Below are 72,089 nucleotides of genomic sequence, written 5' to 3'. Positions count from 1 at the left end.
AAGCTAAAATCCCCCACTACAATAACCTTGTCAGTGGCCAACTTGGCCGGTGAATCACAAAGTTAATTTTGGACACTGCACACACACATTTTATTTAGCACTTTTGCTGTTGCTGTTTAGAGTTAAACAGTCTGATGGCAAGCAGCGGATGCTGCAGAACCTTTTCCCAGTGGGCAGCAGGGAGAAACAGTCCATGGTGGGGGGTGTGAGGAGTCTCTGATGATGTTATTGGCTCGGGACATGCAGCACTAGGATGAAATATCCTTGATGGAGGGGACAGGATAAATCTGGGGAAATCTCGGAGCTAGGCGAACCGGTAGAATGAGGAGGAAGTGCTGAATGGAGACATGAAGCCAGACAACTGGAGCCCCAGGATTCAATATGTGAGTTTCTCCAGTTGATATGGGGGTTGTGTGCAGCTAACCAGGGTAACCTAAACAACAGGTGAATGCTTGGTGGGAAAAAAGAAAAAAGAAATAGATTTGTGGTGGTTACCGGAAATAATTAGCTGGAAAGGATGGGTCTGGTGAGTTATAGAAGCTAATGGACTACCGTCCAGAGCAATAACAGAAACAGGTGAAGGCAGGGTTCGAACCGGGATCTAAAATTGATTAACGAGAGCTGGATCAATAAGATTCTGCTCAGAACCTGAGTCAACTAAGGCTAAAACTGAGGGCTGTGTTTGCTGTAGACTAATAACCGCTTTTAACTGGAGTCTAGGGATGGGGTCTTTAATGCATTCGCCTGCCAGTATCCCCTGAATTACTGACAGGCTAATTCTTTTGGGTGCAGAGGACAGAATTGGTGGAAATGTCCGGGGGCACCACAGTAAAGGCAAAGCTGATCCCTCCTATGTTTTTCTCTCTCTTCGGCCGATAAGAGAGCCCTGTCAATTTGCATTGGCTCTTCAATAGGCTGGCGGTCGGTGAGAACCGAATGCGATTGGTGAGAGACTACTGGGACAGAAGACCCGGAGCGTGGGGTAGATGGAGCAGGACGTTGGGCTGGCTGAAAATCCTGACCACCCCTCTCGCGGTTTCTTTCCCAGAGCCGGTCATCAACTCGGGTAGTGAGGCTGATTAAGTCCTCGAGGTTGTTAGGCTCATCGCGACTGGCTAGCTCTTCTTTGAATTTTTCTGACAGGGCACTCAGGAACATCGCTATTAGAGCAAGAGAGTTCCACCCCGTCTGGGCCGCTATAGTGCGGAAATCGACCACGAAGTCGGCTACGGATCTGTTTCCTTGTTTCAGGGAAATCAATCTCTTAGCCGCCTCCTCCTCGCTCAGGGTGGAAGAGAACGTTCTCTTAAAAAGAGACAGAAATTCAGTGTAGCTGATTGTGTTTATGTTGGCCTCATCTATAAAGGATTCGGCCCACCAGAGAGCTCTATCATAGAGGAGACCAACAATAAAGAAAATTTTATGACCGTCTGTAACAAAAAACTGGGGAGAATGATTGAAAACTAAAGCGCATTGGAGAAGAAACCCTCTGGACTTACTCAGAGCTCCTGTGAACGGCTCGGGGACCGGAACAGAAACTCTGACGTCGGGTGCAGAAGACGCTGTGGGGATTTTGGAAGGGCTGACAGCAGAAGAAGAAGCAGAGGTAGGTGCAATGGGATTTACTAAAGTCTTAACTTATTCAGACCGTGAGTTTATTAACTTATGAAGTTCAAGATGTAGAGTCTGTTGCTGAACCATGGTCTGAATAAATGATTTGTGTTGTCCTAGTAGTAACCCCTGGTGGGTTACGGCACTTCGTAGTTGTGCTTCAGAGTCATTCTGGTCAGTTTGTTCTGTCATGTTTTAATAAATTGACTCTGGAATGAGCACAAATACGGAGGCAGAAAACGGTTTAAGGATTTTATGGAAAAATAATAAATGTGATAATAAAGGTGATGTCTGCTGCTCATCTGTCACCTCAGACCCAGCTGAGGTGACAGATCAGTGGCGGGCAGAAGAATGTTTGAATAGTGATTATTGTCTTGCGGGTAGCAGGGAAACTCACTAGGCTGACGGTGAGGTTTGAGTTTGGGAGGGTGATGTCCAGAGCAGTTGGTGGTAGGTGCAGAGCTGGTAGGTTTTCGCCAGAGGTGGTGGTCTGAGGGTGGACAGTCAGGCGAGCTCAGGTTGGAGGACTTACGTAGTGTGTAGGTCTGAGACTTGACGTTTATATCCAGAACGTGAACTCGGAAAGTCTCGGTGATGTCTTCAGGGAGCATGAACAGCGGAGATGTGGTCTTGAGCTTAGATCCAGGTTTTCTAGGAGAAAGGAATAGAGACAGGTTTAGGCTTGGGTTTGCATGAGGAATCAAGGCTAGGAACAAGGCTTTGGTCGATACCAACGTATGAGCGTTAACGAACTGACGCCCTCCTTCTTCTTCTTCTTCTTTAGGTTTTAACAGCAGCTTGCATCCATTGTTGTTGCATTACTGCCATCTATTGTGTTGCATTACTGCCATCTACTGGATCCTAATATATCTCCTTCAAATCCTCATCTTGATGCCAGAATAAGAAAAATAATAATAATCTTCTTCCCCTCAATACTATTTAACTTTTCAAACACATTCTCAAATTTCAATTCCCCATTAACACCTAATTCTATTTTTAATAATGTTCTTTGATTTACATATTTTCTGCAACTAATAAAAACGTGTTCCATTGTTTCTACATTTCCACACCAACTACAAAAACCAGTAAGATGTTTCCCCATCTTAAGAAGAGTGCCATTTAAGAAACTGTGACCGGTTCTTATACCGTCCGTCCGTCCGTTTTCTTCCGCTTATCCGTGGTTGGGTCACGGGGGCAGCAGCTTCAGTAGGGAGGCCCAGACGTCCCTCTCCCCAGTCACTTGGGCCAGCTCCTCCGGGGGAATCCCAAAGCGTTCCCAGGCCAGCCAGGAGACATAGTCCCTCCAGCGTGTCCTGGGTCTTCCCCTGGGCCTCCTCCCGGTGGGACGTGCCCGGAACACCTCACCAGGGAGGCGTCCAGGAGGCATCCTAACCAGATGCCCGAGCCACCTCAACTGGCTCCTCTGGACGTGGAGGAGCAGCGGCTCTACTCTGAGTCCTCCCCAGATGACTGAGCTCCTCACCCTATCTCTAAGGGAGAGCCCAGACACACTACGGAGAAAACTCATTTCAGCCGCTTGTATCCGGGATCTTGTTCTTTTGGTCATGACCCAAAGCTCGTGACCATAGATGAGGGTAGGAACGTAGATCAACCGGTAAATCGAGAGCTTGGCCTTTTGGCTCAGCTCTCTCTTCACCACCTCGGGCAGACGGATCGGTACAGCGCCCGCTGTACCGATCCGTCTGCCCGAGGAGCAGGAGCCGGTTCTTATTCTATTTATGATTATCTCCTCCTTCCTGTTTATTCCTCTAATCCTTGTTACATCAACTGTTTTTTATCCTGTATCCTATATAAGTGCCTTTCATTTATTTCATTATCCCATTTAATTTTCCATATGTTCTTGCTTTCTCTTCAAACTATACTTTTGCCTTCAGATTTTGTTAACTTTACTGGCATATCAATGTCTTCTTTTTTAATAGCCTCCTTAGCCAACCTATGAGCTCTTTCATTTCCCAAAATGCCTACATGAGCAGGAGTCCAAAATAATATTACATTTTTATTTTGTTCACATATTCTATAATAAACAGCCATAATCTCATATAATATATTTTGATGATTATTTGTACATCCCTTTTCTGTACTTAATAATGCAGATAATGAATCACCCGACGCCCTGCTCCTGGCTCCAGTTTTTTAAGAAAGGTGGCAATCAACTCAGACGAGGAGCACTTGCCCGTCCAACCCTGCAGAGGAAGAGAGAAGAAAAACCCGGCCTGCACCTCGGCCTGGACTACGACAATAGCAGCCTCCATTGAAACAGCCTTAATTAATGGGTTAGAGTTGGGGTTAGGAAACCTACTAAACAAAATATTATCTACACTTCCTGAAATAATATTATGGAAATATTATGCATACTTTTACCAAAAATGTCATCTCAGTCCTTGGTGTAGTGTGATGTAACTGGCTGTGTCCTTAGCAACCGCCTAGCAACATGAATGCTTCACTCCTTTCTGAGATGCATTGAAATTGTGGCCGAAACTAATAAACAAAAGGTTCCTTCCCTGAACAAAGTTTATAATATTTTATGCATACTTTTCACTAGAGATGTCATCAAAATGCATAAAACTGCAGATGTTTATTTTAAATGTTGTTTTCATATTTCCAGACTGTTGGTAACGTAGGTAGCAAACGTCACTTCCTCACATCTTTCTGTGAAAATCCTCAGCAAAACTAATAAAGGAAAGGTTATCTACTGTCCCTTTACAAATATTTTGAAAATAATATCCATACTTCTTGCTAGAAGTGTAATTAAAATGTATTTAAACAGTTGCTTTGCTTAAACATTTACCTTCCATGGGCAACGGAAGCCATGTTGTTGTTTTTTTCGCTGGGGAAAACTTGATAGTCACATGATCTTGTTGCAAGCCAATGTAAACAAATGGGCCAAATAAAATGCAGGACTGAAACGTATTGAGGTGCCAAATTGTGACAATGCTACTTTTTCCCCCTGTGGACCAACATGGATATTAAACCTTTGTCAATCAGACTGGGTTTGTTCATTACACATGTAGGTGTCCAAAATTGATGAAAGTCGAATGAAGGAAACTTTTGTAGAAAGTAAAAATACAGATGAATGTCTCTGAATGAGAAATCAACAAGACAAAAAAAAACTTGGAATAAAGTGGAGTCAAATGATCATATACTGTAAAAGTGAAGCATATCTACTGAATAGTACTGAAAGTAGTGGAAGGTGGCTATATAGTACAATCATCGTATTTTGTCACATGGCATGGTTCAGTTTCAGATGCTGTGATCAGCTGCTGCAATGAATCTTCATGATCATGAATCATTATTTAAGGGAGCATGTTCCTTTTTTTCAGGTTACATGGACAAATATAGGATGCCCTGGCTGAAAAGTTCTAGGGCTGATTGTGAGGGGTTTGATTGATTCTCCTTCTTTTCTCACAATAGGAATAAATTCATGAAGTGACAGGTACAAGTCAGAGAATCACTGCATTGTCCAGAGGACAGTAACCAAAGCAATGAATGGAAGAGGTCTTGTGATTTATTGTTAGTAGAGAGCTAGTGTGATTGTAGTGACTTGTGGATCCTTCTCTTGTTCCTAGAAAACAAGTGTGTTTTTATGTCCGTGGCTTTTGATGTTCACTCATGATTTGTTCTTTTATGATGTCGCCCCCTAAGCAAAGAATAGAATGAACAGGTCAGGACAATGGCAGAATGATTGCACAAATGCTGTCCAGTCCTCTTTCTTTTTGTCTTTTTTCAACTTCTCTTGTTTTTACAAACAGACCATTTACTAGTAGATTTCTCATGATATGAAATTATATCCCTCTCATGAAGTTGCACTAAATAATTTAATTATCATGTTAAAGACAAACAGATACAGATATACTATACTATACTTCATTAAAAGAAAATGTGTAGTATAATATTTTCTTATTCTTTTCAAAGTTCTGCATGTCATGACTGTTTTAGGCAGCACATATAAAGATTTTGGATTTATTACAATTTTACACAGGGCTAGTGCCCTTTCTTCTTCGATGTAAGCTTTATCAGCACTGGAAAAAACATTAACAGTACTACTCTTCATAGTATCTGGTTGAAATAATTATTTACAGCACCAAGCTGTTTTGCATTGAAAAATAATTTATTTGAAGAGATGTAGCACCAGAGCCAAAACTGATCTAAAAGAACCAAATCATAAAAATCTCATAATAATCAATGACTCAACTTGAACAAAAAAATAAAGCAATTAAATGTGGTTTATTAAAGATAAGGCTTCTCCCTCCAAAGACTTTGTTAGTTAACGAATTGATTTCTGATAATCAGATTGATTTATTTTGTCTCACAGAAACCTGGCTGCAAGAGGACTACATTAGTATGAATTAGTCATCTCCCTCTTATTTAAATTTCCACATTCCCAGAACTACAGGAGGACGAGGAGGAGGAGTGGCAACTGTCTTTCAGTCTGATTTGTTTGTTCATCTTTACGAGGAAGAGAAACAAGGTGTAAGGAGCATGGCAGTAAGTGAACGACAATCATCATTATATAAAATAGTCATGAGTCCAATGACTAATGGAGTGACATCAAAAGGCAGGTTACCGGGAGATGGGGGTGGAAGGTGTCATCACCCCCACCCAGGCTTCCAAAAAATAGAATAACCTCTAAAGAAAATGCAAGGTGAAGATTGGTTCACCTTATGTCAATTGATTTTGCATAGCTGCACTGGGTGAAAAAAACAATTTCAGTGGTGAATGAGATGCACTAAAACCAGAAACACCTTAAAATTAATAAACACCACACCTTTACACCTGACTGGAATATAAGGTATCACATGTCTAGGGCAAGGGTTAACGCAAAAATAATCAATTTGACTGACAATTATTTCTAGTGAGCCCATATATTCCCGGGGCCGTGGACATCATGTCACATTACGCACCACACCTCCTTATTGTGCAAAGTCAACTTTAACCAAATCTGGCAGTTTTAAAATATCCATTGACAATTCCTGTATCTCTCCCATCCTTTCAGCTTCAGAGCCTTGGCACCTTCCTGGACAGCCCTCTGCATCCTCTCTTTCACTTTCCACATCCATAACATCACCTGGTTAACTTGCTTTCATCTTTGCAGCATCAAGCAAGTTCTTCCTTCACACTTTTGCCAAATTGGTTCACAGTCCACTCACCGTTCGACTTTACAATTTCAACGCTCTTCCCTCCCTGTCCCCCAGAAAACCCTCCATGTACTGCAACTAGTACAAAAAAAAGCAGCTTGTATCATTATATAATCTACTTCACACCTGTACATTCCACTGGCTCGCTGTCACATTCAGTATAAATCAATCCTATGAACATACAAGGCCAACCACAGCCTTGTCCTTTCATAAATTTGTATAGCTTTATATATATCCAAGTCAATGCAAGTTCAAAGTATTTGCTATGCTATTTATCTTTTTACTAATATATTTAGAACTGTCAGGATTTGTTTACTGATGGACTCAGAATCACACACACAGGACTAAAGTTGAGAGTCTTTATTGTAGGGATGATGAGTGGTGGAAGATGTGACCGGAGACACAGAACTGCAGAGGATCGGGAGTGCAGGTGATGGCAGGAGCTGCCGGCCTGGAGTGAGAGTTCAGAGAGCCCGTGACTGGCAGCAGGAATCCACAGTTCAGCACCAAGTCAGCTAGGGCACGGTAACAGGAGTTCACAGTTCAGCACCAAGTCAGCTAGGGCACGGTAACAGGAGTCCACAGTTCAGCACCAAGTCAGCTAGGGCACGGTAACAGGAGTTCACAGTTCAGCACCAAGTCAGCTAGGGCACGGTAACAGGAGTTCACAGTTCAGCACCAAGTCAGCTAGGGCACGGTAACAGGAGTTCACAGTTCAGCACCAAGTCAGCTAGGGCACGGTAACAGGAGTTCACAGTTCGGTGGACCAGCACTACAGTGAGGCGGAGGGAGGCTTAAGCAGGTGAAATGTGTCTGATTGATTAATTACCAACAGGTGTGACTGACTGCAAGGAGAGTGAAGTGAAGGCTGAGTGGAAGGGAAGGAGGAAACTAAAAACTAACAATGAACAAAGTCAAAACATAACTAAAACCCAAACAAGGTGGAAAAACTGAGAATAATAGTAAACCAAAGCTGAATCAAAAACTAAACCATGACAAGTACCATGTTTATCTATAGGATGATCTTAAAGTGGTTAAATAAAATGTTATATTACAATAAAAGGGAACCACACCACAAAAAATACTGAAGACAACAGGGAAGTGATTTAAAACGAACTAAAACTGGGATTTGGTGGTGTGATATGAATATTATTCTGAAGTCACTATGGCCTCACACCACTTGGACATGTGAGCACGGGCCTGCTGATTTAAAGGCCAAATGCTGCGTAGCTACTGTGCAGGATGTTGATTGTCTGGGATAGACTGTCTTTGTTTTGTCTCATGCCAAGGCCACTCTCGAGTATTAGGAAGAGCCGAACGTGAGGAGGGGCAGAGACTGCAGTGCTGCAGAAAATGTGCTGGATTTATTATGTACATCTTCTTCTTTGTGATTTTTACTGGCGGGTGACATCTAACGTTAAGATGCATTATCGCCATCTACTGTGCTGGAGTGTGGACCAGAATGTCTTCCTTTAATCTAAATTCTTATGTATAATCCTGTTTCTGTCACATCGGCTGCTGTGACCCTCACACCTGCAGGTCGTCCTCTGATCAGCAGTGGGTCCTATAAAAGGGCGGAGCCTCCACCTGTTCGGCGTCAGATTGTTGTCTAACCCCTAGTGGTAAACACTTTCAGGCCATCTGTCCGCTCACATCAAGCTTTGACTAAGCCAAGTTTGTTCCCTCTCCTAACCTGCCTGTTTCTCTCCCTTGTCCAGTCTCGTCCGATTTCCTGAACCCTCGCCCGCTGCCTTGGACTCCCCGGTGACGACCTCCTGCCTGCCTGACGACTGATTCCTGGATAGCCCCAAACCCTGACTGACGCCACAGATCTGACCCTTGCCTGCCTGACCAAGAATTGCCAATAAATTCCACCTAACCGTGCCAACTGCTCTGTTTATGAGTCCATCCGTGCCTGAAGTGCGTGACAGTTTCCTTAAAAATGTAGTAACTGCTCTATTTATTTTATGTTTAATTAATAACTTATTAAGTTTTAATGTTTCTATATCATATTTCCTAATTTCTTGTTTTAGCTTCTCTCTACTTGCTGTATATTTTTCACAATGAATTATTACATGCTCTACTGTTTCCATGTCCATACCACACTCACAACTACCTGTTGGATGTTTACCTATCAGATGTAAAGTTTTATTTAATCCAGTATGTCCGAGCCACAATCTTGTCATTACTACTTGTTCTTTTAGATTTTCTCCTATTACTTCTATATTCCCTACTTTCTTTTGCATTTGAAATAGATGACCACCTTTAGTTCCTTCCTCCCACATTTGTTGCCATTCAGATTTAATTTTGCTCTTTATAATTGATTTTATTTCAGATTTACAATATGCTATTTCCATGAGTCTGCTTTGTTTAAAGACACCTTAGCTAGATGATCTGCCATATCGTTACCTTCTATATCTTTATGAGCAGGTATCCACATAAACCTAATCTTTGTTTCAGTTTGTTTCATTCTAAATAACACTTCATAAATTTCATAAACTAACTCCATACGACTGTCAGATGAGACATTTAAAATAGACATTAAAGATGATAATGAATCTGAACATATAAGAACTTTTTCAATTTTATTTTGCTCTACCCACTGTAAGGCCATGAGTATTGCTAACATTTCCACTGTATATACAGCTAAATTGTCAGATGTTCTTTGTTTTATATATATATATATATATATATATATATATATATATATATATATATATAGTTCAGTAATAGCATAAGCAAATCCTGTTTTATTTGAAATTAAATCTTTTGAACCATCTGCATATATAATTTTAAAGGATTTATACATATTCTCAATTCTGTCCTTTACAAAATTTACCCAGTTATTATCTTTATTAATCTGCATTTCTTTATAAACCTCTAAATCAACATTCGCAGAAGGAGACAACCAAAAAGGTGTAATTGGGTAAGGCACCGCACCACAGTATCTCTTTCCCTGTATACCTTATTTCCCTACTGCATTTATCTGCTGCCCATGTAAAACAGTCTGTTTTAGCTTTTCCACTCTCCCAGCAAGATGTCAGGATTCTTACTGCTGGATTATTCTCCTTATGTCCCTGCAAACTCACCCAGTAATTCATCATAATTTGCTTTTGTCTTACTTCTAAAGGAATCTCCCCCATTTCCACATGCACTGCCAAAGATGGAGATGTTTTCAAAGCTCCGCAGCATAATCTCAAAGCTTGATTTTAAATTACTTCTAATTTGCTAATCACTGTTTTTGCAGCCTGCCTATATACTATACATCCGTAATCCAACACTGATCTGATCAATGCAACATAAATCTTTTTTAAATTGATCTTATTTGTGCCCCATTCTAATCCTGTTACACACCTCATTACGTTTATTACTTTTTTATATTTCCCTTCAATATACTTTACATGATCACTCCATAAAAGCTTGGAATCAAATACGATTCCTAAAAACGAAATTTACTTACTTTTTCTATTTTTTTCTCCATATATTTTTAAATCAATTTCCTAAATTTTCTTCCTACTGAATACAACAGCCTTTGTTTTATCAACTGAGAATTTAACTCCCCAGTTGTAAGCCCAATTTTCAACAGATTTAACAGCATTTTGTATTTTCTCATACACTAGTCTTACATTTCTCCCTTTTCTCCACAAAGCTCCATCATCAGCAAATAATGACTGCTTGACATCCTGATCCACTTCTGTAAAAACATCATTAATTACAATTGAGAATAATAAAGGACTGATAATACTTTCCTGTGCAGTTCCATTATCAATTTTATAGTTATCAGAACTTGTTACTCTCATCTGTACCTGTATAACTCCATTAAACAAAAAAATTTAATCCAATTATAAGCCCTTCCTGTTATGCCCATTTTATCTAATTTTATAAGCAACCCATCTTTCCATACCATGTCATATGCTTTCTCAATATCGAAATAATATTGCTACTTCCCTTTTAATCTGAGCTTTTCTAATATATGGTTCCAAACACACAACTGGATCTATTTTTCTTCCTTTTCTGAACTTTGACATGAAGACAACAATCCTTTACATTCTACATAATATGTAATCCTTGCTGTTATCATTCTTTCCATAATCTTTCCTAAACATGAAGTAAGTGCAATTGGTCTATAACTTGAAGGGTTTGTCGGATATTATGTACATAAACACGCCTGGCAGGTTAAGCTTTTTGCATCACGACCAACAATCTTCCAATTCTCGTCCCTTTCTCTCAGCCAAGCCTCCATTTATTCTCAACCCCACTGTAATAATGATTAACGTTAAATGTTAAGTTGAATATTGTTGTTTTAGAAACGCAGTAATGGAAAACATTTAAACAGCACATCAACTGTTTTTCCTTTTTGTTTGTTTTGTTTGGTTGGAATTTGTTTGTTTTCTGGGCGTGGCCTCACCTGCAGTGGAGGGACCTCATCCTGGCATGTCACTCTCAGGTGTGCAGACAAAACAGTCCCCAGGGATTTGCACGCAATTTATTTGCTCCCAGTATGGCTCAAACTAAGAGGCAGATGAAAGAGGGGTGATACTGTAATATTCTGAGTATAGTTCTGGTTTTTGTTTTTCTCTTGTCTTTGATTATCTTGCTGTTTTGATTTTTGTCTTGTCTGGGTCCTCGTTTTGTTGGTGTAATGTTTTGGTTTGCCCTGTGGTTGTTATCATTTTTAGTCATAGCCTGTTCTTCTGTTTTTAGTTTGTTCTGCTTAGGTTTATCTTTATCCTTAGACTTGTCCTGTTTGCTCCCTTAATTATTTCCACCTGGGTTTTGGTTAATTAGTCCCTCCCTGTTACTGTGTCTGCCCGCCTATTTAAACCCCTCTTTGTTTTCTGTCTGTTGCCGGGACTTCATTATCACCACGACCATTTCAATGATAAGAGCCATCCTGCATTCTGTCTGACCTGTTCTTTGTTTTTTTTTAATCTGCCCAGTTTTTTTGTATGGGAAGCATCAGTAGCCTGGAACCTGTCTGTTTGCCTGTTAAACTCATTCCTTTAATAAACTCCACAAAAGGGATAACGACTGCGTCTGGTGGAAGTCTGAGTTCATCGCTACACAAATCATTACAGATACTGGCCAGAGCAGATTTTTCTTTCTTTTTTTTAAGTAATTATTGGAATGGGTTTAAGATTTTTTGCTTGTTTGTTTTGTTTGTATAAGTTTGTAAATCAATTGTTTTGTTTGCTCTTTGTCTAGTGTAAATAGTGTTTCACTTTATCATTTTCATTTGATGAAAATAATATTTTTTTCCCCCAATTTAGGTTCATTTGTATTTAAGCTGTTTATCATTTGTCATTCATTGTTGGGTGTTGGTTGTTCTGTTGGTTACACTGCTGGCTACAAAATGGTCCCACTTCCGTGGCCGTTCGGTTAGTTTGACAAGTACATGACAAGTGGTGTCAAAACTTACGGCTAAGAGTCCAGAAGACAATGACACGTGGTGGAACCTGTTAAGGGTGAGCCAGCTCTCTCAACTGACAAGCAGGGAGCAGCTGCAGCTGCCGGCAGCAATCCTGATAAACTGGAAGAATTTTAGAAATTCAGGCATTTATGACGATTCTGGCAAAGTATGAAATCACACGTGACACATATAGGAGACGGTTTCATGCACTGGATATCAACCCTGGTGAAACCCCACGTGAACTGTATGTGAGATTAAAAGACCTCTTTAACAAATGGGTAAAACCAGAGACTTCAACAATCAAGGACATCTCAGAACAACTCATTTTGGAACAATTCCTGAGGATGATAAAACCAGAAATGGAAGTATGGATCCGTGAGAGGGACCCCAAGTCTGCTGAGGATGCTGCCCGTCTGGTGGAGGTGTTCTTGCCAGCCATGAGTGGGAGCCAGAGAACCACCTTCCACCGTGACAGCCACTTCACAGGACGCAGTAAGACCTATGGGGGTGATGGGGTTGGACAGATTGAATGTAAGTCCCATAGCAATTTCAAACAGCCTTTTATTTTAGCTTAGTAGCACTAGAACACATAATAAGCCATCCTTTCCCAAACCCAGGCCAGACACTCGCTGTTATTTGTGTAATGAACTAGGTCACATTCAGTATACATGTCCTTCTACCTGACAGTCTACACCCTCTCTCTTATGCACAGTTCCTTGGTTCTCTCAGCGTCTTACAACTCAGAAAGACAGTCCCTGTCTTAATCAACGGTCAGCGGGAAGAGGCCTTGTTAGAGTCCGGCTGTTTTAAAACTGTTTAAAATAGGAAGTGTGACAGCATTAGCATGTACTGTACCTTAGCATGATGCACGTTGGAGTGGGTCTCCACTCGCCCCCTCAATGGCTCATGCAAGGGGGTGAGGAGAGTTACTGGTTCCCCCTCAATAAGTCTTCATACATGGTGGACAATCTCTCACACAATGGATGTTGGCATATCAAATGCACGACACATTACTGGGTATGACAATCCATATGCTAGCCAGTATATTGTCATGACTACCTCCGATTCTTGCCCCGACCCGTGCTTATGTTCCCTCCTGATTAGGTTCATGAGTGCCTTGATGGCGGTCCTGGACAGCCTGTAGCCTGGGCATAAATCTTGGGTTTGGTCCAGGTACCATTCCAACAGAGGCACTCTGTAGTTGGGGGTCGCATAGATGGGTGTGTCCTGGAGGAGAGTAAAAAGTGAGTCAATATATGTCTGAGCTGATTTCATGTGACTGCAGAGCACATTTGGTAGTGGGTGAAATACTACAATGGATGTTTGCACGTGAAATTTACATTTGGGTTGACATGTTCATGAGGAGACATAAGAACCGACATTCCTTTATTGTCCCACAATGGGGATATTCAGGCGTGAACACAGGCAGAATTCCACACAGCTTATAGTAGTGACAAAACAACCTAATTCTATCTAAAAAGGGTTCTAGAGCAGGATAGGATGAGCTTTATCACATGTCATAAATAACGGTAAAGAGTAACTGCCAGTTAATGTCACACAATTGTTGTTAATATGGAATACTCGGGTAAAAAAGGATGACATATTAAGGTTAGTATTGGAAATAAGGTGGGAAACATACTCATTATGTGGATGATTTCAGTCTGTGACACATCTTGGCAGCACTAGGCCATTAATCTCATCACCTGTGCCCTCATCCCCATGATCTGATGGTTGCTCCTCACAACAGCAACACAACCAGCAACATTAGTTGAATCCATTGCTCTATCTGCTGTTCTATTGCTCAGCCCGCCTTAAATAGCACACTAATTGGCTCACGTATGATAGCGCACGTCTTAAGGGCATTTATCAGTGTTTGTTTATAGTTTATTTGCCTTGCAATAAACACAGGTGGGTCATTCCTACTTCAGGGATCTGTGATTCCAAACACTGTATTATGTTGCTGCTGTATTTTATTTGTTAATAGTTGGCACCATCATTTGTGAAGCGATACTGGGTCAATCGTAAACCAGAACTCTCTACACTGACATTCTTTCTTCATGTATACTGTTTGTGACAAATGCAAATGTATGCACCTTCATATATTTTCTTAGTAGAGTGGAACGCTTCAGCCATTCACTACATGGCTGCAAATCACGACTTGCGTGGAGACAAATGGAGACAAATCCATCATCCGCATACGGATGATGGATTTGACTTACATCATCCGTATGCGTTTTTGTTGTATGTGAGTTAAAGGCTGTCCGAATTAGGCACAGGAGTCCAAAGCTCCTTTCCTATCCACGGTAGTTATTTTTGTTGACCCTGTGAAAGATCAAGAAACAGGAGCTAGACATACGAGCTGGAAGCTATTATTTAGGGTATTCTGATTGAGCCCCAGTTCTTGAACATTGCCCATTGACTGATAGATAAGTAAAGCTCTAATGCCTACACAACTTCCTTTCTTTGAGCCTTTCAAAATAAAACCAAATATCTAACAAAGATGTTCATTGTAATAAATGTGTTTCTAAATCAATACATTGGTATTGATAGTATTGGTAAGCTGGTCTCTCAATACTATTGATACATTTTTTTCGACGGTAGGCAACAAAAGGGGGACCCGTCCGGTCCTGATTTTACTCATTTTGTGGGATACAACCTAAATTCCTAGATGGAAAACGGTGTGTCTTTCGAATTTGTTATTCCTGGACGTTTGAAACGTTTACATTGGATTCAGGATTCTTGGATTTCTACTTATTGGTTTTTGTGGATTTTTGATGTATCAGCAAATACAGCGGATGTCGGTAGCCATTTGGCCTTGATCAGGCTGCCGGCTGCATGACGCGCTCACTAAGGCAGTGAACGAACAGTTCTGGAAGGTGGAGGAGCAGAGCCAAAAAGCTGGCTGTGCTGGTACGCAGACTGGGTTTGGTGGTTGAACTCAAGGGGAGATGGGATAAAATCTGGAAGCGAAGCGCGGAAAAGCCCAACAATTCGGAAAATTGGATTTACCATTTGGAGCCAGCAAAAGACTTAAAGCTGACAGGAAAGGCAGTGCAGCTTGTCTCATAACAAATAACATATTTGGACTTTGCCCTCCCTATCTCTACTCCTGGATTGTTATGACGGAGACTGCTCAGAAAAGCTCCCCGGCTACCCATCTTCCCCGCTGACACCTGTGGATGCTTTTCTGAACTGTTGGCCGGCTGATAACATCAAGGACAATGGCCTCTGGAGAGTGTTCACGGAGATAAAACACTTTCACCCAAACAGAAACACATAACTGATGCTCATAAAACTGAAGAACTTACGCACACGCGACGGGTCTCAAATGTTTACCTTCTGCTAAATGTGTCTTGTGTTACTTGTGCTTTTCGTGCTTTAAAACTTTTGAGGTTTACTATGCTTAGTCTTTACAAATACAGCTTTTATAGTATTTATGATAAGTTTCAGCAAAGTTCAACAAAGGTTTCCATACATTGAACCACTTGCATTTAATGATTAGGGTAGAAAAATTCAAAAATGAAAAAAATTGAAGGCAAAAACATCTGGTTGTGAAAACACTTATGAGTAGATGATGAGTTTTTACAGTAAAGACTGTATTTATTTTGACAGCAACAATAACTGCAATACATGTGTGTGCTGTGCCATCATGAAGAGGTGAACTGTGGAGTGATGGACAGTGGACTTCAGAGGGATCGACCCATGGATTGCCTAGACCATATCATAGCAGATAGAAGTGGATTTCTCTAAGAGCCGTGAAAAGAAATCAAGACCAAAGAGGCCATGAAAAGAACAATTCTGAGACTTTGGTTAAAAAATCTCATATGAAATGATGACACTAGGAGAATCCATAGTCCAGTACTTTTATAAATTTTTATGTCCATTATCTACTATTTGTTTAACCATGATTCAAATGTTTGTTTTACTACATTGTTACACCATTTCACCTTTAGTGTACGTGGATCTACCAAACACAAGTTGGTCCAACACTACACTTGCACAAGTAGATTATATTCACAATATTTACACATATTTACAACTTTCCATATACAATTATGCAGTATTATGCTAATCACAACTAATTGAATTAAGTTTGATTTACGCATTCCATCAATCTCACTTAATTGATTTTATGTTTTATTATGTTTTGATTATTTTACAATATTACTTTTATTTTATCTTATTGTTGCCCTTTTGAATTTCAACAATTTAAAATGTCTGGTGTAATCAGTGTGCGATTTACAAAAAAAAACAGAGGTGGGGGGGTCATTTCAAGTGTTTTATAAATCAATATAAGGACAAGGTTATGTGGCCTGCATGCTGTCTGGCTGGAGACAGCATGCAACCTGTCCTGGGAGGGAGGGTGGATAAATCGGCTGCTGCTGCTGCTTGTCTTGTGACGCTGCCTGCAAATCTTCATCATCCACCAAAGTTCGTCCTGTAACATTACCATGGCTGTTCGTCTACTCTTTACCTTTTCTGTTGATTTTTCGGGCCGAAATATGACAAAATACTTTGGGAGTGGGTATTAGTTTACTTTAACCGCTTCGAGCAGAAAACGTATTAATACTCTTTAAAAACAGACAACAAAAAAATTCAAATAACAAATGTGAAGGACACAAGACATGTGTAATATTAGGGCTATCAAACGATTTAAAATGTTTAAATTGAATCGATTAATTACATAATGTCGATGTCATGTTTTGTTATTGAACCCGAACACAACCACAACAGAGTTCAGTTTTAACAGTTTATTGAAGCTTGTGGATAGTGGAGGAAGGAACCAAGAGTCAGTACTGAGCTGAAGCAGGAGGATGGTGAAGGCAGGAACTGGCAAGCAGGTTGGAACCAGAGCATGGAGGCAGCAGAACCAGAAGCACAGCAGAATGGAGACTTGGAACCAGGTTGGACCAGCAGCACGACAGAATAGAGACTTGGAACCTGAACTACAGCAGGCTGGTGGAGAATGGAGGAACTTCAGACTGGATGAGGTGAGCAGCAGAAACAGAGGTAAGCAGGAAAACAGAACGAACCGACATGGGAGGACTAAATGCAGGGAGCTAAAATAGGGAGGCCAACAGGTGTGCTGAGTGCTGGCTGATTAGTGACTGACAGGTGTAAACGATTACTGAACTGGAGACTGGAGCTGTATAGAAGGTGGCAAAGTGAGCACCGCAGACTCTGGCGTATTCCAGCTTAACACCGTCCAAATCGGACCTGGATATCCGTGTCAGCCATAGGTGACGGCGTTGTTCAGACAGCTGTTTTGTTTTTTCACACTGATTCGCTATCACGGCTGGTAGGCGATAGAAAGAGCGTTGATCTCCACCTCCACGGGCCGTGCAACCAACCATTAAACACGTTTTCCCCATTGTTCACTTCCAATACTGCCTAAGGCGTCATACAATGCAGGTCAACGGTGCGAAACGACTGCCACCCAATATGGCGGACGCGCTGAGTAGTCACTTGAGCGTGACGTCAGCTGAAACCCCCCCTATTAAAGATCGTAATAAAGCTTTTAAAATACTACAGAAAAATCTAACAATCGAAAACCTTATTGATTATAAAAGGAAAAGAGCAAAAGCTCGGAAAACTATAAAGGATGCAAAAAAGAAAATGTGGAGAGAATATTGTTCATCAATAGGTGCAGAAATAAATATAAAGAATGTGTGGTCAATGTTTCGAAAAATGACGGGGAAAAAGAACAATGTTAATATTCCATCCTTAATCAGAGGACAAGAGGTATTGGTTATAAATAAAGATAAGGCAGAGTTATTAGGAGAGACATTTGCGGCAGTTCATAGTGGTGATCACTTGACAGATATTCATAGAGGGCAGATGATCTAAAAACTTGGAAATCATAAAGACTTACTAGAAAAATGTCAAAAATGTATGACAACATTAGATATGAATATAACCGTGAAAGAAATAAAAACAGTATTGAAAGGGACAGGATATTCAGCTCCAGGGGAGGACCAATTATGCTACGCTATGTTTCGACATATTCCGGAAATAACACTGAAATTAATATTAGAATTATTTAATAAAATATGGAAAGAAGGATCAATACCAAATAGTTGGAAAAGGGCAATAATTTTACCATTTAATAAGCCAGGTAAAGACTACCTGTCCAAATAATTACAGACCAATAGCTCTTACTTCTCATTTAAGTAAATGGATGGAGAAAATAATGGTTAATAGATTAGGATACTTTCTTGAGAAGAATAATTAAATTAATGAATATCAATGTGGATTCAGAACAGGAAGATCAACAATGGATGCTCTAATTAGAGTCAGCAATGACATAGAGAAAGCTTTAAAAATGAAGGAAATAATGATTATAGTATTTTTTGACATAGAAAAAGCATATGACTCACTATGGAAAGAAGGATTACTTATAAAAATGAAACAGATGGGAATAGGTGGGAGAATGTATAATTGGATAGCAAATTTTCTACTAGATAGAAAGATAAGAGTAAAAGCTGGGAATGATTATTCAAATGAATATAATGTTGAAAATGGAATACCTCAAGGTAGTGTAATTAGTCCAATTTTATTTAATATAATGATCAATGATATTTTCTATGATAATGATAAATGTATAAAATCTGCACTGTATGCAGATGATGGGGCCATATGGATGAAAGGGAAAAATATTAAATATGTGGTAGAAAATATTAAAAAAGCAATTAGTAAAGTAGAAAAATGGTCATATGAATGGGGTTTCAAATTATCAGCAAGCAAGTCTTGTTATATGGTTGTCACAAAGAAGAGAAATATTAATACAGAAACAATAACATTGTATGGACAGACTTTAGAAAGAGTAACAGAATATAAATATCTAGGTTTATGGTTGGACAGTTCTTACTCATGGAAAACACAGATAACTTAGAAACCAAGTGTAAAAAAGTTATTAATCTGTTAAAGGCTGTGGCTGGAAATAATTGGGGGGCAGATAAACAGCCATTATTAAGCATATACAGGGCTCTCATGAGAGCAATAATGGATTATGGCAGTATTATATATGGAGCAGCAGCTAAAACATCATTACAAAAAATAGAAAGAATGCAGTGTAGAGCTTTACGTATATGTACAGGAGCAATAAAAACAACACCTATTAATGCTCTCTTAATTGAAAATGGGGAAACTCCACTGGAAATGAGGAGAATTAAATTAGCTTTAGCATATTGGATGAAAATTAAAAGTAATATAGATAATCATGTGAATTCAACTATTATACAAAATTGTTGGGAATATGTGAAGTTCCAAAGTAATGGATTTGGATGGATGGTTAAATGGATTAAAAAGTATGGATTAGAAGACAAGGAAATAGCTCAATTTAACCCAATTAGCATTATTCCTCCATGGCTAATAAAATTAATACAATGACAAATGACTGGAATTTAAATGAAATAGGGATAAAAACTGATATTTATTTAAGAACTACATATAATAATTACCTTAAAATTTATACAGATGGTTCTATGAATTTAAAAGGATATGTGGGAATAGGAATATATGTTCCAGAGTTTAAAAAATGTATTCATAAAAGAATATCAGATCAATTGTCGGTTTTTACAGCAGAAATGGTGGCAGTTATATTAAGCTTGCAATGGGTGGAGGAGATTCGACCAATCAGGGTGGTTGTGTGCACAGATTCTAAAGCAGTAGTGGAAAGTATTAAGGGAGAAGGAAATGATAGAAAAGATTCGGTATTAGAAATTCATAATATTTTATTTAGATTATATAGGGGTGGAATAGATGTTTGGTTTTGTTGGGTACCAGCACATGAAGGAGTAAAAGGCAATGAAAAGGCAGATAAATTAGCTAAAAGGGCTTTGGAGGGGGAAATAACAAATTCAATTCCTTTTGGGAAAGGGGAAGGGAAATCACTTATTAAAAGTAAAGAAATGGAGGAATGGCAAAAAATATGGAATGAAGATAAGAAAGGAAGAAGATTATATGAAGTGCAAAAGTCAGTTCAAATTCGAAGCATTAATGAAAGAAACAGAAGAGAAGAAATAATAATTAGTAGATTAAGAATAGGTCATACCTACTTAAAAGACATGCTTTATTTAATAGGAAGGAAACATAGTGATAAATGTGAGAGATGTGGAGAAAAAGAAAATGTAGAACACATACTAATGAACTGTAAGTCATATAAACTTGAAAGGGAAAAATTAAAGAGAATAGTTAGAAGTATAGGGCATGAATGGAATCTTAAAGGTATATTAGGAAATGAAGGAAACATAACAGATATTCATAAATTAAGGAAAGCATTGTTTATTTATCTTAAGAATACAAAATTAATAAATAGAATCTAATAGATGTGAAGTAACGCTACTACACACTCATGTACAGTAGGTGGCGGTATGCACCTTAAAATTGCTTGTGATCCGCCATAATAGAAAAGAAGAAGAAGAACACTCCTTTGCCGGTCCATCATCGTTCTACACACTCTCCATGCCAGTCCTCGTTTTTTGCCTTAGAAGATTTGTTTTGCTTTCTCGTTTAAGGTCAGTCCTGCCAGTCTCTCTGAAAGACTTTGTATTATGCTGCTTGTTCCTGGAGAAGCTCTGCTTTTTGTCCTGGTGTCTCCAGAAAACTGCTAACCTGACTAGCCGCCCTGGAGAAGTTCTGCCCTGTGGCCTGGTGTTGCTACGAGGCCTGCTAGCCGAGCAGAACTAAGCTTTCCTAGCCACCTACTGATTGGGGACTATCTCTCTCTGGACCATCAGCTCCTGCCATCATCTACATCCCTGTTCCCGTGCAGTCCTGTCTCTCTGAGACAGGACTGCACTAATGATTGAATGAATTATGTTTAGGTCCACTAGATGGCGATCATGAGTTTATGTGAATGCATAAATGTAAAGAATAGGACAACAGAAGCAGAGAGAGTCTTGATGACACACCTGTGAGAAACCTGTGTGAGAAGATCCATGAAAGGAGACTTGAATAAAAGAATCGGAGCAAGACAAGAGGCCTGGTAATTGTCAAACACGAACATAACATGGTGTCAGGAATGAACTGAAAGGCCGACCATGGAGCTGAAACCACCGGAGAGCTTGAAGCTGACAGGAAATGTGGATGAGCATTGGTGTGCTTTCAAACAACGCTTCCAACTGTATGTCGCCGCAATGGGGTTGGAGACAAAGCCGGAGCCAAGAAAGGTAGCAATGTTGCTGACCATAGCAGGAGCGCAGGCTTTGGAAGTCTACAACACATTTGTGTTTGATGAACCAGAAGACAAAGAAAAGTTGGATGTTGTGCTAAGTAAATTTGATGATCACTGTTCTCCTAAGAAGAATGAATGTTATGAGAGATATGTGTTTCGTTCCCGAATGCAGACTCAGCATGAACCCTTCGATAACTTTCTGACAGACCTAAAAGTGAAAGCTCAGTCGTGCAATTTTGGTCTGCTGAAGGACTCGATGATCAGAGATCAGATCGTCTTTGGAGTACGTGATGGGAAGCTCAGAGAGAGACTGCTGAGAGAAGTTGAGCTGAACCTGGAAACAGCGGTAAAGATGTGTCGGACAAGTGAACTGTCTCTGCAGCAAGTAAGGACATTTTCTGAACTTTCAACAGGAACTACTTCACAGTTCAGTGATGGAACAGCAGCAGTAGGAGTGGTGTCCTGCCAGAGGAAACGACATGCACAGACAAGGCAGCTGCAAGAAGAAGCCACTGCATGAAAAGTGAGATTTTCGTCCCCGTAAACTACCGCAGATCTCCCTCATTTTCGGCAGTTAACGACAATTTGCAACCCGCGCTTGTTGCCGTTTTCAGTGCCACAAATTGTCGGAACCGGACTCTGACGTATGTGGAGAGCGATCAGCTGTACTAATGGCCCTAATTAGCATATGAATGCAGCGAACCCGCGCGGCTGGCCAGGTCTGGCTTGAATAACCTACTCAGTATTGGCTGAAACCACTATTTTTAAATAAGTAAAATCGCTCCTGATTGGCAGCAAAACCACACGTGGCCAGGCCAGGCTTGAATGTACTTACTGAGTATTGGATGGAACCACTTCTTTCAAACAAGTAAAATCACTCCTGATTGGTTGGCAGATCCCCAATAACTTATTTACACATACATATATATATATATATATATATATATATATATATATTTATTTATTTATTCATTCATATTATGCTGTATATTCATGTTATCCTATGTAGGCTACTACACTATTATTAGGCTACCATCAAGAACATGAATGAATTTATACAGGAAATGAACATTTGCCAGAAAGATGTTTATGCAAAGAAAGAGCTTTATTAAAACAAACACCTATATACAACGCGAGGATCCAAAAACTACAACTCCGTGAACTGTCCGTTTGCCTCCTCGGGGTTGTAGGTAACTGCTGGCAGCGTTCTTTCTGAGGCAGGTCCGATGTGCAGACGCCTACTGTGCGTGGCTCTGTACTTCGGCGTCGCCTCTAACCGGGACTGCAGCTTCACACAGAGTTCAGAGAGATCCGGTGTTGTGCGCAATTCTGTTCCCCCGTGAAAATCTGTTTCCCCTGTGTCGGGAATGCGCTTTGCAGCAGGTTTTCCCGGCGCTTCTAATTGATTTCTCGGTAAAACAAATCCTATAATCATGTCTAGGTTGTAACAGTCAGTTTAATCGGCAGTTGTTTACAAAATTGTAGAATAAAAATAAACAAACTATGTCTTCTTACGCTGTATTGTGTTATAAATGGCAAGATAAACGGTCTTTTTCCAACTTTTGTCACTTTAACCTGACAAATAAAAGTAAGCCATAAAACACTATTCCAGCACCTACTGTGTATTTATGATTTTACATTGCTGAAAGAGGAGGATGGGATGGCTGATAGCAGGACACAAACATTATGGCTGTTTCTCAATTCACGAGAATGCGAGCGCGTTCTCGTGAATTGAGAAACAGCCTAAGACTTCCTGAAAACATAAGAGTGTAGACTTCCCAGTACATCCCTTTGTAATATAAAATATGACAGTTTACTGGATTAAGGAAATTTCTAGTATACTACATCCTATCACACATAATTTTTGAGAATTTAGAAAGATTTGCTCTTTATTTCCCAAAGTTTTCGGGAGATGTCTGAAAGACCGTTTATTTTTATTTTACAATTTTGTAAACAGCTGCCGATTAAACTGAATGTTACAACCTTGACATGATTATAGGATTTGTTTTACCGAGAAATCAATTAGAAGCGCCGGGAAAACGGCTGCAAAGTGCGCTCCCGACACGGGGGAAACAGAATTGCGCACAACACCGGCCTACGAAATGGCGGCGGCCGTCCAATCCATCCAGAGACCACGCCAACAACGCCATCTTCTTCGCCAGGCTGGAAAATAATTAAATGAGAGTGGTATGAATAAAAATCAAACGCAAGTCACAATAACATTAAACAAGGAAGGAGAAGCAGTAAAAACAAGTCACTTACAGATAATGTCGTCTTTATCAACATCGTGTCAATATGGAATTGCAGACATAGCTCCGAGCAAATAGGAGGTCACCGCCTCGCTCCGGTTCATAGCGCCTGCAATTTGTCTCCGAGTTGTGAAGACGGCATACTGCTTCCTGTAAATGAAAATACACTTTAATAAAGCTTGTTCTTTTGCAAGGCTACTAGGCTAATCTTAGATTTGGTTGTAGGCTAGGCTACTTTTAGCTTAGCTAGCAGTCACCGAACATATTCTTACCTAAGCTTGGGTTTCTGCACCCGTCTTCTCTTCTTAGAGTTAGTCTCTCCCGCACAGTTGTTCGACTGCAGAGCCGCCAACTTGTCCTCTATGGACAGCAACCTGGAGTTTACCGAATTCTGCAGTTGAGTGAACCGCTCATTCATATCGGCACTATTAGCTGACGAAACGGTCCACTTCTTCTTCTTCTTCTTCTTTCGGTTTTTATGGCGGTTGGCAACTAACTTTAATGGTGCATTACCGCCACCAACTGGACTGGAGTGTGGTACTGGAGTCTAACCTTCCCTAATAGGTTGCAAACAAATAAAACAAACACACAAACAAACTAACGAAACAAACCAATCAAAACAAAACAAACAAAAAGATCATACTAAATTATTTTATTAGTCCTGTATTCCTCAGGAAGCCAATTACGTAGTTTACACTCATTTCCCCTGTGTTTTTTTTGCAGAAGTTTAGCCTCATCTGTTCTCCTTGTAATTGTAAGACTAGTCTTTGTCTTTCTTCCTGATATTTATTACAGTGTACAATAACATGCTCTATAGTCTCTGGACTACCACAGAATTCAGTTGCCATCAGCATGCTTCTTCATTATTCAACAAAGTTTTATTTAGACGTGTGTGTCCATACCTCATTCTAGAAAATACATCCTCCTCCTCCTTGCTTCTGTTTGTATTTCTGCTCTTTCCCACTTTATTCTGAATGTTATAGAACTGTCTTCCAGTCTGCCCACCGTCCCATAATGTTTGCCATTTACCCTTAACTATGTTTTTGACCATACTTTTAATTTCTTCTTTGCTGTAGTGCACTTCAACATCTATATTAGAATGTCTAGCTGCTTGCTTAGCACTTTTATCTGCTAACTCGTTTCCTATTACTCCTATATGAGCTGGTACAATACCAGAGTTATATTAATTCCTGACTTTATTAGATTATTTGCAGCTTGCAGTATATCATACACAATGTCTTGCCTTGATTTTGACTGAAATGTTTTCAATACTGATTAAAGCTGAGCTGGAATCTGAAGCAATTACTGCCTTCCTTGGCCTATTGACCTCCACCCAAAGCAAAGCTAGCCACACAGCAATCAATTCCGCTGTGTAAACTGCTAAATCATCACTCATTCTTTTTCCAACTTTAATGTTTAATTTTGGAATGACATAAGCAACACCCATTCTTTTATCAGTTAGTTTAGATGCATCTGTATATATAGTTAAATCCTCACTATACCTCTGCATTAAAGTGGGACTTATTTTTAGTTCATTAAACCCCATTTCATTTACTTTAACCTGAATGACCCAACCAAAACTTCTGACTTGAACATTTCCACGCTCTTGGCATTGCTTCAGTACCGACTGACTCATATGAGACAGTCCACTGATAGCAATCAGCAGTTTCTTCTCGTCAGTCTGCGGACTGGCTGAAAGTTGTAGATCGCGTCCAAGAGGAGTTGAAGGGGAGTTGAATGTGAGACATGGGTAAACTCCCCCTGCAACCCTGATTTGCATTTGTATAGCTCACAGCATTTTCATTTACATGTTAAAGCCTCCCCTAGAATTAGGAGGAGGGGGGGTCATGGGGGGACCACGCCAAGCAAGGCCCACGTCAATTTCTGACAATTCACGGCAGTTTTCGGTGTTGCCTGCAAATTACCGTGAACAGCCGTTAACCTGAACTTCCACGACAATCTACAGTGCCGCATAGTGACGAAAATCACACTTTTCATGCAGTGAGCCATTATCAACTGTAAGCGCTGTGGATCACGGCATAAAGTGAGACAATGTCCTGCTTACGGTAAGCAGTGTTTAAATTGCCGTGGAAAGAATCATTTTGCAAAGCAATGCTTTATGAAGAGGAAAGAAGACAAGAAGAGGAATCGTGTAAACTTAGTAGATGATACTGACCTAAGTGATACATTCTTTATTGGTGTTGAGAGCTGTGAAAATGAGTCAGAAAAAGTGCAGCGTATTGACAGAGATGATAAATGGATAATGCCTTTGTTGATAAATGGAACCATGGTTAAGTTCAGATTGGACACAGGTGCGAAGGCGAATCTCATAAGTATGTCCGATATAAAAGAAATGCAAGTAAAACCTCACCTAAAAGAAGTAAAGTCGGGTCTAAGAGACTATAATGGACAATCAATTGAGTGCATTGGAACATGTCAGCTGAATGTGACAGTTAAAGGAACAAAACATTGTGTGTTCTTCTCAGTTGTAAAGGAGGATCGTGAGTCGCTTTTAGGTGATAAATCCTGTGAAGAACTTGGACTGGTGAAAAGAGTTTATCACATAAATACTGAATTAAATGAATCTAATAACCCTGTGGATGCAATGCTTCAGGATTATGAGGATGTCTTTAAAGGACTAGGTGCTGTACCCTGCACATACAAGATTCAGCTGAGAGAGGGCGCTCTGCCTGTTGTGCATGCTGCTCGTCGCATACCAGCACCACTGCGAGAGGGGTTGAAAAATGAATTGGACAGAATGGCCAAGTTGGGAGTCATTCAGAAGGTGGAAGAGCCTACAGATTGGGTTAATTCCATAGTGGTTACAAAGAAGAAGAATGGAGAATTAAGAGTATGCATGGATCCAAAAGATTTAAATGAGAACATCAGGAGAGAACATTATCAAATACCCACTCGAGAGGAAATAATCAGTGAGATGGCTGGAGCAAGTTATTTCACCAAGTTAGATGCATCACAAGGGTTCTGGCAAGTAAAGCTGGATGAAAGCAGTACCAAGTATTGTACCTTTAACACACCTTTTGGAAGATACTGTTTTCTAAGACTTCCTTTTGGGATAAAATCGGCAGCAGAGATATTCCATAAAGCAATGGAGCGGATCATAGAAGGCTTGGTAGGAGTGAGAGTCTACATTGATGACATCATTATCTTGGGATCAACAGCTCAAGAACACAATGACAGATTGAGACGCGTCATGGAGCGCATACGGAAAAATGGATTGAAGCTCAATAAAAATAAATGTGAGTTTTGCGTCGAAGAAATTATGTTTCTCGGAGACAAACTATCTGCCCAAGGTGTTCAACCAGATAAAGATAAAATACAAGCCATCTTGAAGATGCCACCGCCTGTCGACAAAACAGGTGTCCTGCGCATCATGGGGATGATTAATTTTAGAGGAAAATTCATTCCCAATTTGAGTGCAAAAATGACAAACATTCGCAGACTCCTGTGCAACGATAGTAAGTTCCAGTGGACAGAAGTTCATGAACAAGAGTGGAAGGAACTAAAAAAATATCTGACTACGGAACCAGTGCTCACCTTCTACGATCCAACTAAAAAAATAAAACTGTCTACAGATGCCTCAAAAGATGGGCTTGGAGCAGTTCTTCTTCAGGCTGAGAATGAACATTGGAAGCCAGTGGCTTATGCGTCCAGAGCCATGACGAAAGCTGAATGCAGATATGCTCAAATAGAAAAAGAATGTTTGGGGCTGGCTTATGGACTTGAACGGTTTCATAACTATGTGTATGGTTTGCCATCTTTTTTAGTTGAAACTGATCACCGACCCTTGGTTTCCATCATAAAAAAACATCTGAACGAGATGTCACCGAGGATTCAGAGGCTTATGATGAAGATGCTGAGGTATGAATTTACGCTGATCTACACTCCAGGGAAGCATCTGATTCTTGCAGATGCTCTGTCTAGAGCCCCTACGGACAAAAGTGTGAGTTCAACTGAAGAGGATATTCAGTGCCATGTGAATTTGGTGTCCACTGTGTTGCCTGTGTCAGATGGCAAGTTACAGCAAATAATTGAGGCAACAGCTAAGGATACAGAGTTACAGTTGGTCATGCAGAATATGGATGAAGGATGGCCAATAGGCTCATGTTCCCAGTTCTTCAAAGTTAAAGCTGACCTAAGCGTGGTGAATGGGCTGTTACTGAAAAACAACAGAATTGTGATTCCACAAGAGTTAAGACAGGACATTCTACAGCGGATTCATGAGGGTCACCTAGGCATTGAAAAATGTAAAAGAAGAGCTAGGGAATCAGTTTTCTGGCCTGGACTGAACAAGGATATTGAGTTGTTAATAAGTAAATGTGACACATGTCAGACATTTAGAAACAAACAGTGCAAGGAACCTATGATAACAACTGACATTCCAACATCACCATGGCTGAAAGTGGGAATGGATTTGTTTCATTTTAAAGGTAAAGATTATTTAGTGATCATTGATTACTATTCAAATTATCCGGAGATGGCTCTTTTAGCTAACATGTCATCAAATTGTGTCATAACTCATTCTAAATCAATCTTTGCAAGGCATGGGATTCCACATATTGTGGTGAGTGACAATGGACCATGTTTTAGTAGTAGAGAATGGCAAAAGTTTGTGGAACAGTATGATTTCAAGCATGTAACATCAAGTCCTCATTATGCTCAATCGAATGGAAAAGCGGAGCAAGGAGTTCATATTCTTAAGCAACTTCTGAAGAAAGCTGCAGATAGTAACTCTGACCCGTATTTAGCTTTATTAAGCTACAGATCATCACCATTGCAATGTGGATTTTCACCTGCTGAACTTTTGATGAATCGGAAGATTCGTACAACTCTACCAAGTTATGAAAGTAAAGAACAAGGTGCAAAGAAATCGTCAAAGTTGGAGTACAAGTTACGAAAGCAGAAAGCAAAACAAAAGTCATATTATGACAGATCAGCTAAGATTCTACCCCCACTGTCATACAAGGACCCAGTAAGGATTCAGGATGATAAGGGATGGAATACTAAAGCAACTATTCTGCAGGAAGTAGCTCCACGTTCATTTGAAGTGAAAACTGAAGATGGACAAGTTCTGAGACGAAATCGTCGCAGTTTGTTGAAAACTCCATTAGATCCTGTTGAGGAGTCCAGTGAAGATTCTAAGGACTCTCAGATTGTTTCTACAACTGAAGAACATTGCAACATGGACAATATTAGGGACAATCCACCTGTGCTAAGAAGATTTACCAGAGTGGTGAAAATACCTGATAGACTCAACTTGTAAAAAAAAAAAAAGTTAAAATGTCTGCATATTGTAATTCATGTTTTAAATTAGTGCTAATTCGGATAGGTGAAAGTGAAGTAAGCTTCATTATAATTATGTGGTATTATGCTCTATAGGTTTCATACAATGTCTGTTGTTATTCTTTGACAGGATTATTTTTGTATAATTCTGACTTTAAAGAAAGGAGGATGTAATGATTGAATGAATTATGTTTAGGTCCACTAGATGGCGATCATGAGTTTATGTGAATGCATAAATGTAAAGAATAGGACAACAGAAGCAGAGAGAGTCTTGATGACACACCTGTGAGAAACCTGTGTGAGAAGATCCATGAAAGGAGACTTGAATAAAAGAATCTGAGCAAGACAAGAGGCCTGGTAATTGTCAAACACGAACATAACAGTTTTATCATCAAACATCTCATTCAATAAACTCACAAAAGATTCCTACCTCTGTGTGTAGTGCGTTCGGGTCATCAGAACAAAACATGACAATCTGATGGCAGCAGGAATGAATGACCTGCGGTAACGCTCCTTTTTACAGACAGGATGTCTAAGTCTGTCACTAAAGGAGCTGCTCAGCTCCTCTACAGTCTGGTGCAGGGGGTGGAAGGTGTTGTCCATGATGGATGTGAAGTTGGACAACACCCTCCTCTCAGCTACTTCCTCCACAGAGTCCAGAGAGCAGCCCAGGACAGAAGTGGCCTTCCTCACCAGCTTATTCAGCCTCTTTCTGTCCCGCTCTGTGCTGCCAGGAGCCCAGCAGACGACAGCATAGAGGAGGGCTGAGGCCACCACAGAGTCATAGAAGGTTTTTAGCAGAGACCTGCTCACTCCAAAGGACCTCAGCCTCCTCAGGAGGTGGAGGCGGCTCTGGCCCTTCTTATACAGAGCGTCGGTGTTATGAGTCCAGTCCAGCTTATTGTTGACGTGAACACCCAGGTATCTGAAACTCTCCACAGTTTCTATGTCCTCCCCCTGGATGTTCACAGGTGAGTGAGGTGGGGGTCTTCTCCTGAAGTCCTTCACCATCTCCCTGGTCTTACTGGTGTTAAAGCACAGATGGTTCTTCTCACACCAGTCCACAAAGTTCATGATGACCGACCGGTACTCCAGCTCGTTCCCCTCAGACACACAGCCCACAATGGCCAAGTCATCAGAGAACTTCTGAAGGTGGCAGCTGTCCGTGTTGTAGGTGAAGCCTGAGGTGTAGAGGGTGTAGAGGGTGAAAAAAAGGAGACAGAACGGTACTCTCCACAAAGCCCAGAGGTTCCTTTTCTGGAATTTTCTCCCAACATGAACAAAGTATTTAAGATTGGCCTACAGATGACATCCTCTCCATATAGCGACAGCTCTGTGACTAAACCAGCATCTTCCAAAGGCCGCAGAGCCCCAGATCCTCCTCTACGTATCACGGAACATGCCTGTCCTCAAGACCTTCAGATTACTTCGCTGTGATACACAGCAGGCCCTCGCTGCACGTTTATCAGACAAGACAGTTTCGAGAATCAGCTTGGGTCTTTTCCCGGGAATTACGGAATATCTGTGATGATACGTGACAGAAAAAAGAAAAACAAAAGGATACACAGGAACAAATACTTTAAAGTCATTAACTGTGAGATGCAACCTGCCACAGAGACATCATCAACCACCAAATCATATAAACTAGGTTTATTAAACATTAGATCTCTGTCAGGAAAATCCCTTTTAATTAATGACTTCATTATTGACAATAATCTTGATGTTATGTTTTTAACAGAAACATGGCTGCATGAATTTAGTGAAGCAGCTATACTGATGGAGTCGACACCTCCAAACTACAATTTCCTTTGTGAGAGCAGACAGCAAAGGAAAGGTGGAGGAGTAGCAACATTGTTTAATGATTCACTAAAGTGTAAAAAGGTGTTTTTGGGAAAATTTGACTCTTTTGAACATTTGGCTCTCCAGGTAAAGAGCCCGGTATGAACTATGTTTCTGAATGTTTACAGGCCTCCTAAGTCCACATCAAACTTTTTTAATGATTTTAGTGACCTGCTGTCTGTGATATGTGTTGATTATGACTTTTTAATTATTGTGGGAGACTTCAACTTTCACGTTGACAACCCTGAAGACAGAAGTGCAAAAGAACTGTGTGACACACTTAGAAACTTTGGTTTAAATCAGAATGTTAAACAGCCAACACACAAACAGGGACATATTTTAGACTTGATCATCACTAAAGGTCTAAAGATTTCTAAGGTCAATGTAACTGATGTTGCCTTATCCGATCACTTCTCCGTTACCTTTGAAAGCATCATTTCCAGTGACTCATTTAGCCAAAGGGACATCGTAAGAAAACGCACCTTTAAGGACAATGCCACGGAAACTTTTATTCAAGCTTACTCTGCTACCTCAACCTTGGGCTGCAACTCAGTAGATGAGCTAGTAGATAACTTTCAGTCTAAAGTCTCAGACATCATTGACTGCATTGCTCCAGTTAAAGTGAAAGTTGTTTCCGGGAAGAAAAAATCTCCTTGGAGAAATGCTCCATCAGTTAGAGGTGAAAAAAGGGAATGTCGGAAAGCTGAACGCAGGAGGAGAAAGAACAGACTGCAGGTTCACTATGACATCTATAAAGAGAGACTTTACAGATATAACTTACAACTGAAAAATGCAAGAGAATCTTTCTTCTCTGAGATCATCAAGAAAAACATTAATAATGCTCGTGTCTTATTTTCCACAGTCGACAGGTTAACAAATCCTCCTGTGTTCGTGGCTTCTGAACTCCACTCCACCAGGGCCTGCAATGAATTTGTTAACTTCTTTACTGAAAAAATCATAAAAATTAGAGGATCAGTTTGTACATCCACACCAGCTCCAGAACCATCCATTTAGCTGGAACTTATCCTGGCAAAATGTCCAAATTCAGCCAAATAAACCACAAAAGCTTAGAGCAGATCATTCAGCAGTTAAGTTCCTCCTCCTGCTGCCTTGATGTTCTACCCACAGCTTTCTTTAAAAAAGTTTTACCTGTCATAGTGTCTGAGTTGACTCAGATAATAAACACGTCCCTTCTGTCAGGTGTTTTCCCCCAGTCCCTAAAAACAGCAATTATCAAACCACTGCTGAAAAAGAACAATTTAGACAAACTTCTCCTCCAGAACTACAGGCCCATCTCAAACCTCCCCTTTATCAGTAAGATTATTGAAAAAGCTGTATTTCAACAATTAAACACCTTCTTAACAACGACCAGCCGCTTTGACGTTTTCCAGTCAGGTTTCCGTGCTCACCACAGTACAGAGACCGCCCTTATCAAGGTGTTTAATGACATCCATATAAATACAGACTGTGGAAGAACCACCGTGCTGGTTCTATTGGATCTCAGTGCAGCATTTGATACTGTTGATCACTCCATCCTGTTAGAACGCCTGGAGAACTGGGTCGGTCTCTCTGCTACAGCTCTCAACTGGTTTAAATCCTACTTAAAGGTCAGGGACTTTTTTTGTATCAGTAGGTAACTTTACATCAGAGATGACAAAAATCCCATTTGGGGTTCCCCAAGGGTCCATCCTGGGTCCCCTCCTATTCAATATCTACATGCTCCCTCTAGCTCAGATAATAAAAAATAACAACATCAGCTACCATAACTATGCAGACGACACACAGCTCTACATCACCATGTCACCAGGTGACTATGAACCAATTCAGGCACTGAGTAAATGCCTAGAAGAAATCAATACGTGGATGTGCCAAAATTTTCTTCAATTGAATAAAAACAAAACAGAAGTAATAATATTTGGACCAATAGAGGAAAGGTCAAAAGTTAGCACACAGCTTCAGTCGCTTCAGCTAAAAACCACTAATCAGGCCCGAAATCTGGGTGTAGTGATGGACTCAGACCTGAACCTCCAAAAGCACCTAAAGACAGTTACAAGGTCGGCTTTCTATCATCTGAAGAACATTTCCAGGATTAAAGGACTGATGTCTCAGCAGGATCTAGAAAAACTAATCCATGCGTTTATCTTTAGTAGAATTGATTACTGCAACGGTGTTTTCACAGGTCTGCCTAAAAAGTGGATCAGACAGCTGCAGCTGATCCAGAACGCTGCTGCCCGCGTCCTCACTAAGACTAAGAAAGTAGAGCACATCACCCCAGTTCTAAAGTCCTTACACTGGCTCCCTGTATCTCAGAGAATAGACTTTAAAATACTTCTGTTAGTCTATAAATCCCTGAATGGCTTAGCTCCTAAATACATCACAGACTTGTTATCAGCGTATAAACCATCCAGACCATTAAGGTCTTCTGGCTCCAGCCTACTCTGCATACCTAGAACCAGAACTAAACAAGGAGAAGCAGCATTTAGTTCCTATGCTCCACTTATCTGGAACAAACTTCCAGAAAACTGTAAAAGTGTGGAAAGCCTGAGTTCTTTTAAATCAAGATTAAAAACACATTTGTTTAAAATTGCCTTTGACTGTTCTAGTTAAACAGTTTTACTGTTTTTAATGTTCTTTTTTGTTACTACATTCTATCCCTACTTGCTTTTATTCTATTTTCTATCTACATTTTATTTTTTGGTATATCTTAATCATGTAAAGCACTTTGTATTGTCTTGTACTGAATTGTGCTATATAAATAAATTTGCCTTGCCTTGCCTTGCCTACTCTAGGGAGCCCCGGTGCTGCAGAGTGCCACCTCTGACTGACAGCCGTTCAGCCGCACGTGCTGAGGGTGGTCAGTGAGGTAGTCCATGGTCCAGTCAGCCAGATGTTTGTCCACCCCAGCATCCTCCAGCTTCCCCCTCAGCAGCACCGGTCTGATGGTGTTGAAAGCGCTGGAGAAGTCAAAGAACATGACTCTCACAGCGCTCCCGGTGGTCTCCAGGTGGGTGAGTGCCCGCTGCAGCAGGTAGATGATGGCGTCCTCTACTCCGATGTTGGGCTGGTAGGCAAACTACAGCGGGTCCAGGGTGGGGCTCACCACGGTGCGCAGGTGAGCTAGGATGAGGCGCTCCGTGGTCTTAATCAGGTGGGAGGTCAGGGTGACTGGTCTGAAGTGGGCCGGTTCCCTGGCGTGCGGCGTTTTGGGAACCGGTACCACACAGGAAGTCTTCAGCAGGGTGGGGACCACCCCCAGGCTGAGGCTCAGGTTGTAGATGTAGCTGAGGACCTCACAGAGCTCATCTGCACAGGTCCTCAGTAGCCTGGGGGGGGGGATGCCGTCCGGTCCTGAGGCTTTCCTCTGTTTCAGCCTCATCAGCTGCCCTCTCACCTGCATTGGTGTGACTGTGAGGGGGGAGTAAGGCAGGACCGAAGGTGTGGATGGGTCAGGGGTTGGTGAGGGTGGCGGTGGGGGGGGGGGGGGGGGGGGGGGAGGGTAGGTCTCTGGAGGGCTGGTGGTTGGAGACGTGTGGAGAGTTGAGGGCAGGGAGGGGGCCAGTGAGGGGAGTCAAAATGGGTAAAAAACCTGTTCAACTCATCTGCAAACTCGGTGTCACTGTCTGCAGCCCTGCTGTTCCTCTGCCCAAAGCCGCAGATGTTCTTCAGACCTCTCCACACATCTCTGACGTTGTTCTGCGCCAGCTGCTCCTCCATTATCTTCCCATAAGCCTTCATTACTGCCCTGATCTTCCACTGGAGCTCCCGTCGAACTCTACGCTGCTCCTCTCTGTCCCCTGAGTAGAAAGCCCTCTTCTTCTGGTTCAGGAGGACTTTCAGCTCAGGGGTCACCCAGGGGGGGTTGTTTGCAAAGCACCGTAGCCGTAGCTGTACTTAATATCTGTAATTAATATCATACTAAATACTTAATATCTGACTTAATATAATTATATTTGCATACATGAAGTATATTATTTTAAGGGCCCTGCGACAGACTGGCGACCTGTCAGGGTGTACCCCGCCTCTCACCCAGTGAACGCTGGATATAGGCACCAGCACCCCCGCGATCCCATGAGGGATTAAGTGGGTCAGAAAATGGATGGATGGATTTTTTATGGGGCCAGAACTTCCCCCAACACAGAAATAGTTTGGCCCTTAAGATAAGTTTTGACTGCAAATTTTGAAGTGGATTTAGCTGCTTGTGTAAAAGGAAGAGAAGATGAAAGCAGAGACATAAAAGATTTTGAGTAAAAACATGTTTTTCAAATCTGAGTATGAGACTGGAACAAGTGTAGCAGGGAGGGAATTACAGGTGAATGATACCCAACCAAAGCCAGGTAAGAAGCAGTGCAGCTATTGATGCTCAGCAGTACAGCTTAGCATCCATTAGCTAATGTAGAATACTCAACAGATTCTCTTTAGGCGCACCAGTTGAGCTTAGTCGCTCCAACAGAACAGAGAACAGAGAGATGGCAAAGCCAGTCTATAAGTCAGAGTGGAGCAAGAGAGCAATGAGGTAGAGTGCTGAGTTGACAGTCAGCGAAAAAAAGGACATAACAAATCTTTAGCTGAAAGGCTCCTCCTTGGAGCGGAGAGACAGACAGTGTAAGAGGGAGTAAACAGAGAGAGAGAGAGAGAGAGCCTTCCTTGTCATTCATTAGTAAAACCCAGTGCCCTATAAATGCTGTCATTTCTGACCATGAAAAAAAGTGAACACAAGGTAATAATATTCAGTGTATGACTAGAGAGCATGCAATGGCACAGTTTGGAACAGTGATGGAGAAATAAACTTACGATGTAACCCAGCGTTCTTACACAATGGTTTCCAACTTTTTGGTGATATGTTTAAACTAGGGCTGGGCAAGTTAACGCGTTAATTTCGTGTTAACTCATTAGACTATTAACGGCGATATTTTCTTTAACGCGCGTTAACGCATGTTGCTCACATGCTTTTATTTTGTGAAGGTCTGTTGCTGCGGTATAGGGGTTTGAATCAGAACAGTAGGTGGCGATAATGCGCCAGTAACCTCGCTGTCAACCAAACCTCGGATTCAAAGAGTAAGAAAGGTGCTGGCCGGAAAAAAACAAAGCCGACATGCGGAAAGCGGTGTTTCCCGCAGGAATAGCGTACGGCGCACGTGACGTCACCGTCTCATGAGCAACGCCCCTTGCTGCTTTGGTAGGACATACAGGTAGAGAACGCCCGTAGCAACCAGCTATTACGTGCAACAGAAACAGCGATATGACCGACTTTATAGCCGTTAAACTTTCGCATGAAGATGTTCCAGGCGCACGGATTACTGGCTGCACTGTCGAAGAACACACCAACCTTCAGCTCAAACGATGGATTGAGTGTCGAGGGCTTAAAAAGACCAGAAAACAGGCCGACTTGATCGAACTGTAAGTCGTTTTTTTTTTTCCTGCGCGGCGATCATGGCGTTGTCAGCCGTTTTTTTGTTTGTAATCACCGTCCAGAAAAGAGCTTAGGCGAGGCGGTGAGTTGGCGGCCAGAACAAGTTTTGTGCGGAGCGGAGCGGGGTCTGCATCGACGCCGTCGGTGAAGTCGCTTCTCATTTCAAAGTATCCATGTGTTTTTGCCTGTTTTTCCCTGCCATTCACTATATGCACGCGAGAAAGCAACAACAAAAAAACGCGCGTTAACGTCAAATAAACGCAAGCATATCGAGTTAGCAAGCATTTCAGTTTAAAGTTCTTCCAGCATGGAATATGACAGAAACAAGTTAGTTGTAACCACTGCCAAGTTAAACTTTGGTATTGAACATAAAATGGTAATGCTGCTCCCTGCTGTTACCTCAGAAATTGCCTGTTTTTGGTAGATTTTATCCCCATAAAGAGAATTCCCTGTCAGTGGCAATAAGCTTTAATTTATTCTTATTGGTATTTTTTGTTTTACATGTTTAAGTTGAGCTTTACACTAAATATGTGTTACTGATAAGTGCTACAAATGTTACAACACTTTTGTTCATATGGCAGCAGAACATTAAAATAAAAGTGCTCTTTACACTACTTTTGAATTCATTCTTGGAGTTTGTAAATACAATGCGATTAATCCCGATTAATCGCGATTAATCAGGGCAATTAATCGCGATTAATCAGGGCAATTAATCGCGATTAAATATTTTAATCGTTGCCCAGCCCTAGTTTAAACATTAACTAAGCTTTTCTTATATTAAGTTGAAGAGTATGATAGCAGAGCAGATGACCAAGATGATGGCAGAGAAAGTGCAGCAGTTGAAGAGAAAGGGCAAAAAGTAGGTGACCAGAGATGGTACAGGAGGGACAGATGACCAGGTAGAAGAGCTAAATGTGTAAATTATCCATGAAGGCATATTTTGTTTCAGTCCACTCTAATTACTAATGGTTTTATTTGTTGAATCACGTGTTTTAATGTTAAGGGGAAAGCATTAGGCTGGTTTAAATATTATCTGTCTGACAGATTCCAGTTTGGGCCAATTCTCTTTACTATATATATGTTATGATCTTGGAGGGAGATGAATCCGGTATTCAACCAATACACTGGTAATGCTTTTAACGGGGTTTATTAACAGAAAAGGAGAAGAGTGGGAATCAGAACAGGATCCAACGTGTGGTACAGGGCGGACATCCAGGCAACACTTGAAAGCAACAGGCAAACTACAAACAGAGGGAAACAGGTTAGCGGACGGACAGAATCAAGGTGCTGGGAGGCTCTTACCAACGGAGGCGAACTGAGAAACGAAATGGCAACAAGTGACGAACCGACCGGGAGCAGAGACCTAAAGCAGGTTTAAATAAGCAGACAGACAGGTGATAGGAGTGAAACTAATTAATCAAAGACAGGTGGAGGTGATTAAGGGAGCTGACAGGACACTAGATAATAAACAAAGCACAGAACTAAAATCAGAACTAATACAGGGACCAGATAACTAACAAGGTAAAAAGGCTAAACTGGAATCCAAAACAGAAATAAACCCAGAGGCAGGAAAGAGCTACTTAACCAAAACAATAAAAAAAACAGAACAGAACATTACAATATATTCTTCAGATTGGCACAATTATCAGACAGCATGGGATTAATTTCCACTTTTATGCTGATGACACTCAGATATATTTATCCATAAATCCTGATGATTCAGATCAATTACTTCGACTACAGGCATGTCTTGATGACATCAAAAGCTGGATGACTTTAAATTTCCTGCATTTAAATTCTGACAAGATAGAAGTTGCAATCTTTGGACCAGAGTCCTCAAAAATAAACTTCTTAATCAATCACTTAACTTAGCTTTTCTATTGCTCTTTTCACACCCGCACGATTGTATTCACCTTGCTCCAGCTCTTCTGTACTCTACTCCTGTTGGTTTTCCACAGACCCAGTATAGCCTGAAGGTGGTGAGCGCCTCCTGGGGGTGGCTTTAGTCCCATTTCCTGCCATTAGTGATGTGCACTCTGCTGCTGTTAAGCATGACAGTGTGATATTAATACTTTAAAGAAATCTGTGAGAAACGGTAAGGAATAAAAAAGTTAATAAATCTTTGCCATTATTTGCCATTTATGTTGCCATTTATGCCTATTATTATGGGCTGTACTCCTGTAAAAAGACAATAGGCCGGTTGTTTACTGCTTGAAGAGGATAAATCCGCACCAACACAAATATTCCATCGTAGAAAAAGAGGCTCTGGCCCATTCAACACTTTCAGATATAAATGTCAAGTGGGGCACATTTCATCAAGGTGTACATCATAACCTAAATACCTATCTGGAGAAGTTCAAGGTGAAAAATCAGCCGAGTTTCATTGGGTTCTGGTCCTACTGCTTCATAATCTGGTCATAGAGAGAGTATAGTGCAGGGAAAGATAATATGATTGCTCATGTTTTGTCGAGAGCATGAGGGACCTTACTTATTTCATGTAGTGACGTTTAGTTTGTAAAGAAAACCTTTAAAATTAGGCTGGTGATGCACCTATGGGACTGTGATGATAGTGGTGCATGACCTGTGTGGAGTTGCTGTAGCAGTTATAGATTACTTTTTTGTTGAACACAAAAAAAAAGAAGTACAATGTTGGAAGATTTCAGGAAAGGGGCCTTCACCTTGAGACTGGTTGAAATAGAGTGACACATTAATTTTGACAGTTTCTTTTTCTTTTACTTTGGAGGAAAGCCAATAGACCCTATTTGGGTTGCTACACCGGGAAATTCACATGCCTTCAACTGTTCTAGCCTCCAAAGGAATAGTGGAAACAACTATTTGTGTCCTTTGGGGGAAAAAAAAAAAATTACTATTAATAAAACAATGTGTCAGGATTGAGGTGGTGAGCACCTAGACAGCAACGAGGCAGAGACAGGCGCATGGGGTTAAACAAGAATATTTTAGTTAAACAAAGAGCCTTACAAAAAACTCAGGAGCACAGAAGATCGAAGAACACAGGGAAACGCTTGGAGCTGAATGCAGAATGACCCGACAACGGGGAAGCAAACAGAGGGAACTTAAATACCAGCTGGGGATAATTAAACACAGGTGAGTCCAATAAACAGAAACTGAGTCCAGAGCAGGGAGGATCCTGACACAATGCAAATTAGTTTCTGATGAACTGACTGCGCTTATTGCTGGGCATTCTTGTCATGTCACCAGTATTAAAGGGAATGCCAGTGTGACGCTGAAGGTAGGCCCTCACCACAATGTGTGTTCCGTCAGGTGGCTGTTTCTTTTGACACCTTACTCTGTCTGTCTGTCCAAAGTTTTTGTTTATATCACTCATTTGTAAAGAATATGACTGAAGAGGAAAAAATTGACAAAAACATTTTGTCAACTCAAAAAAAGTTGATCATATGGACATTCTGTTGGTATGTCTGAGTTTAAAAAAATAAATACATTTAATAACAATATTTATAATAAAAATTATTCAGTGTGCAGTTTTATATGGCATGCTTCTTAATCTACAACTTGAACTTAGAAAGGCCTACTAATCTCCTTTGGTACAGAGGGATATATTGACGGAAATTCTTAGAAAATATGTTTAATCATATCTAAAATTACTCACTGAGCTGTACAATCAATAAATGCTTTTTGAAGCCCTAACCTTACCTTGATACTTTTACATTGACCTCCCATTAACTATTTCAAAGGCACTTAATTTAGTCAATAATGTTAATTCTGAAAGATTCTTGCTATAGTTTTAGAGATATGTGTATTCATTCCAGTGGATATCTTTGTTAGGGCTAATATAGGGTCAAAAGGGGTCCACAGATTGAAATACTTCATATTAAAGTGAGTTATGATGCTGAAAGAGTTTCTTTGTATAAATTTGAGTAAGAGGTCAGTGCTTTTAAGACAGTGATACTAAAGAGATATGGATTCAGCTCGTCTCTTAAACCTCTGCTCTAATATGACCCAGTGGAATACAATGACTGCATGCACATTGCTGATGATTTCTTACAGGCATTTATGGGAATCCCCCAGGTCAGCCCCTTATATTGCAGTAAGTGGAATAAGTGGGACTAAATTGGCTCTTTGATCTCACTCAAATGATAACTGAGGCCAAGAATCATTATTGGTCACTAAGGGAACTATCTCAGATATAGTAACTGGAATTTTATACTAAAATGAATGTGGCCCAAAGGATGTAAGCTATAGTATAGATGTGAAGCCAAACATACATACCTTCACAGAAAATACAGAAAATACATACATGACAAAAAAGATCAAATGTTACAACACAATGGAACATATTCAATTCAATTTTATTTATATAGCGCCAAATCATGAAACATGTCATCTCAAGGCACTTTACAAAATCAAGTTCAATCATATTATACAGATTGGGTCAGATTATACAGATTGGTCAAAAATGTCCTATATAAGGAAACCAGTTGATTGCATCAAAGTCCCGACAAGCAGCATTCACTCCTGGGGAACCGTAGAGCCACAGGGAGAGTCATCTGCATTGTACATGGCTTTGCTGCAATCCCTCATACTGACATTATATATGTGTGTGATTTTCATCACACACATATATAATGTGTGTGATGAAAATCAACAAGAGGGATCATATTTCTCCAATTTTAGATTCCCTTCATTGGCTTCCTGTTAAATCACGTATAAAGCCCTTAATAATAAAGCTCCATCATATATCAGAGCTCTGATTATCCTGTGTGTTCTTAACATAGAACTTGGCTCTCAGACTGCAGGTGTATTGCTGGTTCCTAGAGTCTATAAAAGTAAAATGGGAGGCAGATCTTTAGCTAGCAGGCTCCTTTCCGGTGGAACCAACTCCCACTTTTGGTCCGTGAGGCAGACACCCTGTCTACTTTTAAGACTAGGCTTAAAACTTTCCTTTTGACAAAGCTTCTAGTCAGAGTGGCTCATGTTACCCTGAGCTACCTCTATAGTTATCCTGCTTTAGGCTTAGGCTACTGGAGGACATCAGGGTCCATTTCTCTCACTCTGCTGATTTCTACTGTTCTCCAATTTGCATTGCTTGTTGTCATTTCAGCTTTTAACTTCTATGTCATTTTTTCTTCATAGTAGGTGCACCTGGTCTGACATTCTGTTAGCTGTGACATCATCCAGGGAAGACAGATCATCCACTATTACCATATAACATAGAAAAGATTACTAGATCAATGTGTGCTGCTGTGCTTTTTTTGTCTCTCTCTGTTTGTGTCTCTGCTCTGTCTTCTGTAACCCCCAGTCCATCGAGGCAGATGACCGTTCATACTGAGCCCGGTTCTGCTGGAGGTTTTTCCATCCCGTTAAAGGGGAGTTTTCCTCTCCACTGTTGCTTCATACTTGCTCAGTATAAGGGATTGCTGCAAAGCTATGAACAATGCAGAAGACTCTCCCTGTGGTTCTATGCTCTTTCATGATGAGTGAATGCTGCTTGTCAAGACTTGATGCAATGTACTGGATTTCCTTAGATAGGAAACATTTTGACCAATATGTATAATCTGATTGAATTTGATCTTGGAAAGTGACTTGAGATGATATGCATTATGAATTGGTGCTATATACATACAATTTAATTGAATTAATATGTAATGCCATGTAAAGCAAGTATCAAATAAACTGTGAACCACATGTAGTAATATTGCATGCTGTGTTTCAATCTAATTACTCAATTACTTATTTCTGAGCATGTTACAACAAAGGATAAATACTGTGAATGTTGGGTTGAATGCAATCAAATGTATAAAAAACTTCGGTCTAATGCGTTTGCAACCCATTAGATTCATTCTAACCTAAGTCCTTGGAAACAATTAATAAGTGATTATAAAAAATATTTTTACTAAACAGACAGACACAGACACACAAAAAGCATCTTGATGTGAACAGCATCAAGATGCAACTATTTTGGTTTTGCTTGCATTTCTATTTTTGATAACTTGTGTTGTTGTTCATTGTTGTTTTCATCCTTGTGATTCCCTTGCATTTTTATTCAATCATTTCCCCAACTATGTGTTTCTCAATTGCCTCATACTCCACTATTAGTTATACTTGATCCTCCTTCTGTAGTATATACACATACTGGTTATATCCAGATCATTGTCAGAGAAACTGATCATATGGTATTTTTCTGTGTTCATGTGTGGAATGTTGGCCTTTATTTCCCTGCTGCAGATATTAGTCCAAACATCTATGGTTTGCTCTAGTAGGTGGTAGTAGTAATACACCATAAGCTCCATGCAAACCTCTTAGAAGAAAAAATTTTTGCAGATACTCCTGTAATGCTCTACATATTCACCATTCAAAGATGAAACAACCAGGAATCCAAGAGCATAGCCCTCCCAGCCAACCAAATACTGGATTCTCGAACCTCTAGGACCAGAGTTGAGGATACAGTAAACGGTGTATACTAGATGACCATCGACAATCTGGGCATGTGGAGGGGGTAGCTTCTGGCAGAAGGCAGGAAGGTTTCAGAGAAGGTCGATGACAACAGAGATGGTTGGTATCCCAGAGAGGCTTCAAACAGAGTTGTGGTGGTTGTGGGGATACTCAACCCAAGCGGGATGTTTACTTTAGGAAGTTGGAGTACTTTCACGGAGACAACGAAGGGTGTTGTCAAGTTCCTGGTTCATCCGCTCTTATTGGCCATTGTTTTGGGAATAGAAACCAGAAGAGAGATGGACGTTGGCCCCAAGGGTGGTACAGCAGTCTCGACAAACTTGGGAAATGAATTGGTGACCCCTGTCAGACTATTTTGAAGGGGATTTAATTTAAACGGAAGAAACGATGAAATTGAAGTTGGCCAGTCACTCTGCTGGCTACAGGACTCAGGTGGCGCCTGGCTACAGGCTGCTACAGACGCCTGGCTACAGGCTGCTACAGATGCCTGGCTACAGACTTCTGGCTGTAGCGCCAGGTCACAGGCTACTGACAGTCCTTTGAAAAAGAAAAGTCTCACAATCAGTCTCTAGAGGGGCTCCGGAAGTGACAGCCAGTAGCAAAAACTCAGACACCTGACTGTCACACAGGGTGAGTGGAGAGGATGGAGGTGGATGCTTCTGAGGAAGTCCGGAGGTTCTAGGTTCTTCAGGGGACCTCGACATCTTGGCCCTCCTCCGAGACCCTAGGGGCAAACCAACCCGTCGAGGGGTTCAACGATTTATGCGTCCTCTTTTGCCTTGGCGGGGAACACGCTTGCCCGGACCCTACTGGACCCAACCACCGTGGGGAAGTGACTGACCCTCCTGGGTCCGAGATGTCACGGACCGATGACGGACCCTCCTGGGTCGATGCGTCGCAGACCGACGATGTACCCTCCTGGGTCCCCTCTTGGGGGTCTGAGCGGAGGCGGGTCCTCCTGGACCACCTCCTGGGAAATGGGCAGAGGCGGGTCCTCCTTGACTGATTCAAGAGCCAAGGCATCGGCCGGACCCTCAGGGACAGGTGCTGGTGCCGAGGCGTCGGCCGGACCCTCGGGGACAGGTGCTGGTGCCGAGGCGTCGGCCGGATCCTCGGGGACAGGTGCAGGTCGGCTATAAAAAGCCTGGAGGGCCGACCTATAGCGTCCCTCTACCTCCTTTAATTTTGCCTCCCGAGCCTCTGAATACTGGCAGAGAAGAGCCTCCCTGGGGTGTTTAATTATGGGGGCAAATTTTCTTATTTTATCCTCAAGTGACTTGTAGTCGGCATCTGGGGCACCACTAGGAGGAGCTGTGGGCGAACCAGTTCTGGAGAGTGGAGAGCTCCGGTCTGCCGGGCAGGAAGTGGCAGCAGCAACGGAGGGTTCCGCTGACAGAGATGACGGCTCAGCGATGGACGGGCGCTGGACTGGCTCGTCTGTCCGCCAAACGGAACAGGTGAGAGAGTGACCGGCAGATCTCCGTACTCTCCTCCCACGGCGGACCGGCGGGGTTTGCTGGAGGTCTGATTCCCTCGGTCGAGCCAGGATCGGCGGAACCCACGGCGATCCCTGCGTCTCCTCTTCTGGAGAGAGGGAGAGAAAAAGATACGGGCGAAGGTCCCGCACCACCTCCGCTTCAGCTTCCATAAAAAAGTCTGGATCTGGACAGAACCGTAATGAGAAGGGATTGGCTGGAGAAATCCGGTGACTGTCGTGACTAGGGAGAGTAGGTGGAGTGCCGGTCCTTACAAGCATTGCTGCTCCGGAAAGGAGACAGCATGTTGGTGACGGGTTCATCATAATTTGGTCGGTTCCTACTGTAATGAATGGTAGTGGAGATGAACCCGGTATTCAGCCAGACACGGTATCAAATGCTTTTAATGGTGTTTAATTGAAGGGAAGGTGAGGAGGGGGAATCAAACGGGCAAACAGAACAGGATCCATAAAAAGGTAAGGCAGACATCCAGAACAGAACATTACACTAAGAGCACGGAACTCAGCCTGCAAGTCTGGTGACAAGACTGAGGACAGGGAGAGCCAACTTGAACCGTGCCATCAGGTTAGTGAAGCGGAGCCACAGTTGGAAAATCCAGAATCTTTTCCATGACACCAGCAACACCAGGAGCATGTGGCAAGGCATGCAGGCAATCACAGACTACAACAGTAGCTGATGCTGATTTCCTTAACAAATTAAATAAATTATTTGGGAGGTTTGAGGTACTAAACAGCACTCCAGCAGTGAAAGCTGTTCCCCATCAGGAAGAGGAGGCACTCTGCCTTGACACAGTCAACGTGATATTGACTTTGTCAAGAGTCAACCCGCAGAAGGCCCCAGGCCACGACAACACGACAGACTAGGGAATGTGCAGGTCAGCTGGCTGGTGTCCTCACAGACATTCTTAAGCCCTGTCTGGACCAAGCCACAGTACTGTTACCCACCAATTACCCCATTGAGAAAGCTTCTTTCCTATGGCCAAAACTAAACAGATTAAAAACTGATCTAAAAGGAGCAAATCATAAAAATCAATATGACCCAGCTTGAACCAAAAAATAAAACAATTTGGTTTATTAAATGTAAGGTCTATCCCTCCAAAGACTTTATTAGTTAATTGATCTCTGATAATCAAATTGATTTATTTTGTCTCACAGAAACCTGGCTGCAAGATGACCGCGTTAAATGAGTCAACTCCCTCCAATTATTTAAACTTCCACATTCACGGAACTACAAGGAGAGGAGGAGGAGGAGTAGCAACCATCTTTCAGTCTGATTTATTAATTAGTCTCAGGCCAATTAATAACTACAATTCTTTTGAACATTGAAACCTTAGTTTGTCCTGTTTTGTGATGAACCTGAACACAACCACGCACAGAGTTCTGTTTTGTGAGTTTATTAAAGATGATGAATTGTAGAAGATGAAGACCAGAGTTCAGACCAGATGGACGCAGGAGGCTGTTGGTGGCTGGGGCTGGCAAGCTGGATGGAGCCAGAGCATGGAGGCAGCAGGACCAGCAACACGGCAGAATGGAGACTTGAGAACCAGAACTTGACAGCAGCACGGCAGAGTGGAGACTTAGAACCAGAACTAGACCAGCAGTATTAAGCAGCACGACTAGGTGAATACTTGCAGGACTGGAGTGAGATCAGCAGGCAGGCGGAGATGAAGGGACTTCGGGCTGGACGAGAACTGGATGAGGTGAGCAGCAGTAACAGAAGTTAGCAGAGATAAACAGTAGTAAACAGTACGGTCCGACGAGGAGGAACTGAATACTGAGAGCTTAAATAGAGAGGATGACAGGTGTGGTGAGTTTGCGGGCGTCGCGGTGGGCAACCCCGACGAAACTGTAGAGTCAGGTGTGGCCAGTGGTGGAAAAGGACCCTGGAAAACACGGGGCTACCGACTAAGGGCTGTGCCCAGCCACAGCACACAGGACTACAGTCTACGGAGGTCACAGGACTACAGTCTACGGAGGTCACAGGACTACAGGCTTCAGGAGGCCCCGGGCTACAGGCTACAGGAAATGCTGGGCTACTGGAAACTAGCGGTGCCGGGCTACAGGAAACTACCGGCGCCAGGCTACAGGAAACTGGAAGCACCTGGCTACAGGCTTCAGGAAATGCCTGGCTACAGGCTTCAGGCAACGCTTGGCTACAGGCTTCAGGAAACACCTGGTTACAGGCCTTAGGAAACCCTGAGCTACACGGTTTAAGGAGGCCTCGGGCTACACGGTTCAGGAGGCCCCGAGCTACAGGATACAGGAGGCCCCGGGCTACAGGATACAGGAAACACCTGGCTACAGGCTTCGAGAGGCCCCAGGCTACAGCCTTCAAGAGGCGGCAGACCCTCCTTGGTCCCCACGTCTCTGGCAGGCAGTGGACCCTCCTGGGTCCCCGCATCAACGTTGGGCGGCGGACCCTCCTGGGTCCCCACGTCTCTGGCAGGCGGTGGACCCTCCTGGGTCCCCGCGTCTCTGGCAGGCGGTGGACCCTCCTGGGTCCCTGCATCAATGGCGGGCGGCGGACCCTCCTGGGTCCCCACGTCACAGGTAGGTGGCTGACCCTCCTGGGTCCCTGTATCAACAGTAGGCGGCGGACCCGCCTGGGTCCCCGTGTCGATGGTAGGTGGCGGACCCTCCTGGGTCACCGCATTGCATTCAGGCAGTGGACCCTCCTGGGTCCCTGTGTCGAAGGTTGATGGGCACCAGAGTAACGCACCCGCGTTGGACGCCGGACTGCCGTGCTCATCACCCGCGTCAGACGCTGGACTGGTGATTGAGTCTTTGGCTGCACGATGGGTAGGAACAGTGTCCTTAGCTGCGGGCTGACCAAGAACTGACTCTTCGGCTGCGGTCTGAGCAGGAACTGAGTCTCTGGCTGTGGACTGAGCAGGAATTGAACCCTTGACTGCGTGCTGAGCTGGACTTGGGTCTTCTGCTGAAGCCGGTGGTGGGGAACCGAAAACCTCAGCCTCTGGTTTGAGCGCAGACTGATAGGAAAGCAGGTCATCCCTATCTCCATAAAAGAAGTCCCACAGCTGGGTCTCATGGATCTGGGGCGCTTTGGTCAGACGAGACGTGGGCCTCCGAGCAGCGGCTGAAGACTTCACCCGGGGAGCCAGCTGAGTGTCGTGGAGGTGATGACAAAGATGACGGGGAACAAGATGGCTTCTGCTCTGGCTCGCTGGGACAGCCGCAACGCCGTCGGACAGACTCACCATGGACGTGGAGGTGACGTCAGCTCCAGGCGGAGGGATCCCAGCTGTGCAAACTAGCTTAGCTTCAGGTTGAGCCGTGGGTGTGTTCCGGCATCGATGAGCCTGGCGTCTGCGTCGAGAGGAGCCGGGCGGTGAGTGAGTGGTTATTGCTAGCAATGAGGAAGTAGAAGCAGCAGCGGCAGGAGCAGGGGCAGCGGCAGGAGTGAGATGAGCTGGGGCTGGATCCATTGTGGGAGCGAAGTGGAGAGGAGACTGAGTTGTATGGAGGGTGAAAAGTGCCAATAATATGTCCACGGTGCAGAAGACAGGCTGCAGCATGACATAATGAGATACCGGTTGAAATAAGATATATCAAAAGATAAATAATAAAAAGAACCACAGTATTCAAACTATGTAAATGTTTATCCCCAGTCCATACAGACATTCAAAAAAAAAACTTTTCTTTGGTGCAAGGGACACTGCTGTTGATATATCACACAAACTTAATTCAAAAGAGAAGATAAAAGAAAAAAATAAAAGAATAATAAACATCAGCTACATACGTGTGACTTTATCAGTCTGGAATATTAGGGAAATTAATCTTTCTAAGGACTTTTAACAGGGGGCTCCACAAACCCAGAAATCATGCAGAAGAGCCTCTTAAAGTAAGACAGATTTTCTCATGTGTAATAAAATACAGTGTATCTCGAAGCCAGTGGATGTATGTTGGAGATTGAGGAGACTTCCACTTCATTATAATCACTCTCCGAGCCAAAAAGGTCAGGAAAGCCAAGGCGGACTTCTGAAAAGAAGACAAGATGGGCTGTGGAGGTGTGTCCCCAAACAAAGCAGCTAAGGGATCAGGGGTCCGTTCTTCGTACATTGCTTAAAACATCCGAGATCAAATGAGACATCCAAGATGATTTCATCCGGCTAATCATGATCCGGCTAATTGGATTCTTCGAACACACCTGTTGTTTATGATTAATATGGCTGGATTGAGTTATCTGAGACAACTGCGCGTTCATGCGTTTGTTTAAAAGGGGAAATGTTTCGATAGTAGAAACAATGATCAGCAACGCTGCTTTTGGCTGTTTAGCATGGCCCGCCCGCTTTTTTTCTCCCAAGCAGAACACAAGCTTTTAATGGAAGGTTATGCGGAATTTGAGTCATTAATTAAAACGACAGGGAACACCTCAAAGTCTGCGAAAGCCAGGAGAGAGGGCTGGCAAAAAGTAGCGGACAAAAAATTAACGCATAAGTGCTGCCAATGGTAGATGTTCGTATCACTTTCTACAGTATGTATTTTTGCATTTTAATAATTTTATATTTACTTTGTTCTTTTATGTCAGAGCCTCCATGGGAGCCACTAGAACATGGGGACAAGTAAAAGTGAAATACAAGAAAATTCTACAAAATTGAAGCCTTTAATTATTACACTTTATTTTAAAAAAGCACTTGTTATGTCAAGAGATCCAAATTTCAGTGTCATTCCTTAGAGACGGGAAGTAAAGGACATGTGCAAACTGGGAATTTTAACAAAAAAAATCTTTATCCATAAAAAATTAAAATCTTCCTTTTCCAAGTCATCCACAGTTTACACGGTAAAACTGTATTGCTCCGTGGCTAGATAATCCATCCATAGTTTTTTTCTAATACAATATACGGCTCGACAGGAAGCAAGCCTTTCAAAGTAAACTAAACTTCACAATAAAATGGCCCGAACAAATCTTCTTACTGAATATGATAAAAATAAAAAGCAAACTATCATACAAATAACTTAAATATTTTAGATTTATGGCTCCAACATCACTTTTTCCTCTTTAAAAGCCACTGTTAAATGATGTTTGTCTGTTTATAACAGCCACCAAGAAAAATCTCTCTACAATTACACTGTCATGCTGCGCTAAAGAATCCTGTCTATTGCGCAATACGCGATTAATTCAAAAAACTCTGCAAATTATTCTTGCACCTTCCGCAACAGGTTGCTGTCGTAAAAATGGACATGGATACGGCAGACTTCCCTATCTCCTCCACTTATACAGCCGTGATCTAATCTTGTTTACATGAAATAAGCCTGCTCTCAAGCAGGCTTTAGCTGGCGCACATGTTGCTATGACAACAAGTGCAGGATGTCTTTTGAAGAACCAAACGATCCAAGATCATGCCAAATCGTCAACAATGAAATCCAGCTAACTGAGTTAGCGACGTACGAAGAACGGACCCCTGGCCAACTTTGACCGGACGTGCTGTATTTGTCCCTTCCGACTAATTTTATTATCTAAAATGACACCTAAAAATTTTATTTCATCAACTAATTTGAATTCTACATAATCAATACATAACTTTATTTCACTACTTTTTTTAATGTTTCCAAATATCATGAACTTTGTTTTTTCAAATTAAAGATAGTTTGTTTTTATCACACCATCTCTTTATTTTAATCAATTCTTGTGTGACTAGTGCAAGTGTCTGTTTAAAATTTTTACCAGATGCAAATACATTTGTATCATCTGCAAATGATACAATTTTCATGTTTAAGATGTTGTTCAAGTCATTTGCATACATTAAAAACAAAATCGGTCCCAGCACCGAACCTTGCGGTACCCCACTCTTTATTTCTAGTAAATCTGATCTGATTTCATTTAATTGCACAAATTGCTTTCTGTGATCCATATAGCTTTTAATACATGATAACACTATGCCTCTAATTTCATATCGCTCCATTTTTTCATGAGTAAATTATGTTTAATGGTGTCAAATGCTTTACTAAAATCCAATACACCTATTGCACATTTCTTATTATCCACACATTCTGTAATTTCTTCTACCAAGTCAAGGAGAGCTAATGATGTAGATCTACCTACCCTAAAACCATACTGACTCTCAGCTAATAAATTATGTTTGTCAAGAAAACTATTTAATCTTTTTGCAAATAACTTCTCCAAGATCATTTTATGACAATAGAAAATTGTCATAAAATGCTCACAGGATGGTAATTTGTAAAACAGTGTTTATCGCCAGCTTTATATTATGGAACCACTTTGGCAGTTTTCATTTCCTGTGGAAATATTCCTGTTTGAAAAGATAAATTGAAAAAATACCTCAGTGGTTTTAAAATTGCTCTTATCATTTTTTTTTATAGATTCCATGTCAATGTTAGTAAAATCTGCAGAGGTCTTTCAGTTATCAGCTGATCGCGGCGCGGGTGGCTCCGCTCCGCTGTCTGAAATCATTCCGGTGTTGGCGTAACTGATGACGTAGACCTAGGTATATTTAATCACAAATAGGATTTTTTTCCCCTTGCTCTCAGGTAAAACACTCGTCAACAGAGAGGCTTAAGCTGAAACCGAAACTGAAGGGGTGGAATGGTTCTCCAACACAAGCGCTAATGGGGCATTTACATCTGAAAAGAGATTCATGAGTTGTGAAGTAGTGTCGGGGGGACTGAGGCAGACGAAAATTCTCGTATCTCTGGGACTTCTAGTGTTAAGGATGTGTCCACTATTTTATTAGAAGTATACGGTTTTGTTGAGGACTGTAACGGTGAATGTAGGAAGGCTGCCAAGGACACAGGTTTTACAGAGTTGTCCTCTATAATAAGCCAAGCTGGAGAGGAAGGGCTATCTGACTGCAGCCAGTATCTAAAAGGTCTAATATTTGAAGCCCAATAGTAATATCTAAAGTTTGGCAAGGCTATCCCCCCAAGCCTTTTCTATCTTTGTAAGAGTTGAGTGCGTATACGATTGGCCTTCCCATTCCTGAGAAATTTGGTAATTATACTATTGAGTTTGTTGAAAAAGGAGCGTGAAAGAAAAATAGGGATGCACTGAAATAGGTAGGAAAAATGTGGAAGGATGTTCATTTTGATTGAATTAACCCAAGCAACCAAAGAGAGGCCAAGCATTGACCAACGATCAAAGTCCTCCTTAATACGCAATAATAAGGGGTAAAATTTAGCTTTAAAAAGATCCTCGTATTTAGATGTAATCTGGATTCCTAAATAGGTAAAACTCAGATCTATTACCTTAAATGGTAATGTATGCAGTGGGTAACTCTTAGCTAAAGCATTAACTGGGAATAATTCCCTTTTGCTGAGGTTTAATTTATAGCCTGACAGCTTACCAAATTTGACAAGTGTGGCAAGTACAGCAGGAATAGAAGTATTCAAATTAGAAATGTACATGAGAAGATCATCAGCATATAAAGAGACCTTTGTTTCAATATCATTCCTCTTAATACCTAAGATACTTGCATTACATCTAAGTGCAATTGCGAGGGGTTCAATTGCCAAAGCAAATAGTAAAGGACTCAGTGGGCAGCCTTGGCGCGTGAAGCGATTAAGGCAAAAGTAACCATATTGATTATTATTTGTCCTAATCGATGCATAAGGGTCAGAATAAAGTTATTTAATCCAAGACAGAAACTGTCAGGATGCAGCTTGTAGGCTGCATGTTGAGCCTCCATTCCTCTCTTCCCTGCGCAGCCTGATTGGTTCCACCTGTTAGGCTGCAATTATCTCTGATCTGTTGCCACCTGTGTTCACCTCAATATATTCTCACCTCATTCTGTTCTCGTTGCTGCTCCGTAGTGTTCTTCTCCTGCTCAGTTTCTGCCAGAACCCTGTGTCAGCTCAGTTTTTTGTTTTAGTCAGCCAGAAGACTTCACTTCAGCTTTGTGTTTTGTTCAGTCAGCCAGGAGACTTTTTCTTCAGCTTTATTCCAGCCAGCCTAAACCCAAGACACTGTTCCGTCCCGCTCTCAAGATCTCAACTCCTGTGTTCCGTACTGGTCTCAAGTCTTCGGCTCTGGTGTTCCATCCTGGTCTCAAGTCTTCGGCTATGGTGTTCCGTCCTGGTGTCAAGTCCTCGGCTCTGGTCTTCCGTCCTGGTCTCAAGTCCTCGGCTCTGGTCTTCCGTCCTGGTCTCAAGTCCTCGGCTCTGGTCTTCCGTCCTGGTCTCAAGTCCTCGGCTCTGGTCTTCCGTCCTGGTCTCAAGTTCTCGGCTCCTGTGTTTCGTCCTGGTCTCAAGTGCTCCGCCCTGGTCTCAAGTCTTCGGCTCTGGTGTTCCGTCCTGGTGTCAAGTCCTCGGCTATGGTCTTCCGTCCTGGTCTCAAGTTCCCGGCTCCTGTGTTTCGTCCTGGTCTCAAGTGCTCCGCCCTGGTCTTAAGTCTTCGGCTCCAGTGTTCCCTCCTGGTCAGACTCTCTGCACTCCTCCTGTCGGCCAGCTTCTGCACCCTACATCTCCGTCAGTTAAAAGACTCTGGTTCCTCTCGTCATCCATCATCCACCCTGTTCAATAAACTCACTTTAAGAACCAGCTCTGTGTGTGCGTGCTGTGTCCGGGTTCATCCTAAGACAAATCATGACAGAAAGTAGGTTCAGAGATGGCAATAGGTTTCTCAAGATTGTCAGCTACATCCTGATTAATGGTGGGAACCACCAAATCGTTAAATTTTTTTTTCAAAATCGGCTACAGAAGGAGTACATTTTGAGGAGTATAATGACCAATAGAAGTCCTTGAAGATTAAATTTATTTCCGATGGGTCAAACTTCATGGCTTGAGTTGTTTGGATATGCGAGATGTGACGAGAGGCTGACGCTCGTTGGATTTGGTGAGCTAAAAGTTTACCAGCCTTATCTCCATGTTCGTAAAACTGGGCACCCGATAGAATTAGCAGCTCAGTAGTATGTTTTGTCATGAGCACATCTAACTCAGCTTGCAACACAAGACGATCCTTGTACAGAGAGGGTGAGGGGAAGGGTGCTATTGCATATAAGTTGTCAATATGGGGTGTTAAATGAGTAATTTTCTCTTTTATTAACTTATTTTCATACTTTATGATAGAGTTAAGTTTAAGAACCCTTTTATCTTGGAAAGAAAACCAACACAAACACAAGTTTAGACTCTTCTCAAAGAAAGAGGGCAGAGGGCCAGAAACGTGAGGCCAATTTCATCACAGTCTCGGCTCCATCTGCGCTGGCTACCTGGCTGTCTCTTTGCCTTTATTATCAGACATCAAAGAAGGGGCAGAAGGAGTCAGGAGTTCACAACATGGCAATTAAGAAACAAAAGAAAGGACAAGGGGGGTTTACAACATGGGTTTGGCATACAAACAGGTGTAGGATTAACATATACAGCAAGAGATTCCTTAACTAGGAGAAACATCTGTTTCTTCCTGTGTGAAGTTAAAACAGTAGAACAGTCTTTAATAAAAAGAAAATGATTACATTCACATTTCTTTAACACTTTACATAGGAGATGATTTCCCCTCCGATGAAGGCTTTAAGTGTCTCCCAGAGTAGTGAGGCTGAAACCCCAGGTCTTCCATTAGTTTCTAAAAAAAATCTATTTGCCGTGTCACAAAAGATGCAAAATTTTCATTTGATAGCAGGCTGGTGCTCAGCCTCCATGGTGGCCGCTCAACTGGGTGAGAGTCAAATCTAATGTTTATAGAGACCGGGGCGTGGTCTGATAAGACAATAGCATCATATTTGCACCCATTGAGAGAGGACAGCAATCTATTATCAATCAAGAAAAAATCAATATCCGTAAAAGTGTGGTGGACTGGGGAGAAAAACGAGAAAACCTTTTGGGAAGGGTGAAGAAAACACCCTTAGTGGCATAGTGGCATCGCAAACAATAAATTCAGACATAAAGGAGTTAATAATTTTGGATGAGCGTGAAGGCACGGTTATATTTGTTGACGAGCGATCCAGCTGGGAATCGAGACAGCAGTTAAAATCACCTCCCAGTATTAAACGATAGGTAGACATATTGGGAAGTGACTGGAAAACATGTTTTAAAAAGTTTTCGTTGTCATAGTTGGGAGCATATATATTAGCCAGTTCCACCGGGATATTGTAAATGGTGCCAGTAATAATAACGTATCTACCACAAGAGTCAGAAATGGTTTTGAGATTGTACAAAAGTGACAGATTTATTGATAAGAATAGCCACTCCTCTAGATTCAGTGTTAAAAGAGGAGTGATAAATTTGATTAACCCAGCTGCGCTTCAGCTTCACGTGGTCCACGTTCTTAAGATGTGTCTCTTGAAGGAAAGCTATTTACACCCCCAATCGCTGCATATGATGTAGTACCTTACTGCGTTTTACAGGGTTGTTGAGCCCCCTGCAGTTGAAGCTGGTGAAACGGATCTCTCTTCCAACCGTTGCAGCCGATGTCAAGTGAGGATCAGTCATAAGTCAGAATAAAACAAGAGAGTAAACGACAGTCACCCTGGTAACCTGAGAAAAGAAAAACAAAAAAACAAAAAAAGACAAAAAGAGCAAAGTAATGCATCTCCCCCTTCAATCCAAAACCCACCATAAACCGACCCATTCGCTGAAGCATTCCCCCAAACAGGACGCGCAAAACCCCATAAGAAGAAAAAGAAACAGCATCAAGCCTACAAGAGACTAAGAAAAGAGAGTAGTCTAAAACTATTGACGTACTCTCCTGAGAATGTGAAGTAAATATGACAGTATATAATGAATGCACCAACTATGGAACAACTGGTTTGTAGAAACAAGAAATATATTGTAAAGCGTGAAGAACTAATGTATAATCGGACACACAAAGGTCCACTGGGTTGTGTCAATAAGAGCTAGAACAACCAAATAATAATAATAATAATAAAGAAACAATTATTTTCCTTCTTTAAAGTAAATGTCCAAAATACAAATTATAACCACAGTGTGTACTTAAAATCCACTGTTGAGAACAGTAATATATTAAATAACAGTTGTATCATACAGAATGTTACAGTTCTCAAACAAAAGTGTGAACCATCCCTGCGCAGCAGGGACCACAGCTTGGAGGGACCACAGTTTTATTACTTTACACAACAAAGTCTGCAGCAAGGGCTGGGTCCTCAAACTTGTAAACTTGCCCATTGGGAACGATAATCCGTAATACTGCAGGGAAAAGTCCAAACTTGATTCCAGGGCAAGAATGGAGTTCACTTTTGTGAACGATGCACGTTTCTTAGCAACTAAGGCAGAATAATCAGGGAAAATTAACACACGTTTTCCTTCATAGAGTAAGGAAGATGATTCATGGACCCTCCGTAGAATCTCATTCCGCTCTTGGAATAGGTTGAGACAGACAACAAGCGACCGCGGTGGGTCCCCCTCTGCTAGCATGGCCTGCAATGTGCTATGAGCCCAGTCAAGGATAGGCTTAGCCTCAAGGCCTAGAAGAGTCTGAAGTAGCGTTGATTCAAATTTTGGTGGATGTTGACCTTCGGGTCTCTCCGGTAACCCCACGAGATGAATTTTATTTAGTCTGGAGCGACCTTCCAAATCTTGGACAGCGTATCCACCAACACATTTAAAGAGCTTACCGAGGCCTCCAGGGTAGCTAGCCTCCTGTCCTGATCATTAGCAGCTCTCTCTAGATCGTGAAAAGCAGTCCCAAATGAGGGATTTTTAGCTTCTAGCAGTGTCACGGCAGCTGAGATCTCTCTAAGTAAGACCCACTGTTGCAGAATTACAGCATTTTTTTATCATCCCAAAATAAACTTTTTTTTATTTATTTTTTTTGGTTCAACTGCATTAACATACTCATTGGGTCATGTTGTTTGGTCTCACAATGCTATTGGGTCCTACATTTGTATACAAGACCTGCCCTCAGGTGAAGAAGTCACACAACCTCCATATTTTTGCTTGAGCATCATCCCCTCGACTTACTGGACTGGATTTATCTAATTGAAGTAAGTAAAAAGCTTTGCATATTTTTTTCTGTGTTTATTATAGTGTCTACAACATGTAAATATGTAGTTATTGTGGAAAATGTGCCCTACATTTGATCTAGAGCTTGTTTTGTAATTGTTGCAATATTACAACATTGGGTGAATGTGGTAGTCAAAACAACCCTGTTTTTGAGAAGAATGTCTTGAGAGGAAGTTTTCCCAATATAGCTTTGAACCACTCAGTATTTTTCCCTTATCACAGAAGGCAGGGCTTTCTAACATGTCTACAACACAACAGCCATGTTGTGCATGTCTGCCCTTTGTCTTGGCTATTGATAAGGAAATGTTCCAATCAATTGATAGTCAAAGCAGGTGTGGGGGATGCTTGGAGGGGCCTTTGCATTACATTGCTCTGGAAGAGGGGTTGATGTTCAGGAATGTAAGGTGTGGCTGTAAGTTGGAGGCTACTTGCATTCCTATTTTGATGATAATCAGAGTTTAGAATTGATCGGCCACACAGTATTGTGTGACCAGTGAAATGTGTGAATGGGTTACTTCAGTGCAATGTGTAAACACTTCAAATTAAAATCAATCTCTCCACCACCCCGTCTTTTCCTGCAGGTTGTCTAGAATGCCAGCAGCAAGGAAAGATCCTCAGTACAGTGTGCAGGATATCATTGCAATCATCCAAGCTGGAGAGAATGATGTGGATATACCCCTTGATGACACTGATGCGAGTGACGAGGAGTCAGACAATGATCTCTGTGTGGACGAAGAAAACCAAGAGCCATCTGACTGCCCAGCCAATGGGGAAATTGAGCCCCAAGAACATGAACGCATCATGCCCCGTGACAGATATCACTGGCAAAAAAAGGATTTTATCAGTCCCAATACCGGTTTTTCTGGTCCACCTGTCACAGACGATGTAACCTTCCTCCACACACCACTCCAATACTTCCAAAAGTTTGTGTCAGAGGACATGATTCAAGCTCTGGCTACAAGTACAAATGAGTACAGCGTTCAAAATGATGGAAGATCTGTTAACACTAATACAAAGGAAATACAAAAAATGTTTAGCATGTACCTGAGGATGGGCTTGGTACAAATGTCTGGAAGCCGTATGTACTTGGAGACAGATACACGGCACCCCGCTATTGCTGATGTGATGCCATGCAACAGATTCCAATCTCTTCTGACAAAATTACATTTTGTCAATAATTTGACAGTGTCAGAGATTGAAAAGAGGGACAAACTCTGGAAACTCAGACCGTGGCTTGAATCATTCAGGGAGAAATGCCTGCAGGTGGTACCAGAAGAGCACAATTCTGTGCTAGGAAGAAACCATCCTTAGATGATTGGAGTCCAAATTGTCCCTCCAAGAAATCATGTGCACACCCCACTCGATGTGCGCAAGGACCTCACTGGACATTTCCCCATGAAGGTCAAGAGATGACGCTGCAGACATTGCAGTAAAGGGTATACGAATACCCATTGCAGCAAGTGCGATGTTCGCCTCTGTTTTTCAGAGGAAAGGAACTGTTTTTGGGACTATCATTGTAAATAAAAAGTTCTCTTCCTGGAATAAATAAAAAAAACTGTTCATAACAACTTGACTGTGATTATTTTTCATGTTATACTGTCCTGGGATAAACGCAAAACCCTGCAAATGGATCTGTAGTTCTATATTGTTGTTCAGACAACGAGTACAAATAGAGGAAATTCTGCTCCCCATTTGGCCCAATGTTGCAATATTACAACATTTCTGTAAAAACTTACTAAAACATAAATTTTTTGAAAACACTTCATTTTCAGCCTCAAAGGCCTCCTACAACAACATCTGAGTGGTTGAAAAAAATTTTTTTAGTGTTTTTCTATATTTGGGTTTTACAGGGTTAATGACATTCAAAACGATGTTCTCAAACCTGTTGATGAGATCAGTCCGTGAGTCGTTCAGCATCTCCTGCATCTTGGTTAGCAGTATGCTATCAGCCTCTGGTTCAGCAGGAGCCTCGTGGTCAGCCTTGTTGCGAGTGGCCTTGTCGGTTTTCCCCAAGTTTAACTACAGTACTTACAGGTTGCACAACAGATATGTATTCTCGTTCACTGGTAATCCAATTTGTTCAAAAAGAGAGTAAAGGGGTGTGAAAATGTTCATTAAATACATATCCCATCGGAGCACCAGCAAAACACGTTCTACATGGTCGGCGTCCTTTGTTACTGGATCTCCTGCTATCCCTGTGCTCCAAGTAAGCTCACAGCTTCGTTACTGGATCTCCTGCTACCTCTGTGCTCCAGTAGTCCTGCATCTCGAAGAACCCTCTCTCACTACACCTCTGGTTCGACAACAGCCCTGCATCTCCAAGAACTCTCTCTCACTGCTCCTCTGGTTTGACAACAGTCCTGCATCTCCAAGAACTCTCTCGCTGTACCTCTGATTCGAAAGCTGTCCTAGCACCTCCACGTATTCGTCACAAGTTTCTGCTCTGTGTTCTCCAGTCTCTTCCAGTCAGCCTGCTCCTGCACCCATCATCTCCAGTCCGGTAACTAACTCTGGTCATCATTATCCACAACCCATTACTTTCAATAAAATTCAAAGAAACTAGATCTGTGTGTGCGTGCTCTGTCCGGGTTCACAAAGACAAATCATGACAATGTTAAATGGACACTGAAACAAGAAGGGAGAAGAGAAAAAAACAGAAAAGGTGAAAGAGAAAGAGGACAGAAAAGGGGGTGAATGATACAACATCCTCAGTCTTCTTCACCTGAGTATAGAGATATAAAAACAACAGTAAAACCAATTATTAAAGTATTACAGGTTCAAACAAGAAATGCCTTCATACCATCCCTGAAGAACATACAGCACCATCCAATAAGGAAAACGACAGCCGAAGAGGTTTTCTGTATAGTAGTGAATCTGCAAGCACCTGGATCCAAGCACCACCAGGTGTTTGTGAAAATGCGCCTGTGCGTGTAAGGTTAATCGATGAGAAAAATGACCAATAGTGGTTGTGAAGAGCCAAAACCGAGGCAGACACCAGGGGAACCAAAACTACAGATGCCCAGAGGGACCCTTAGAGCAAAGGGGCCCAACAAGGGAAGAGGAGAGACAATCCCCAGGAAATCCCCCAACAGCCACAATGCCAAAGCCCCCAGCAGCTGCGGGGACGAACCATTGGGCTCTGCCGTCAGTCAGTTTCGCTGGCACGTTTCCAGCTGGCGCCCACCTGAGCACCCAGCCCCGGACACCGAGGACCATCAATGCACCAGTGGGCCAAGGCACCAGCCAGCAGAGGGGAGCAAGACAGGGGGGATGGGCTCCACACTTAATGGAGATGTCAGAAAACTGCGTACACATTCATTCGTTCCCACCCTAGTGCCCCCATATGCAAAAACTTCTACAAGAAAAAAAAAAGGGATGCAGTACACACACTCTCACTCACCACACAAATCCTATATTGCCAGATCCAGGCACCGGCACCCCAGAGGAGTCACCAGCCCCCAGACCTGGTAGGTGAACCCGGACACAATGTCTACCACCAGCCAAGACCCCGGACCAGGTGGCCTGCTCCTCCTCCAGGCCCCAGACTCGGGCCGGTAATCAGTGAACAGGGGTGTGAAAAAGACCCCAAGCCTGCCTCCACCTGCTCAAATGTCATGTTGCAGCATGTTGTTCTCAAGTGTGTTTAAAACTGGGGGTGCCAAAAAAGGGGTTGTCAGGCACAGTTCAGCCCCCTCTGAAAAGTAACTGGTGCCAGCAACCCCCCGTACCCCCAAGCAACCTGCGCAGAACCCTCAATGTCTAAATGCGAGTGGGAGCAGAGGGAGCCACCAGGAGTGAAGCCTATCCAATAGGCCAATAAGCCCCCCCGGATGTCTTACCCCACCCACCCCAATTAATTCCCTACATGTATGTGCGCTGTGAGAATATTCTAAATGAAAGTGCCTAACATGTATAATAAAATTGGGGTCAGGGATGTCACCAGACAACAGGACTGGGAAATCCTCACTTCTCCCCAGCGATATCCCCACCCCCAAGGTCCTACATGTATGGCAGCGTGATTGAGCAGGCAGAGGGAGGTGTCCGGGGATGGGGAGGAAAGGCCTGGGGAGCATAATGCTCTTTCAGGGAGCCAGCTCCCCTCCTGACTCCAATAGGCACTCCGACAACCCACCCGGAGAAGGAGGCTCTACCAGCCGCACCACCATAGCCCGAGGGGCAAGAGATACCTCAAAAAATAGTGATAGTTACTGATAGTAAAGAATTACAATAGTCCAGCCTTGAAGTAACAAATGCACAGACTAGTTTTTCAGCATTACTCCTGGAAAAAATATTTCTAATTTTGGTAATTTTCCAGTGGTGACATAAGGAAACCCTGGGAACCTGTTTAATATGGGACAAGTGACCCTATAATTTGAAGATTTATTATTAACATAAACAAACTGGAATCTGTCGGACAGATAAGATTTAAACCAGCCAAATGCTTTTCCCTCAATCCCTACAGTATGTTCAAGTCTTTCTAGGAGACTATTGTGATCAACTGTATCAAATGCAGCACTGAGATCTAACTGGATAAGTACAGGCATAAGTCTATTATATGAGGCCATGAAAATGTGATTCGTGATCTTCACCAGAGGTGTTTCAGTGCTATATTGAGCTCTGAAGCCTGACTGAAACTCACATACTTGATTAGCAACTACTTTCTTAAGAAATTTAGATAAAAGATTAGATATAGGTTTGTAATTTATTAGGTCATATTGAGCAAGAGAAGGTTTCTCAAGTAAAGGTTTAATAAAAGCTGCTTTAAAAGCCTGTGGTACATATCGATTTAATAAGGAATGATTAATCATGTCTAAAATTGGGGCAATAATCAAAGGGAATACTTCTTTAAATAACTTCGTTGAGATTGGGTCTAACATACAATTTTAAGTTTTAGATGAAGCTAAAATTGTAGATAACTAAAAAGCTCTACTGAGTCTAAATAGTTTAAACACTGATAAGATTCTAAAAGTTCCGCCAACTCTGCTTCACTTACTGAGGATGGGGTAATCATGTTTGGGAGGATGCAAGTGATTTTATTTTTTATTTTTTTAAAGTCATCACTGCAGAGAGCTAAGGGAATGGAAGGACCAAGGTTTTATTGATTTGCAGTTTGGATGATGGAAACTAAGGGCTAAATGTTCAAAGGAATTGTAGTTATTAATTTACATGTGCCTAATTAATAAATCAGACTGAAAGATGGTTGCTACTTTTCCTCCTTGTTCCATAGTTATGGGAATGTGGATATATAAATAACTAGAGGGATAGTAATAGTCCTCTTGCAGCCAGGTTTCTGTGAGACAAAATAAATCAATTTGATAAACATAAATCAATTGATTAACTAAGATTTTTTGGAGGGAGTTATATTTAATAAACCACATTTGATTATGAGAGTTGGACTCCGCCAAGGTTGCCCATTGTCACAGATTCTGTTCAAAACTTTAATGGACAGAATCTCTAGGCGCAGCCAAGGTGTTGAGGGGATCCGTTTTGGTGGCCTTAGGATTGCGTCTCTGCTATTCGCAGATGATGTGATCCTATTGGCTTCATCAGGGCGTGATCTACAGCTCTCACTGGAGCGGTTCGCAGCCGGGATGGAAATCAGTGCCTCCAAATCCGAGACCATGGTCTTGAACCGGAAAAGGGTAGAGTGCCTCCTCCGGGTGGCGGAGGATGTACTGCCCCTATTGGAGGAGTTCAAGTATCTTGGGGTCTTGTTCACGAAAGAGGGTAAGATGGAGTGGGAGATCGACAGGCGGATTGGTTCTATGAAGTCATTGAAGAAATTATTTGCATATGTTGTATATAGTTAATGTCAGAGTTTTAAACTAGCCTTTTATCTCAATTCCCAAATATTCTAACCCTAACCAGTCACATTTTAAAAGGAAACCCCACTTACAGTTTAGTAAATCATGAAATATTGTAGCAAACCCTCCACCATTCTTATGCTTTCTATTTTCATCCACCTTACCAAGGTGGAGGGGTTTTAGTGTCCCAATAATCCTAGGAGCTATGGTATCAGGGGCTTTATGCCCTTAGTAGGGTCACCCAAGGCAGTCAGTTCCAAGGTGAGGTACCAAACAAAGTGCAGCCCACAGATCCCTTATGACGAATAAGATAAACAGAAACAGTGTTCCCTTGCCTGGATGTGGGTCACCAGAGCCCCGCTCTGGGGCCAGGTGCATTGTGTATGTTGGGTGGCGGCTGTGGGCGAGGACTTTGGTGATCTTGGCTGCAGAAGCTTACTCTCGTGATATGAAATATCACCTCTGTAGTGGGGAATGTGCCTTAGCTGGTGTGTGAGGTTGAAAGATTCAATTCAATTAAATTTGATTTATATAGTGCCAATTCATGAAACATGTCATCTCGAGGCTCTTTACAAAGTCAGAATCAATCATATTATAGAGATTGGTCAAAAGTTTCCTATATAAGGGAACCAGTTGATTGCTGCAAAGTCCCGACAAGCAGCATTCACTCCTGGAGAAGCGTAGAGCCACAGGGAGAGTCGTCTGCATTGTCTATGACTTTGCAGCAATCCCTCAGACTGAGCAAGCATGAAGCGACAGTGGAAAGAAAAACCACCCATTAGTGGGAAGGAAAAACCTCCGGCAGAACCGGGCTCAGTATGAACGGTCATCTGCCTCGACCGACTGGGGGTTACAGAAGACAGTGCAGAGACACAACAAGAGAAACAAAAAGCACAGAAGCTCACATTAATCTAGTAATCTGTTCTATATAAGATGATAATAGCGGGTGAGCTGTCTTCTCTGGATGATGTCTGAGATAACAGAACGCCAGACCAGATGTGTAATATTCTAGGTTCTGTTTTGGTTTGTTTACTCTCCTGCCTTAGGTTATCTGGCTGCTTTGAGTTTTGTCTTGTCTAGGTTCCTGTTTTGCTTGTTTACAGTTAGTTTATCCTGTTTTGGTCATCCGTGTTAGTCTTGGCTTTATCTTCTGTTTTAGTTTTATACTTCGGGATTGTTTTGTTTCTTATAAGGTCTGGTGTAGTTTGTTTCTGTCCATTTGTCCTCTCAGCTTTTTAGGTTTGGTTTCTGATCTGTTCTTGTTTTGAGCCTCAGCACTGATGTCTGGTCTAATTACTTACTCTGCACACCTGCCTAACTCCACCCCTGCTGCAATCACCTCTCTCCAGTTTCACCTGCCTCCACCTCCATATATACTGTTGAGACCAGACATCAGTGCCAGGTCGTCTTGTTGGTCTTGTCATGTTTTTGGGTGAGTCAATCCTGATCTGATGTTTGTTTTTGGAATTTTAACCAAGTTTTTCCCTTCCAGAGTTATTTTGTCATGTTACCAGTCAGTTTCTGTTCCTATGAAGTTCTGGATGTTTTTTATTAGTCTTTTTGATTATTCAGTCCTTTTTGCATTGTTCTGCCTTTTGTTAAATAAATCCCTTTTTTAAGAACCTCTGCTGGTCTGGCTGAATTCTGGGTCTGCTGCCGTGATTCATTACAGTACGACCTGGCCAGTTTTTGGACCCATCGCCAGATCAGTAAGTTCATTTATTTTTTGCCTTTTTCCTGCTCATCTTTTTAAGTGTTTACATAAGTCTGCAGCATTCAGAGGGCCCTGTTCCCTGCAGAGCTGTAATGAAGGGAGCATTTGAGGGTTCTAGGCTGGTGCTCTGCCCTCCCGGGTATGGTCCCAGACGTCACCTCCTTGGCAGCAACACTCCCCCGCAGCGGTGCCATCCAGACCCGGATTTTTTTCTGGAGGTCAGTGCGGAGGTGGTGCAGGAGCTTCGTCCTGACCTTTTCCCGGAGCCGACCCGCTCCTAAGGCTGTCCCCGAGGGTCCGGCCGACGCCTCGGCACTTGTGTCTGTCCCCGAGGGTCCGGCCGACGCCCCAGCTTCTGAATCGGTTTCTGAGGGACTGACTGACGCTTCGGTCCCCGAGCCTGTGCAGGAGGGCCCGCCTCTGCCCAAGTCCCGAGAGGGAGTCCTGGAGGACCTGCCTCCGCACAAGCCCTGCGAGGAGGTGGTCCAGGAGGACCCGCCTCCGCTCTGTGTCCTCAAGCCCTGCGAGGAGGTGGTCCAGGAGGACCCGCCTCCGCTCTGTGTCCTCAAGCCCTGCGAGGAGGTGGTCCAGGAGGACCCGCCTCCGCTCTGTGTCCTCAAGCCCTGCGAGGAGGTGGTCCAGGAGGACCCGCCTCCGCTCTGTGTCCTCAAGCCCTGCGAGGAGGTGGTCCAGGAGGACCCGCCTCCGCTCTGTGTCCTCAAGCCCTGCGAGGAGGTGGTCCAGGAGGACCCGCCTCCGCTCTGTGTCCTCAAGCCCTGCGAGGAGGTGGTCCAGGAAGACCCGCCTCCGCTCTGTGTCCTCAAGCCCTGCGAGGAGGTGGTCCAGGAAGACCCGCCTCCGCTCTGTGTCCTCAAGCCCTGCGAGGAGGTGGTCCAGGAGGACCCGCCTCCGCTCTGTGTCCTCAAGCCCTGCGAGGAGGTGGTCCAGGAGGACCCGCCTCCGCTCTGTGTCCTCAAGCCCTGCGAGGAGGTGGTCCAGGAGGACCCGCCTCCGCTCTGTGTCCTCAAGCCCTGCGAGGAGGTGGTCCAGGAGGACCCGCCTCCGCTCTGTGTCCTCAAGCCCTGCGAGGAGGTGGTCCAGGAGGACCCGCCTCCGCTCTGTGTCCTCAAGCCCTGCGAGGAGGTGGTCCAGGAGGACCCGCCTCCGCTCTGTGTCCTCAAGCCCTGCGAGGAGGTGGTCCAGGAGGACGCCGGCCGCCCAAGGCCCTGCTCCGACGCCGGCCGCCGAAAGCCCTGCTCCGACGCCGGCCGCCGAAAGCCCTGCTCCGACGCCGGCCGCCGAAAGCCCTGCTCTGCTTTCTGATGCTCTGCCACGCCGGGGTCTGCCACGCCGGGGGTCGGCCTCCGCGACTGCCGCACAGAGTTTGGCTGGTTCGCCCTTTTAGGGTTGTTTTCTGTTTGGAGTTGTGTTTTTTTTGACCTCATTAACAGCTTTCTGTTTCAGACGTTGGCCCTCCATCCTGGAACCCCCTCCACCCGCCCAGTCTGTCTTGTTTTCTTTGGACGCCTGTAGATGTTGGAGGGCGTCTGGAATCCGCCCTTGAGGGAGGGGCTCTGTAATATTCTAGGTTCTGTTTTGGTTTGTTTACTCTCCTGCCTTAGGTTCTCTGGCTGCTTTGAGTTTTGTCTTGTCTAGGTTCCTGTTTTGCTTGTTTACAGTTAGTTTATCCTGTTTTGGTCATCCGTGTTAGTCTTGGCTTTATCTTCTGTTTTAGTTTTATACTTCGGGATTGTCTTCCGACGGACTCACCACCTGTTGGAGGGGCCAAAGGGGTCAGTTGCATTGTGTAACGGGTAGCAGTAGAGGGCGGGGACCTTGGCGTTCCGATCCTCGGCTGCAGAAGCTGGCTCTTGGGATGTGGAATGTCACCTCTCTGGTGGGGAAGGAGCCTGAGCTTGTGCGCGAGGTCGAGAGGTTCCGACTAGAGATAGTCGGACTCACCTCGACGCGCCGCTCTGGCTCCGGAACCAGTCTCCTTGAGAGGGGCTGGACATTCTTCCACTCTGGAGTTGCCCATGGTGAGAGGCGCCGAGCTGGGGTTGGCATACTTGTTGCCCCCCATCTCGGTGCCTGCACGTTGGGGTTTTCCCCGGTGAACGAGAGGGTGGCCTCCCTCCGCATTCGTGTGGGGGGACGGGTTCTGACTGTTGTTTGCGCTTATGCGCCAAACAGCAGTTCAGATTACCCACCCTTTTTGGAGTCCTTGGAAGGGGTACTGGAGAGTGCCCCTCCTGGGGACTCCCTCGTTTTGCTGGGGGACCTCAATGCTCACGTGGGCAATGACAGTGGGACCTGGAGGGGCGTGGTTGGGAGGAATGGCCCACCTGATCTGAACTCGAGTGGTGTTTTGTTGTTGGACTTCTGTGCTCGTCATGGATTGTCCATCACAAACACCATGTTCAAGCATAAGGGTGTCCATATGTGCTCTTGGCACCAGGACACCCTAGGTCGCAGTTCAATGATCGACTTTGTTGTCGTTTCATCTGACCTGCGGCCGCATGTCTTGGACACTCGGGTGAAGAGAGGGGCGGAGCTCTCCACCGACCACTACCTGGTGGTGAGTTGGCTCCGATGGCGGGGGAGGAAGCCGGTCCGACCGGGCAGGCCCAAACGTACTGTGAGGGTTTGCTGGGAACGTCTGGCAGAGTCCCCTGTGAGGCGGAGCTTTAACTCCCACCTCCGGGAGAACTTCAAACACGTCCCGAGGGAGGCGGGGGACATTGAGTCTGAATGGACCATGTTCCACGCCTCTATTGCTGAGGCGGCTAGTCGGAGCTGTGGCCGCAAGGTTGTCGGTGCATGTCGCGGCGGCAACCCTTGAACCCGCTGGTGGACACCAGCGCTGAGGGAAGCCGTCAAGCTGAAGAAGGAGTCCTATCGGGCTTTTTTGGCCTGTGGGACTCCAGAAGCAGCTGATGTGTACCGGCAGTCGAAGCGGCAGGCGGCTCGGCTGGTCGCCGAGGCAAAAACTCGGGCGTGGGAAGAGTTCGGAGAGGCCATGGAGAAAGACTTCCGTACGGCTTCGAAGCGATTCTGGTCCACTATACGGCGTCTCAGGAGGGGGAAGCAGTGCAGTACCAACACTGTTTACAGTGGGGGTGGTGTGCTGCTGACCTCGACTCGGGATGTTGTGTTTCGGTGGGCGGAATACTTCGAAGACCTCCTTAATCCCACCAACACGTCTTCCATTGCGGAAGCAGAGCCTGAGGACTCTGGGTCAGGTTCTCCCATCTCTGGTGCTGAGGTTGCCGAGGTTGTTAAAAAGCTCCTCGGTGGCAAGGCCCCGGGGGTGGATGAGATTCGCCCTGAGTACCTTAAGGCTCTGGATGTTGTGGGGCTGTGTTGGTTAACGCGGCTCTGCAACATTGCGTCCAGGCAGTTCCCCTGGATTGGCAGACTGGGGTGGTGGTCCCACTATTTAAAAAGGGGGACCGGAGGGTGTGTTCCAACTACAGGGGAATCACACTCTTAAGCCTCCCTGGTAAGGTCTATTTGGGGGTTCTGGAAAGGAGGGTCCATCGGATAGTCGAATCTTGGATTCAGGAAGAGCAGTGTGGTTTTCGTCCTGGCCGTGGAACACTGGACCAGCTCTATACCCTCAGCAGGATTCTGGAGGGGGCATGGGAGTTTGCCCAACCAGTCTACATGTGCTTTGTGGATCTGGAGAAGGCATTCGACCGTGTCCCCCGAGGGATCCTATGGGGGGTACTCCGGGAGTATGGAGTACCGGACCCTTTAATAAGGGCTGTCAGGTCTCTGTACGACCGGTGTCAGAGTCTGGTCCGCACTGCCGGCAGTAAGTCGGACTCGTTTCCGGTGAGAGTTGGACTCCGCCAAGGCTGCCCTTTGTCACCGATTCTGTTCATAACTTTTATGGACAGAATTTCTAGGCGCAGCCAAGGTGTTGAGGGGATCCGTTTCGGTGGCCTTAAGATTGCGTCTCTGCTATTCGCGGATGACGTGGTCCTATTGTCTTCATCAGGGCGTGATCTACAGCTCTCACTGGAGCAGTTCGCAGCCGAGTGCGAAGCGGCCGGGATGAAAATCAGTGCCTCCAAATCCGAGACCATGGTCTTGAACCGGAAAAGGGTAGAGTGCCTTCTCCGGGTTGGGGAGGATGTGCTGCCCCTAGTGGAGGAGTTCAAGTATCTTGGGGTCTTGTTCACGAATGAGGGGAGGATGGAGCGGGAGATCGACAGGCGGATTGGTGCAGCGTCTGCTGTGAAGCAGGCGCTCTACCGATCCGTTGTGGTGAAGAGAGAGCTGAGCCAAAAGGCCAAGCTCTCGATTTACCGGTCGATCTACGTTCCAACCCTCATCTATGGTCACGAGCTTTGGGTCGTGACCGAAAGAACGAGATTCCGGATACAAGCGGCTGAAATGAGTTTTCTCAGTAGTGTGTCTGGGCTCTCCCTTAGAGATAGGGTGAGGAGCTCAGTCATCCGGGGAGGACTCAGAGTAGAGCCGCTGCTCCTCCACGTCGAGAGGAGCCAGTTGAGGTGGTTTGGGCATCTGGTCAGGATGCCTCCTGGACGCCTCCCTGGTGAGGTGTTCCGGGCACGTCCCACCGGGAGGAGGCCCAGGGGAAGACCCAGGACACACTGGAGGGACTATGTCTCCCGGCTGGCCTGGGAACGCCTTGGGATTCCTCCTGAGGAGCTGGCCCAAGTGGCCGGGGAGAGGGACGTCTGGGCCTCCCTACTGAAGCTGCTACCCCCGCGACCCGACCCCGGATAAGCGGAAGAAGACGAACGGACGGACGGACGGACGGACGGACGGACGGACTTCGGGATTGTTTTGTTTCTTATAAGGTCTGGTGTAGTTTGTTTCTGTCCATTTGTCCTCTCAGCTTTTTAGGTTTGGTTTCTGCTCTGTTCTTGTTTTGAGCCTCAGCACTGATGTCTGGTCTAATTACTTACTCTGCACACCTGCCTAACTCCACCCCTGCTGCAATCACCTCTCTCCAGTTTCACCTGCCTCCACCTCCATATATACTGTTGAGACCAGACATCAGTGCCAGGTCGTCTTGTTGGTCTTGTCATGTTTTTGGGTGAGTCAATCCTGATCTGATGTTTGTTTTTGGAATTTTGACCAAGTTTATCCCTTCCAGAGTTATTTTGTCATGTTACCAGTCAGTTTCTGTTCCTATGAAGTTCTGGATGTTTTTTATTAGTCTTTTTGATTATTCAGTCCTTTTTGCATTGTTCTGCCTTTTGTTAAATAAATCCCTTTTTTAAGAACCTCTGCTGGTCTGGCTGAATTCTGGGTCCGCTGCCGTGATTCATTACAAGATGTACCTACCATGAGGAAAAGTGAGAGAACAAAAAGTTATAAGCAGAAATGATGAACCGAGACTGGCTCTGCAGATTTTATTAAGCCCACATCTGTGTCATGTTTGGACCATAAGTGCTCAGAGACATTTTTTAGCATGTCCTGCATTAATGGTTGATCTGTAGAGGAACCATTTTCCTCAGACTGATCTTTAACATCAACAGGCACTGTCACAACTTGTGGTTTTGCTGTCATTGTCGCTTCACATAAGATCTTGATCATTGTTCCATCACGTGATTGTGAAATTGATGGATTGTCTGTGTCTTCCCATGTTGTCTCAGTTGCAAGTTTCATCATTGGTCCCAGATCTTTTGCATGAAATCCTTTATTAACAAACAATGTAATGTGTGGTACTGATTCTGAAACATTGTACCACTCTGAAATTAAATCATTTTGTTTCACATTTAAAGCTGTCCCTTGGTTTCCAATAACAATGCATTGTGTTTCAAGATTTACAGTTCTGCCTTTTGTAGAAATGTCCCATTTTTCTTCAAACTCCGTGCTCTTCGAATTGTCATAGAATATGGTGCAGTGGTAATCTAGAAAAGGTTTTCTGACTTCTGGAATTTGAGCTTTGATGTACCGGCCCCAGTTAGTGACTACATCTTCAATTGGGCCTAAAATGTCTCCTAGCCAATAAACATTAGCTTCATGTGTTTGCATGTACATTTGAAAATCCAGACCTGTTTTATCATCATACAAACCCTGAGGAGAACACCAAATTTTCAGTTTCATCCTGCACAATGCATCTCTTCCCAGCAGGTTAATTGATGTTTGGTCAGAGACCAGAATTGGTATTTTTATTTCATCCTCATCAGTTGCCAGTCGTACAGGAGCTGTCATTTGTATTAGCTGTCTTATTCCCAAGAACCCCAATGTTGAAATGAATTTATCAGACATGGGGAGATGCTTTGCATAATTTGGACTTACACACATGTAAGCTGCTCCTGTATTGACCAGCATCAGTGTTTCTTTTTCTTCAATTAGAATTTTTAACATAGGTTCATTTTCAGCGCCGTCCGTTACGATTGGGCACTGGTTCTCCCCTGAAAGGTTCTCTGGGCCCCCCTAGTAACCAAAATTTGGTGGGTTTACAGGATGTTTTGTCGGACCTGGACAGAACCAGCCACGTGATTGCCTACGGTAGGTATTGTTGCCTCTTGGGCAATACTCGGCACAATGTCCAAGTTCATTACATGTCCAACATGCTCCCATTATTCCAGGTGCACCAGGCATGAAATGCTTGAGGATAGTTAAATGCTTGAGGATAGACGTTAACTACCGGTTGTTGCAGCTGGGTGGATTGAGGAGCCAGAAAACTCCTTTGTGCCTGATTTGTCACATCAGGTACAGGTTTCGAAAAACCTTGAGGTGGGGTTACATGTTCAGTTGCTTTAATCATTGTGGCTTCAGTCTTGGCTTTGTTTTGTCCCAACAGTTCTCCAAGCTGCATTTGTGCCAGTTTTATTTGTATGTTTTTATGTTGTTCTGCAAGCGTTATTACTTCTCTTCTGTACTTCTCCACTGCATGTATCACATGATCATGGAACTCTCTGTGAGGCATTGACGTCAGAGCCACCACATCCTCGAGCCTGCTTCTCACTGGACCAGGCATTGCTTCAACGATGGAGTTCCGGAACAGAGTTGTCAGCACAGGGCTTTTATCAATTTCCTCTTCTGTTTCCTGTTTCCATCTTTTCATCTGCTTTGTGATGTAAGTGGCTGGGTTTTCTGTGGCATCAATGGGATTCGCTTTTAATGCCTTCGGATCAATTTTCGTTTGAAATTTCTTCCGCAGTGCTTCCCACAGGGCTGTGCGAAATAAATTGAATCTGATTCCATCCGCTCTCTGTTGGAGCATCCACGCAAAACGTTCCTTTAAGACGTTTTCCATAGCATGTGTTCCCATGCACTGTGCAAAAACAGCCTTTAAAACGCCGATTGCTAGCATTTTCCCCACAGTTTGCTCTTCAAACACCTTTATCCACTTGCTGGCACCCTCGTAAATTTCTGGCAATTTTGCAACCATTCCGACCAAGTCTTGACTTGTCCATGGAACGTAGTTTGCAACGTTCCCTTTTACAAGTATTGGTAACTGTTTGTTATCTGTGTATCTATCAGGTGAATGTATATTGGGTCTGTATCTCAAATTAAAATCACTTCTCCTTCCAGTAGTGGCTTGTGTTCCTACTCCAGGGTCTTTCACTGCCCCTTGTTCTGCTATAAGTGGATTTTCCACTAAGAGCTCGCTGGGATTTCCTGGTACAATATTTTGTCTTATGGCTTCCTCTTCGATTTCCTGTTACAACTCTTGAAATTGATCGTACTTATGGTACGATCAATTTCTCTTTTCAAATCTAACCCTTCGTAATCTAGGTTTACCTAAAATGAATCACCCTTTTGCTTCCCAGCGTAGTCTGCATATCAATCCACTCCACCCATAGGCTTCAGAGTCAACGACCTTCTCGGATCCTCAGATGTTTTCTTTGTGGTACTGCAATGCTTAGGTGCCAGATTATCCGCATTTACAGGGGAATCTGAGTTTATTGGGCCTGCATTATTCTGATGTGTTGCAACTGAAGTAGCTGGAGATCCTGACTTATGCACAGACGAATATATGTTTAGTAGGGCCGGATCTTTTTGGTAAAGCAATCCTCCTGTGTTCGCAACACTGATATGCGAGGCCTTCGTCATAACCTCTTTATGTGCTGTAGAACCCCCCTCAGTTCCATCTCCTGCATCTATGATCAGAGAATTCTTGTTCTTGTACTTGAAATCTCCCATAATATTGACGGATAGATTCCCGCAGCTTTTGAATTTTTTGCCTTATCATTTACAGACTGCTGTTTCATTTCCATCTATTTCTACTTCTATAAGCCTCACCTTCCTCTTTGAAGAGATTTAAAATCTTCAGCTCGAGGTCACGTTTCTCTTTTCTTTTTTAGTATTATTGTTTGCTTTGTAATCCATAACTATGACTTCCACTTGCTCACAAAGAGACGTGTCAAAACTGCCTGTTTCAGGCCAGGGCGAGTTTAACTTCTGTGTTCTTTTGTTCCACTTCTTAGATATTTTCGAAATTTTTTAAGCATATTCAGGGTGTTTTAACCCAATAATAACGACAGGAATGTTTGCCATTTTTCTCTGTATTAGTTTAGTTAAACCAAGTTAAAAAAACAAAATTAAGAGGTACCACAGGGTTAACTTCTCTCG

The 72,089-nt window shown here is 43.1% G+C and overlaps 1 long non-coding RNA gene across 1 annotated transcript; it reads left to right on the top strand.

The window, feature by feature from the left end:
* Nucleotides 1-20,669: 20,669 nt before the first annotated feature.
* On the top strand, nt 20,670-29,325 carry LOC118560200. The gene is made up of 2 exons (XR_004929168.1): nt 20,670-20,944; nt 29,286-29,325. It is a non-coding gene; the product is annotated as an uncharacterized LOC118560200 (long non-coding RNA).
* The last annotated feature ends 42,764 nt before the right edge of the window (nt 29,326-72,089 follow it).

Source organism: Fundulus heteroclitus, unplaced genomic scaffold (assembly GCF_011125445.2).
Source record: "Fundulus heteroclitus isolate FHET01 unplaced genomic scaffold, MU-UCD_Fhet_4.1 scaffold_40, whole genome shotgun sequence".
In the NCBI taxonomy this organism is placed as follows: Eukaryota; Metazoa; Chordata; class Actinopteri; order Cyprinodontiformes; family Fundulidae; genus Fundulus; species Fundulus heteroclitus.
The sequence above is the reverse complement of the archived record's forward strand: the minus strand, read 5'-3'. Positions and strand labels throughout refer to the sequence as shown.